General features: G+C 52.0%; 3 protein-coding genes and 1 pseudogene across 3 annotated transcripts; 2 read left to right on the forward strand and 2 right to left on the reverse strand.

Moving 5' to 3' along the window:
• Positions 1-558: 558 nt before the first annotated feature.
• On the forward strand, positions 559-1,260 carry LOC112632483 (annotated as a pseudogene).
• A 969-nt stretch (positions 1,261-2,229) lies between these two features.
• On the reverse strand, positions 2,230-14,490 carry BPIFB6 (BPI fold containing family B member 6). The gene is made up of 15 exons (XM_025400333.1): positions 14,394-14,490; positions 13,038-13,137; positions 11,828-11,932; positions 11,206-11,355; positions 10,974-11,037; positions 10,446-10,506; positions 9,595-9,686; positions 8,581-8,757; positions 7,480-7,533; positions 6,920-7,093; positions 6,121-6,188; positions 4,269-4,314; positions 3,397-3,460; positions 2,910-2,986; positions 2,230-2,262 (listed from the first exon to the last, which is right to left on the reverse strand). The coding sequence occupies exons 1-15, from the start codon at positions 14,488-14,490 to the stop codon at positions 2,230-2,232; spliced, it is 1,362 nt and encodes a 453-aa protein (XP_025256118.1).
• Positions 14,491-22,182: 7,692 nt separating this feature from the next.
• On the reverse strand, positions 22,183-38,204 carry BPIFB2 (BPI fold containing family B member 2). Its single transcript, XM_025399720.1, has 16 exons — positions 38,022-38,204; positions 37,102-37,244; positions 34,676-34,769; positions 32,870-32,974; positions 31,854-32,000; positions 30,303-30,363; positions 28,707-28,767; positions 27,489-27,580; positions 27,016-27,201; positions 26,722-26,775; positions 26,112-26,282; positions 25,469-25,536; positions 25,277-25,322; positions 24,517-24,580; positions 24,096-24,172; positions 22,183-22,550 (listed from the first exon to the last, which is right to left on the reverse strand). Exons 2-16 carry the CDS (start codon positions 37,208-37,210, stop codon positions 22,509-22,511), a joined length of 1,377 nt encoding a protein of 458 aa, XP_025255505.1. The 5' UTR covers positions 37,211-37,244; positions 38,022-38,204; the 3' UTR covers positions 22,183-22,508.
• Positions 38,205-41,344: 3,140 nt separating this feature from the next.
• SUN5 (Sad1 and UNC84 domain containing 5) lies at positions 41,345-59,550 on the forward strand. Its single transcript, XM_025399930.1, has 13 exons — positions 41,345-41,515; positions 42,853-42,911; positions 43,112-43,186; positions 44,392-44,458; positions 45,533-45,594; positions 47,962-48,011; positions 49,285-49,319; positions 49,914-50,022; positions 53,771-53,849; positions 55,569-55,684; positions 57,437-57,604; positions 58,147-58,233; positions 59,373-59,550. Exons 1-13 carry the CDS (start codon positions 41,439-41,441, stop codon positions 59,517-59,519), a joined length of 1,131 nt encoding a protein of 376 aa, XP_025255715.1. The 5' UTR covers positions 41,345-41,438; the 3' UTR covers positions 59,520-59,550.
• Positions 59,551-69,622: the final 10,072 nt, after the last annotated feature.

Here is a 69,622-nt window from a genome sequence, read left to right on the forward strand (position 1 = left end):
AACACACACACACACCCCAACAGACATATGGACACACATAGCCACCATCCCCATAATTTCCAGGGCCAGGGCACCAGTTGATCATAGGAGGCCCATGATACATTTTTTCCCCGAAGTTATACCTGTTCTTTTGAGACAGAGTCTTGCTCTGTCACCCAGGCTGGAGTGCAGTGGCGTGATCTTGGCTCACTGCAGCCTCCGCCTCCCGGGTTCAAGTGATTCTCCTGTCTCAGCCTCCCGAGTAGCTGGGATTACATGCGCATACTACCTAAGCTCCGCTAATTTTTGGATTTTTAGTAGAAACGGGGTTTCACCATGTTGGCCAGGATGGTCTCGATCTCCTGACCTCCTGATCTGCCCGCCTCAGCCTCCCAAAATGCTGGGATTACAGGCTTAAGCCACCGCGCCCAGCCTAGATTTTTTTAAAGACATTCTAGCAAGGGACACTGATTTGCGGGCTTAGAAGTCCTTTGCAGGAACTCGCAGTGCGCATGCGCGGGGCAGGTGGGTGCGTGCACACCTCCTGGTTGCCTCGACGCGACCCAAGGCAGAGGTGTCATGGCTGTACCCCTGTGGCCTGCTGCCCACCTCCTCTTCGACGTGGACGGCCTGCTTCTGGATACTGAATAACTCGGTTCAGTGGTGTTTCAAGACATATGTGATTGCTATGAAAAGGAATACATCTGGGATGAAGTCCCTGGTTATGGGTAAGAAGGCATTGGAGGTGGCACAGGTGGTCGTGGACGTCCTGCGGCTCCTGGTGTCCAAGGAGGAGCTGCTGGAAGAAAGGCAAGCCAGGCCGAGGGACGTGTTCCCCACCGTGGTGCTCATGCCAGGGGCTGAGAAACTCATCCTCCACCTGCGGAAACACAACATTCCCTTTGCCTTGGCCACCAACTCAGAGTCCGCATCCTTCGAGGTGAAGACAAGCAGGCACAAGCAACTCTTCAGCCTGTTCCATCACATCGTGCTGGGAGACAATTCGAAGTGAAGAGCTGCAAGCCCGACCCTGCCATATTCCTGGCTTGTGCCAGGAGGTTCTCTCCACCTCCTCCTGTGGAGGAGTGCCTTGTCTTTGAAGATGCACGCAAACCTCCACTCTTGGCCCTGCCTCTGCACAGACCCTCCCGCCAGGTCACCTCATCCACAGGCCATTCATACACTGATACGTGCACTGGTTCAGGGCCACATGGTTACCTGCCCACACGCCAACACAGAAACACTTGTGCACAGCTCTCTGACTCAAAAATCCACCCGTGACTAACATCTGTTGAGCACTTACTGTGTGCCAAGCACTGTGCTAAGCACCTTTTATGATTTCACTCATGTGATCCTCACAACTCTGCTGAGGTTGGTCTGAGATTGGTACTGTCATCGTTCTCATTTTACAGGTGAGGAAACGAAGGCTCAGATTGGTGATGTGACTTGCCCAGGACACGCAGCAAAGAGGAGGCAGAGGCAGGATTTGAACCCAGGCAAGCTGGCTTCACAGCCTGAATTCCAATCCCAGCTCTGCCTCCTGACTTGCCAGGTGGCCTAAGCCAGTCATTCCACCTCTCTGAGCCTCAATCTCATCAGTGCAATGGGGACAGTTCCCACCCCTGTCAACTGCTGTGAGGATTAAAGAAGGTGACACAGGGAAGGCTCCTGGGGTAACAGGTTCCAAGTGAATAGAGCCATCTTTAAGCTGCCAAGATTTTGCACATAGCTAAGGTAGGAAGAGCTTTGCCACTTGCTAAACTGTAAGACCTTGGACAAGGGAGTTGGCCTCTCTGTGCCTCAATTTCCTCACCTGTAAGGTGGGGATGACACTTGCCCTCCACCCATAGAGTTATTGTGTAGATTAAATGAGATGGTGTAAGTAAAGCCCTGGGCATGGCATTGAACAGGTACTCAGTATGTGCTCAAGAACTCCCCCAAGCTGTGACCAGCTGCCCTCCAGATCCCAAGCTGGTCTTAGACCCCAAAGCCCACCAAAGGGAAAGAATAGCCACACACAGATTTGTCACTTAAAAAAATAAAGAGATCGAAGCATCAGATATTTGTAAGAGCCTTTCTCCTGTTTATTGGCAAGGCTCCAGCCCGGACCTGATCCATTCACTCCTTGTCAAAGGAAGCAGCCACAATTGGTAGGGGGCCAGGCCCACCTGGCTCCAATCAGGGGGGCTCCTCCATGGGGTGCAGGCAGTTGGTGGTAAGCAGGCAGCTGGCAGGTAAGTCCTGCCATGGTCAGCCAAGCTTCAAGTCCAGCATCAGGGCATTCTGACAAAAGGCAAAGGGGTAGGCAGCAATGACCAGGGACCACCTAGGCCCAGGGATGGAATGGAACTGGGCCTCTTGCCAGGACATGGAAACCAGTGTGGCGTTTAAGCAAAGGTTGAAGTAGACTTCCCTTGTGACCCTGGGGAGGTCTCTTCACCTCTCTTACTCTCAATTTTCTCAACTGTTAAGTGAGGACAAGCACCCCCACCTCCCAGAGCAGAGAGATCAAATAAGAAAAATGTACATTTACCACTCCAAGCTCAAAGGCTGGCATGCAATGCAAAGCTAATATTTATTGAGTACTTACTATGTGCCTTTAGGTAAATTATCTCAATGAAGCATAATAACAGCTCTATGAGGACAATATCTGTATTATCATCTCCATTTTAAGCACCGGAAAATGGAGACACAGAGAGAGGTGAAGTAATTGGCCCAAGATGGCAGAACAACAAAGTAGCAGAGTCCAAGTATCCTTCTATGGAATCCCTGGTCAAGGAGGGTTCTAGGTTTTAAAGGGCAGGATTATACTGATGGCCACCTGCCCTCCCAGGCTCTACCCCTTCCAGTTTGAGAGAGGTAGCCTCTTGCTCATCACTCATTGGCTGACAGTGTTGATTGACATGACCTTCCCCAGCCCCTCCTCTCACCTCCACTACATCCAGCTCAGCCAGGTTGTAATTCATGGCCAGAAAGTCCGGGAGCGGGAGCCCCACTTGGAGCACATCTGAGAAACAGAGTAAGAGTCATATCAGTCTGACTGCTGTGCAGTTGATTAAAGAGTGGCAGCCTGGGATAGGGATAGTGGAAAATAGTGCAGTGATTGATTCATGATGCCTGCCAGCTGTACAGGCAAAGAGCTAATAAGCCTAATTTGCCATGTATTTACATCCCAGGTCAAGAGGTAGGGTTATGATATGGGGCCGCGTCAGAGCCCAAATTGTGGGAGAGACATTTGTCTTCAGACAGGTGACATTAAGGCTATATTCACTTCAAAGATTCAGCAATTATCTTCTACCCCCTTTTAGCTTCCCCCATCTGGATCCAGTGATAGGGCTTTGAGACCACCCAGGTGGCATCCCTTCTTGCTTAAAGTGCTTCTTGGCACCATGGTCCAAAGCCTTTTGGAGCCCTCACCATTGACAACTGGGATGTAGGCTTCTTCGAGATAGTCGGTGATGAAGCCAGTTAATTCCTTCTCCTGGAGAGAGGAAGAAAGAGAAAATATCCACATTCCATTCAGTCCAATAGCATTCAACAGATCTTTTCGGTCCTCTCTGGCTAGGCCTGGGGACCACAGAAGTGAATATTAGACACCAAATGGTTTGTCCAGCTGGCATCAAAACTGGGCCTGGCCTTGGCTCTGTTTGGACTGTAGACCCATGCCCATCACCTCTGCTTAGTACCTATGACATGTGGGGCTTTGGCCCATGGTGCAGGAACAGGAAACCTCAGGATACAAGAGGTGGCTTTGTGGACCCCACTCCTGATCCTATAGAAACTCAGTAGCTTTGATGAGTCACTCACTTACCACCTCTCTATAGCTGAGTTTCCCCATCTTTGAAAGTGAACTGTAATCACACCTGCTCCCAGGTGAGGGTTTCCATGAGGATTAAAAGAGGTTGGATAAAGCATACAATTGCAGAGTAAGTGATGGCGGTGTTGGCACCTACTGGCGTCAGGTTCTGTGTTGGGCCCTGAGGCTACAGAGACTAATAAAAATAACAGCTTGGCCAACCAAGGCCAACCCAGGCTGCCACTGTTCATGACAATGTTTTTAAAACCAATCCAGGGAGATGTCCAGATTCTATCCAGAAAAGGAAACAGGGATTCAGAGAGGCTAAGGGACTTTCCTGAGCTCACATGGCAAGTCAGGTGCGCCAGGCCTCACAGTGGCCTTGCTCTGTTCATCTGCCTCCATTTCAGGGCCTCAGCCCTGCAGTTCCAAGGGAGAATAGGCCCAGTCTTGTCCTCACGCTGGACCAGGCAAGAGCACTTGGGACACTTACATTGAAGTTGCCAATCGATGAGGACTTCCGGGACAAGCTCAGTAATCTGTGGGGGAGTGGGGAAGCAAGCCAGGTGGGGAGGGGAAAGAACCGTCAGAGCCAGTGGCCCTGGCCCTGGAGAAGGGGGTCCCAAGCACCCCAATGCCTCCCTGATGCAGGAGTTCCCTCTACAGTCTTCAGACCAGGTGCTCCTGAGTCTGCTTGCTTGCTGCCTGTGATGGGACACTCACCACCTTTCATTACAGCACATGATTTCTCAAAGCTCAAACCGGTAGACTGGTCCTGACTCTTCCCTCTGGGACCCCCATTTGTGTCTATTGCTCCTGCCCAAGGCCAGCTATGCAGAGGTTTACAGCCCAACTGGGCAGTCTCAGGTCCTTGCAGGACACAGAGCAGGAGCCCTTCCCCTGACCCCCTCCCCTGCACAATCTCCAGGAGGCACTAACATATGTTGACACCAGAACAGGCCATGTGATGACCATCTGGTGGCTCTGTCCTTCTGTTCTGTATTCCAGTAACACATCCTCCATTTTCCACTCTGATTCCAAGTCATTCAGATGGACTGAACCCAAAGTCCCTCGGGTGAGTCTATGACCCAGGCCTGGCCAATCAGAGCATATTCCATCTCTCAGTCAAGTGACTGGCTTAGAGTTGGTCATGTGACCCAAACTACATCCAAGCCTTGGTAATTTTGTCAGAACCACTGGACAAGAGGCTTCGCTTGCCAGGGTCACTCTGCCACCCTGAGGGGAGAAGTGCTTGAGAATTTAGCCAACAGAGTGGGTAGCAAAGTCAAGAGGAAGAGGGAGATAGATTATCGAGGAGTTTGTTTGTGTGCCTGGATCCAACCACACCTGAAGGCAGACCTACCCCTAAGGTTAGGCCAGGCACGGTGGCTCATGCCTGTAATGCCAGTGCTTTGGGAGGCTGAGGTGGGCGGATCATGAGGTCAGGAGATCGAGACCATCCTGGCTAACATGGTGAAACCCTGTCTCTACTAAAAATACAAAAAATTAGCCGGGTGTGGCGACGGACGCTTGTAGTCCCAGCTACTCTGGAGGCTGAGGCAGGAGAATGGCGTGAACCGGGAGGTGGAGCTTGCAGTGAGCCGAGACTGCACCACTGCACTCCAGCCTGGACGACACAGCGAGACTCCGTCTCAAAAGAAAAAAAGAAAAAAGAAAGAACTACCCCTAAAGTTTTCAATTATATGAGCCAGGGATTCCCTTTGGGGCTTAAGCCAGTTAAAGTTGGAATTCTCTCTCTTGCAACTGAAAGAATCCCGACAGAATGAATCCTGAGGTGCTTCATTATTAAGGCAAGTACAAGAATTAATAGGGACTGAATGTTAAGCTAAGATGTTTGTAGTACCCTCCTCCCAAAGCATAAGAATAAAATAGGATAATGAATATAATGTATGCAGCCAGTGCCTCACATGTAGAGAGAGCTCCGTAAATAAATGTTAGCTGCTATTAGTATAAGGAAAGGCTTTGTGGAGGAGGTGGCATTTGAGCTGGACCCTGACTCTCAGGTGACATTGGAATGGTATGGGTAAAGGCTTATTGATGGAAAAGGGGGCGTGATGACCAGATTCACTGTAAAAGAGCCTAGGGGAAGAGTGAGGGTAGAGGTGAAAGAACTGAGAAGGGCCTTGAGTACCAGGCTAAGATTTGAGAAAAGATTATGCAGACAATGGGGAGCCATTGAGGGTTCTAGAGCAGGAAGAGTAACTAGAGCAGCCTCATAGTTGGGGGTGTGCTGGGTGGATCAGCCCGGTAGTGTGGGGTGTGCTGGAGCAGAAGGCCAAATGTGAAGGTAACAGGGATGCCAGCATGGGGCAGCAGGGTCCTACCTGTCCAAAGAGGTGGCCATCTGCAGCCGGTTCTCACGCACTGAGTACTGGACTTTCAGATTGAAGTGCTGACATGGTGGGGAGGAAGCAGGGAAAAGGCAGTGTGTTCCCCACCATCAGGGCTGGCAAAGCCAGAGATGATCACCCTCCCAGCACCACCACAACTGCCAAGACAAAGCAGGGGATCTTCTCTCTGTCCGTCCTCAGGAACTGAACCCAGCCATCTCCCCATAGCCCCAGCCCAGGCTTCTCATCCCTCCTTGTCCTGAGCCAGGGCAGCACCCCCCAAAATACCTGGCACCGTCAGTAGGTCCCTGCACACATCATACTATTGATCCGGGTCTTTGCACATGCTGGAAACTCTGCCTGGGGTGTCCTCTGTCCCCAGTTTCCCTGGTAAGACTCTTTGTCCCCAACCCTTCTCTGGCAAGCTCCTACTCAACCTTCAAAACATAGCTCAGCTATCACCTCCTCTTGGAAGCCCTTTGTGATTTCCCCAAATTGGATTTGGGATCTCCCTAGGCACCCATAGTCCCTTCAGTGCACCCTTCACTGCCTTTGTAGTTGCTGAAGAATGTTGCAGGGAGGAAAGAGAAAGGAAGGACTAAGCCACTGACCCTCCATTTGCTGGGCTTTCCAGCCATTCAAAGGTTCAATGGCAGAGTCAAGGATCAGACATAATCAAAACTAACCGAGAACCCTCTGATCCATGACTTGGCTATCAACTAAAAATCCCATCCTCCAGCCTTGAATATCCAAGCGGTTGGGAATAACCGGGGAAGGGAATGATTTCCCTCACCACTTCTAGGAGAAAGAGGGACATTGGAGCCTTGCCCCTCTGCCAAGCTGCGAACATCTCCAGGGTGCCGTGGAAGTGTAGCAGGCTCTTGCCTGTCTTCATTGTGACCTTGGGAGGCTTCTTTATCTTGATCTGGGTTGTCAAGGGCGTTGACTTGGGATAAGCTACAGACACCTACAGAAACCAGAACACTTCACTCAGGGCCAGTCCTTAGACTGGTGGCTTCAGTTGAAATAAGGGCTCCCTCAAGACATAGGTAATTTCTACCTTGGACACAGGAAGTACAACATGCAAAGGCCAGGATGTGTCTATCAGGAAATAAAAGAAACAAAATACACAATCTGGCTATTCTCTAATGGACATAGAAAGTACAATGCACAAAAGTAGAGCTGTTTTCTACGTTGGACTCAAAAAGTACTTTATGAAGAAGAAAAGATGTTTCAACGTTGGACAAGGAACATGTGGCATGAGAAGCTGTCTCCCAAGTCCCACTGGAGGACAGACTGGAGGACAATAGGGCAGGACAGGGTGCAGTGGTGATGGGGAGGTGGGGCACTCACTTCAGGAATGAAGCCAGCCAGTGTCTCGGTGGTTTGTGGGGGCAGCTCACCAATCTACAAAATAAAAGTCAAGGTTAGGGTTGCTGGAGTCCTCCCTGGCCCATCCTAACAAACATCTCCACTGACGTAATAAGGTGTACCCTTTGAGGCTCCCTTCATCACAATACTTACCACTCTGGGTTTAACTAAATATTGTGCTTTCTGGGTAGCCCAGATGATGACTTACACATTTCAGTGCTCATAACTCTTAGCACAAGGTTAAATGCTGAGAAAATGTTGTTGAATGAAAATGCAGGAAGATAGATGGGAGAGTGGTAGATGTGATGGGTAAAGGGGATGGGTAGATCTATTTGGAGATGAATAGACAGATGAATGGGGAAATGGATAAACAGATAAGTGGGTAAATGGGTGGGAGGATGATGAATGGATGGATGGGTAGGTGGAAATCTAGGGGAGAATACATGGATGGATGATGTGTGGATGGAAAGATGGGTGGTGGATGAATGAAAGGAATGGTGGATAGGAGGATAGGTGGATGGGAAGTTGGTGGAGTAGAATGATAAATGGATGAGAAAATAGATGAATGGACTGATGGGTGGGAGGATGGATGAGAAGGTACATAGATGAATGGTAAACAGATGGTTGGGAAGATGAATGGATAGATCAGTGGGGAAAGAATGGACAGGTGGGTGGATGGTTGGATAGATGGATGGCTGAATGAGTGGATGAGTAGGAGGATGGATAACGTAAAGTTGGGTGGATGTAGTGGTGTCTGGGTGGTAAAAGGCAGGTACATACATTCATTCATTCAACAGTATCAGACTTTGATACTGGTGGATGGATGGCCAAGATATTAGAGATGCAGGTTGATAAATGGTTGGTTGTACGGACAGATGGATATACAGATGAGTAGATGGTAGTTATATGGACAGAGGGATGGTGGGTAGTGAGATGAACTGCTGAGAGAAACTCAAATCAGTCCTGCATCTTCCAGTCCTAGTGTTGCCCACAAGGCCAGGATAATTTTCATAATAGAAAAACTAGGCAGGGACTGCATTGTAATGGACAGAGGCAGATGGGATGGGGAACTGGACAGCTCACCATTGTATCCTGGACGTTCACATGAAAGGACTTCTGCAGAAGGGCAAGCTCTGCGGAAAGGAGGGTGTCTGGGAGCAGCAGCTGCGACGAACCTTCAGCATGACCCTTGGGGAACACGAGGGCCTCCCCGGCATCAGCAAGCTTGATGGGTTTGCCGTTTTGCTGCTGCACCACAGGCTGTGGGGCAGCGGGAGAGCGACACTCAGCCTTGGCCAAGAGGGATGGTGGCCAGGAGTGTCTCAGTCTTCTGAGAAAATGGGGCTCCAGCCAAACCCAAAGTCAGCAAATCAATAAATGTTTTTAATAGAACCACAACAGGCTACAGTGGGCCAACCCTCCCAGTGTACAGGTGGGTAGACTGAGGCCTGGGAGGATAAGGGAGTCCGTCACTAAACCACTGGCACTTTCTCCTAGCACTGCTTTGGTAGCCTCAGTTGCTCTGAGTGGTTGGGGCCTTCATTTATTCAGAACATGATTTCTGCCTTGTTCTCAAAAGAAAGAGGCAGGCGGAAATGGACACGGAGCATGTAAGAACCCTGCTGGAGGAAGACTTCACAGGGAGGTGATGTCTTAGCATTTTACTTCGCATTCCTGGAAGATGCATCTCACCCCTTCACCTGGAGCTCTGGAGATCTGGGTGAGGGCCCAATTCTGACACCAACTCGCTGCAGAACCCTAGCCCAGTCCTACCCTCCCGCTAGGCCTCAGTGTTCCCATCTGTACAATGGCAGGGTACAACTGGGTGAGCCACTCACTAGGAAAAGCAAACAGCCTAGCGGGCAACATGAGTGTGAAGTCAGCAGGCTCAGAAGCCAGCTGGGGCACTGAAGGTTCACATGTAGAGCAGAAAGAGGGAGAGGCCCAGGGCCCACAAACACACTCATGGCATTGACCTCCAGGGCTTGAGGGGCCTCCCTCCCTCCACAGCCCTAGTCCAGCCACCTGTCCTGGCAGAAGCAGCACCCACTACCCAGACCAGTGAGCCTGAGACCCCAGGTGGCCCCTGTCACTTACACTGAAGTCCAGTTGGATGTAGCTGGCTGTGGTGGCCGGTGTGGATGTCAGGACATATCTGATGGTGCCCATCTGGCCCACGGGCATGGGGTCTGTGTGAAAAGGAGGTTCCACTAAAAGAGGCACCAACCCCAGGAAGAGCCCAGAGAAACTGGCACCAGCCAGCGGCTACCTACGCCTGTCCCTCCATGTGACTCAAGGCAAATTGCTTAGCACCTCTGGGCCTCTGTAACTTCATCTGTAGAATGGAGGCCATGGTGCCTGGCCTGGAAAATCACATCACTCAGCCAGCACAGAGCTTGAGAGTTCACCAAGGGCCGTCACTGCTTGGACCTTGCAACAGACTGGCATGGTCAGGATTATCAGCTCTATTTCACAGCTGAGCAAACTGAGGCTGAGAAGAGTGAAGTGACTTTTCCCAGTCCACACTGCTGGGGACATGAATGAGTTTTCTTCAGTCCCAGTCACGGAGGTTTCCTCTCTCCCACATTGGGACCCCAAAATGATGGAGGCAGTATATCCCCTCAGCAAAGGTGATTCAGGCATTACCACCAGCGGCATTACTATATAGGCATGAGGCTTGTGGATGAGCAGAGAAGGGCTGCTGTCTCTGGAGTCTTGTGGAGCTTGGGATGCAATATTGGATAGGGAGATGAGAGAAAAGGAACCCAGATTCCCTGAGGACTTCAGGCTTCCCACTGGGACAGTGGGGGGTTGAACATCATGACCTCAAGCCTCCTCTAGTCCCAAGACTGGGCTGGAAGCAGGCACTCGGATGGGGAATGGGACATCAAAGCCATCTATCCTGATGTCCTCAGGTAGGGGCAAGGTGTGAGCAGGGCTACACTCACCACTGAGGTTGGTCCACTTCCTGTTCACATACACCAGGACTGCATCGATGGCAGGACACATCTGGAAGCAGAGAAGGCACTAGGCTGAGAGGGTCCCTGCATGGAGAGCCTCCACACAGCTGAATGGTACTCCATGGGGCATCCCAAGAGCCCTGGTGGGATAGGGACTGGTGAGAAAACTGAGGTCCCAAGTCCCACAGAAAGTCAATGGCAGAGCCCGGACTAGAGTGCAGATCTGTTGACCAAATCAAAGTCTGCAAAAATTAGCAGGGACTCTTTCCCAGGGACTGGACATCAAAGCAGGGTTGGCAAGCTGTGCATGCAGGCTGTCATTTTCTCCTCCCCTGTTCATGGCAGACATCACTAGATGATTGTGGCACTTTCTTCCACTGAGCCAGCCACAGTCTCAGAACACTTCCCAGCCACTATCAGCCAATCAGGGTCAGCACCAAACATGAAATGCATTTGCCAGACCTTGCCTAGGCAGTCCCAGCAACGAGGGGTGGTGGCTTTCTCTGGGCCACTCACCAGCCCAGGGAGGACCTTGTGCAGTGTGCTGTCCAGGAACTTGTTGACCACCTTGGGCAGCATGCTAGATGGACACAGGCAACAAGGATAGGTGAGCAGGTGCATCAGGGCAGGAGTTTAGGCACAGGATATGAAGGGGCATGGTTAAGGAGGCTCCATGGCTCAGGAAGTGATATACTGGGGGGTATAGCAATATGGACCAGCCTTCCTCCCCAGCCACAGAGCCCCTCACTTGCTAGGCAGGTTGGTCTTCACGTTGACCAGGATGACCTCACAGCCCTCACTCTTGAACACAGGGAGGCCAGTCTCCTCATCCCGCAGAAGCTGGTTGGTGGCTGTGATGTTCAGGGCCACAATAATCTCCATGTTCCCTCCCATGAAGCTGGAGGACAGAGCAGGCAGGCACCATGGGCATCTCTGCCATGGTGTCCACTCTCCCTGCCTTCTCTTTGCTCACAATCTCAGCAGCTGAGAGGGGGAAAGGGTAGGAGACCACTCCTACAAGACAGAAAAGGGGCTGGGACCTGCCCCAGGTCACACAACCAGCTTTTCTCCCTCCCTGCTTGTTTCGGTGAACCCCTACACATCCTTTAAATTCTGCTTTGCTGTCATTGCCTCCCCAAAACGTTTTCTGACCATCCCCCACCACTGCTCAATGCTTCTTCTGCCCTAGACCAGTCACTCAGTCTGTGATTGTGCTTAGGTTTGGTTCCTGACAAAGGTAGGGACCAAGTCTACATCATCCCAGATTACAAAACTCAGATGGTACGCAGTAGGCACTCAATAAATGTGCATGTAAGGATGAGACAGGAAGGCTGTTCTCCTCCCCGCTGCCCCTCCCCTGCCACACTCACCTCTTGCCAGTGATGGTCATGCCTGTGGACACACATTGGAAGATGCCCACTCCAGGTACAAAGTTCAGTGTGATGACGGGCAGCTGGACATCCTTCACCTTCAAACTGGGAGGGACGGGCAGCCACACCAGTAAGATCTGAGCAGGCAAGACCCAGGACCTCCACCCACTTCTCCACCACTTTACTGGGAGGTCTTTCCATAACCCCAGCCCCCCATCCCATGTCACGGGGGTAAGCCTGCCTCATGGGGCCATTATGAAATGCAAACAAAAGGCTGGACAAGAGTCAATTTGTATATAGAAAGCACTCATTATATGGGAGGTGGGACACATGGCTGACTCTGTGTGACCTTGGGCTGTGTCATTTCCTTATGTGGGCCTCAATTTCCCCATCAACAAAATGGGAGGTTTGCTTAGATCAGGGTTTCTCAAAAGTGGCACTATCCACATTTTGGGCAGGATAATTCTTTGTCATGAGGCTGATTTGTTCATTATTGGATGTCTAATAGCATCTCTGACCTCAGCACACTAAATGCCAGTAGCATTCCCCCAGTCCCCACAACTTGTGACAACCAAAAATGTCTCTGGACATTGTCAAATGTCCTGTTGGAGGCAAAATCACCCCTGGTTGAGAACCACCAGTTGAGATCCAGGGTAACAAAATATGTAGCACACATACCCCAACTTGCCCATTCTGAGCTCTTGGCAGACATTGCTGGTTGATCACAGTCCTAGTTCCTGCTGAGTGCAGATAGTGCCTCAGAGCCCTCCCAAGTGCATCGTTTCAGGCAGCCTCTACTGATTAATCCCTCATGGCACTGGCAGAGGAACAATTTCCTTTTGTCATTAGATGATTGTTGACACCTTTCCAGCTCTACCATTTGAGGACGTTTTCATTTAATTTCATGTACATTCAGTGAGCTCATGTTGCATGCAGAGTTGAAATTTGACTTTCCAACCTCATTTCCTCCTCAAAATTACCCTGCTCACTACAGGGCAGAAATTTTCCCCAGTGAATGGCTGAGGAGGTCCAGGCACAGGCAGGAGCAGCAACCTACCCAAGGCCACACAGCAAGACAGCACAAGGCAGGGAAGAGACCCCACATCCCTCACCAGCTCCATCACCTGGCCTCCTGAGATCTTGGGCACAGCATTCCCCACCACCCTCTGCCCTAACCACCACCCTCCAGCTCCCCTCACCCCCAACTTACTTGGTGATGCCCTTGATAGGCTTCATCCCTGGCTGTTTCTTGCCTGCCTCAGCTGCCATCTTCTCCAGGATATGACTCTCATCCATGGCGCTCTGGACCTCTGGAGTGGAGACACTTAGTTGGAGAGATTATCCCTGAGCCAGTCTCTCAGGCATCCCAGGCCACTCACAGTCACTGTGCCCCACCCTGGGCTGGACAATGGCAGAGACCCAGAGATGAGTCCCACTGCGCCCCAGCCTCATGGGGGAAGATGGAGTCACCAGCAATGACAGTGACAAGCTGTAGGAGCCACACGAGCGTTTAGGCAGGAAGAGAAGAGCTGGGGAAGGCTTCCAGGAGGAAGCGACAGATCAGTTGGTCCTTGAAGGGGGAATAGTAATCTTCTGCAGGAAGCAAAGGGATAAAAGGTATCAGTCTGGGCAGAGGGCACAGCAAAGTGCAAAGGTGGTTGGGAAAGAAGATGGCACAGTGGGAGGAAGAGGACAGATTCAGCATGGCTGGAGGGTGAGGACAGACATGGCAGAGAAACTGGAGCAGTTTACAGGGGGCATGAAGTGAAGCTCTTGAACCCTAGGGTATTGATTTTGTCCTGTGGACCAGCCACTCCCAGGCCAAGGTGATTAGGGCACTCCTCCAGGGACTTGAATTTAGATTTTGGGCCTGAAGCAGAGAAATTCTGATTCCCCAAACCTAGAGGCCCCAACCCCAAGTAACACCCCACCAGAAACCCCTCCATTATGGCCACAAGCTAATTCCAGAGAGGGGGCAAACACTGAGTTGGTAGAACAGTCATTAGCCTTTTGTACCTGGATGGGACTCCCCTTCCGTTGTGCTAGTGGAGTGGCAGGTGGAGGTGGAAAATACATTTTACTAAAGTCTCCTCCAAGAGATTTTAATCTCACATTTTATTCTGTCCTGCTAGGGACAGACTGGTCACCCTATTTTACATTTCTTTACATTTCACCTTTACAGGTGAACAAACAGCAACACAGAGAGGCCAAGCAACTTGCCTGAGGTCACACAGCAAGTTGTTGCTGGGATTTGACCCTTGTCTGTCACTCCCACAGCCCACTTGTGGCTAAACACCCCTGCCATCAGGGCCAAGGAGAGACTCCAAGGGAGCAGGATTTCCAGCTCTGCCTCTAACTTGCAGAGGGAGCATGGGAAAATCATCGCATTTTCTCTGGTCCTTGGTTTCTCCCCTCTGTAAAGTGGGAGAATAATAATAACTCTTGCTTATAAGTTTACTTTGAGCTCACAGGATGCCCCAGGATGTGCAACCATGAGCAGCGACTACCTACCATCTACCCCAAGCACCGCCTCCCAGCCGCACGCCCGGGCCCACAATCTCACCGCGGTTCATGATGTCCATGCCCAACCGCAGCAGTGCCCCAGGGTCAGCTCGCGCGTGGGTCAGCAGGCTGCAGAGTGCCAGGCACAGGATCCGCAGCATGGCGCCACCTGTGCCGAGGGGCCTGAATTGGGTGCAGCCCACCAGACCAGACCCTGGCTCCCTAGGGGACCTCCTGTCTCTGAGCAGATTGAGCCCCCTGGATGTTTCTGGGGTCCAAGAGGCTTTGGACTCCAGCCAGTTCAGCAAACATAAGCACTGCCCTCTCCCAAGGGATTGAGGAACCCCCAGATTAAACACAGGGCCTCTGGAGCCACGCCCAGGTAGCTCATTTCCCTCTGTAAGCCTCAGTTTCCCCATGGGCATGATGTGTTCTGACCAGCCTGCAAGATGGGGTTAGAGGAAGGTTCAACTGCAGTTTTTCATGGGTTCAAGGGCAGCTCAATGCTGGAGCCACAGAGAGAATTCCAGACCTTCCCTGAGCCCCACACTATGTTGTAGGAGTGGGGAGTCCTGTGTTCCCACCTTGATCCTACAGCCAGTGCCCCACCCCGACCTCTTCGAGCTCAGCTCACTTCCATGTGGAACTCAGAAAGCTCAACTCTGAGCTCTGAAAGGCCCCTTGAGACATCGCCTCCCCGATAGAGAAACCGAGGCACAGACATTAGGTATCATGGCCAGTGAACAGTGAACTGAGTAAGGACCTCCCACCCCAGACCTTTTCAGGTTCCCAGGAAAGTCCTATCCCAACCTTGGGCCCATAGAAATCTCTCCCTCTTACTTATCAAGACCTGAAACTCTCCCAACCAGGGACCAAGCGTATATTTCAGTTTTGAGCTTTGGCTGAAAAGAATGAAGGCAGGGCCCCTGGGAGCAGGGCCTGTTTCCACCCAGAGAGGGGAGGTTCCGGCCAGACTCTCTTGCTCTCAGCGGGCTAAGTCACTGAGGGCTCCCCTAATGCACAAACTAAGATGGGCCCTTACTGTGGGCCTGCCTTCCCAGTCTGAGCCGATGCCTGCATTCATTCACTCATTCACTCATTCATTCATTCACTCATTCACTCATTCATTCATTCGGCTCACATCTATTGAGTGTCTTCTATGTGCCAAGCAGACCGGGCTTGTCTTTTTTGTCTCTGTGGCAGAGACAGCCCTGCTCCTCCTAAATCCTAAAGTCCGGCGGGGAATGAGAAGCAATAGCGTGGGATGTGGGATAAAGGGGTCAGGAACAGACTCTCTACGGAGGAGACATTTAGGCTGAGACCTGAGGGATGAAAAGGAACTTAAGTATCAAGAAGCGTTCAAGTCAATAGTCAATATTCACTACATGGAAGATATATCTGGGTTTAAAATGATCCACAGTAGCGCTTCTCGACCCCCGTGAATGCACAGGTGTGTGCCATGACATATGCTGATGTCCCTGCACACCCCATGTCAAATCTTTTTGAAAATCATCCCCAAAGGGGCTGTGAAATTCTGAGCCAGGCAACAGAGCTGGGAGGGGCTTGGTGAAGGTCTCCTCCAGCCCCAGTCCCATCTCACAGATGGGGTGACTGAGCCTCACCAGTCTCCCATCCCCAGGCCAGAACTGATGCCAGGCGTTATGTTCACTCGGCGCAGGGTTGTTTTTTTTTTTTTTTTTGCCCTCTCAGAATAATAAGTGGCTTCAGGTAACGTGGTCATGCAGGTGTCTCTGGGACAAATGGCTAATGCTAGGGTTTTGTTTCTGAATGCGCATGTCCTAAGCTGTCCCTCCCTTTTAGAATGCCTTCCCTCCATCCATCACCAGCTCAACCCTCAAGTCCTAATTTCAGCCCTTGCCTTATCTACCACAAAGCCTCCCTCAACCCCTTACTGCCCCTGTCCTCAAAAATCACAAATTAAACCTGACCGTGCAAATAATCCACCCTACCTGTGATGAGTGTTTCCTGCTACCCCCAACCACCCTCATCCTTTGCTCATGGTTTCTCCCACCAGAAGACCCTTCCTCCCTTTCTCTGCCTGGCACATACTCCTAGATGCCCTCCCACTCCTGGATGCCCAGCTCAGCTCTGAGCTCCTACAAAGCAGAGCCTGGGGTTCCCCTCCCTAGTCTCCCTTCAGCCTCAGATGGAGCCCAAGGGAGACCCATTTGATCTGCTGTCTCCTTGATCTTTCCGAACTCCTACAGCATCAGAAAATTGCAATGCCCAGTGGTCACCTGTAAGGTGGGGAGCACTGGTTGGAGGTGAGGACATAGATCCAAGCCCTGACCCTGCCATCCATTTGCTGTGTGACCTCAGGCAAGTCTCTTCCCCTCTCTGGGCCTCAGTTTTCTCATCTGTAAAATGACAAAGTTGGATAAGACACTCTCTGGGGAGAGTTCCACAGGTAGGGGACTGTCCTTACCTTGCTGAGCTCAGGGAAGTTCTGCAGATGACTGACCCCTTCCTCCTGACCCTGAGCTGAGGAAGCCCTTATATTCGGGAGCCTGACTGGCGGCTTGGAATAATTAAGGGCTTAATAAGGCCCAGATAATTATCTAGAGGCTTGAAGAACAGGAGCCCCATTGCTCACGTGACGTTTCAGTCTGTTCCAATGTAAATAGCATGGAAGACAAGAGTGGCTGGGAATCCCAGTGGCCGCATGAGAGCGGGTACCAGGGGCAGGATGTGGCTGCGCAAATGGCCATCAGTGCTCACACTGTTCCCTCTCCTAGACCCAGCACCTCCCACAAGTCTGGGCACACAGAGGGCATGCATTTGTTTCTTCAAGAAACATTTATTGAGCACCTACTGCGTGCCACGCCTGTGCAGGGCACTGGGTTTATCTCAGTGAGCAGGCAATTGGGCTTCCTGCCCTGAGAGAGTTTCTGGTGGCCAAAGGGGGAGACAGGCACTGTGCAAGTCAACAACCGCAAAGCCTATTGTTCCCAAGGGAGGCAAGGGTGATGAAAGCCACTAAACCAGAGAGATGGGACAGAGATGGAAGAACAAGGTGATCATCAGAACCCGGAGACCCGTGAGCAAGGGTTGTTGGAGCTGATGCCGGGGGGTGAGCAAAGACAGCTCTGCAAGACGGGAGCAAAGGTGTTTCAGACAGGGGCCAGCAAGTGCACAAGGCTTAGGAGATGCTGGCTGAGCCCACTGGGGTTTGTGTCCCCCAAGGTTCATTCACAGCGGGCACAAGGAGCTAATGGCCAAGTGAGGTGTCTTCAAAGGGACCCCCTGAAGATGCTATCATGCAGTACCAGGTCAGGGGGTGCTTTCTCTCAAGGTCCAAACCTGGGAGAAATGAATGCGGGGGTGACTTCAGAGGCACAGGGGAGCCAGCCACAGAGCTGGGACCAGGCGGCCTGGGGTTTTCAGCCTCTGTTCTGCCCATCATGAGCTTCTTGGGGAGGCTTGGCTCGGAGGCCCCTTGAGGGCTTTTGTGCTTGAGGAACAGTCCCCAGGAGGCTGCTGGGGGCCTGGGGTTTTCCTTTCCCACCCCACACGGACTCCACAGGTCCAGGAAGATGGAGGAAGCCACTGTGCTCGTGTGCACGTGGGGCCACTGAGGCGAGGGGAGTGAGGGCCTGCCTAAGGTCACAAGCCGCGGCTGAAGCCAGGCCGGGAAGGGTGAGAGCAGGACCCAGGGTGGCCAGACGGTCTCTACCCTGATCCAAGCCCTGAGCTGCAGGAGCCAGGTCCACAGATAGCATCGTCTTATCCCTGCTGACCCGCCTCCGACAGACAGACAGACAGGACTTACATCCTCTTACTACCCACAAATCCACCCCGGTGTGTCTTGACTGCAGTTTCCTGGCTCTCCCTGCCTCCCACCAGGGCCATCTGGGTATTAAGGAGCGTATTTGGGGTGGAGAGCAGAAAGGACATGGGGCGGGAGAAACAGGAGAAACCCCTTGAATGGGTTCAGGGACCTGACCCAGTCCCAGCCACTGCCCTTGCAAGCTGTGTGGCCTTGGGCAGCTCCCTCAACCTCTCTGGGCCACTTTTATTTAATCCTCTTTATGATGGATGAGGGAGTAGAACTCTCTGCTGCTGCCAATAACAGTAGGACCCATGTACTGTGCATCCCCCCTGTATCAGGCATCATGCTAAGTGTTTGTTTACACTCACCTACTTAATCCTCAGAACTACCCTATGAGGCGGGCGCTTCAGCAATTTTCTCCATTTTATAGTTAGAGAAACTAAGGCTCAGAGAGGTCAAGTCATTTGCTCAAGGTCATACAGCGAGTGAATGGCACAGCTGGGGGTTGAATGTGGATCCAAGGGCTCCAGAGCCCAGGCCAACACCTTCCAAGGCATACCCAACAGGGCTCCTCTCTTCTCCCGGGCCCCAGAATCGCCCTGCCTGGTTCCTTATAACACCCTCCCTGCCTCCAGCTCTAAATTCAGTCATGCTTCCAGCAGCAGCTGAGAATCCTTCCTCCAGGGAGCCTTCCCTAGCCTCCTTTCCTCCCTCTAACTCTCAGACATTGGAGACCGGGCCGGTCCTGAAGCTCAGTGTCATCTTTTCCCTTCCCCACTGACCCTCTCTGGGGACCCAACACAGGGGACTGACTCCAAGTCTAGCAGCCGTCACCTGCCTATGAGGATAGGGCTGTCCACATGGCCTGCCCAGGGCTTAGGGTTGAGGCAAGCCTGGGCCAGAGTTCCACCGTCTATGTGTGCAAACAGCTCACTCGCCACACATTTATTACGCACTTGTGTGCTGGGCTCTGGGAGGGGTCAGGGAGGTGTGGTGGAGAAGGAAGCCATGGACACCAATAACCATGGTGTGCAATCAAAGGGCATCAGAGTGATTGGGGAGGAGGGGTTTGGAGACTGAAACAAGGCAGGCAGGTCACCCCACACTGTGGCCAGGGGAGACTGCATCTGAGCTGCTGTGTGGGGGTAGCAGGCTCCAGTAAAGACATCCCATGTTGGGCAAAGAGCCTAGCAAGGAAATATGCAGGGTAGACATTCAGGGCGAAGAGTGGGCCATGCAAGTGGACAAGTGAGAGATTTGCAAAGGAACCTGAGCTGGGAAAACACAGACCTTTTCTCCTCTGCGCCATTGTGTCAGTTAGCAATTTATTACCGCCCCTCAGCTCTGAAAGCACCTTTCAGTGTATGTTCCATGATAAGCAATGGGACTCATTTAAGCATTTCTCCTTTACAGTGAGCATGATGTCAACCTTTCTTAGGAGAAGGCAGTGCACGAGGAAGAGGCTTCCTGCAATTTCCAGTGTGGGTTGTGGTTGGCTATGTGAGTGTGTGCAGGTGAAGCCTGTCCCAGCCATGGGTCCAGAACTCAATCCCTCTGCAAACTTGCAGCTTCAGCCTGGGGCCAGCCCTTCCAAACGGAAATCAGAGCTACTCCCCATACCCCCACCCATCTGGCCCAGCCCCTCTGAAGGCCTCCTGCCCATGCCAGTGCCCAGACTCCTCTGTAAGTAGCCCCATGTTACCTCTATCCAGTCACCTGTAGCCCAGAGAGCCACACCCTGAGCTGTTCCATGTGCAAGTCACACCCCAGTGCTCCCCTCTTTCATCCCCCCATGCTGCTTGCACACTGGTTCCCAAGGTCTTAGTTGCCTGTTGTTTGCCCAGAAACTCTAGGCCAGCTCAGGTCATCTCCAGCCTGGCCACACCAGCCAACATCTGTGCTATCCAGCAGGCTGAGCAATGTCTTCTCCAATGAGGCCTGAAGCCCTTCTGAGTTTGTCTTTCCTTGGGTACTCTCCCTCAGCCCTAGAGGACCATATAGAGTTTCCTTATGTCTTGCAGTGACTCTTTTATCATAGTTAATAACTCTACATGTTAAACTTCCCCCATTTGAGCTCCTGTGTGATTTCTATCCTCTAACTGGACTCAGACTGCTACACCCATTTGTCCCTCTCAGCAGCCAGAGCCCATCAGGCACCTAACTGAATGACCAAAAGGTGTCCCTTAGGATTAGGGCAACTCTCTTTGGACAGACCACCAGCTTCCTTCAGGGCAGGGAGCTTGACTCAGGCATTTTCATCCCCCCTTCTCCTAAAAGAATATGTATTATTGAAATAGGTATATCATGAGTACAAACAAAGCCTGGCTGGTTGGAAAAAATGACTGAATAAAAGGATGGATGGATGGATGGATGGATGGATGGATGGATGGATGGATGGACGGATAGATGGGTGATGAACAAATGGGTGAATGGTTATATGGTCTGATGGGTAGTGAGTGGATGGATGGATGGTTGGATGATGGACAAATGGATGGATGGTTACATAGATTGATGGGTGGGTGGATGGATGAACAAATGTATGGATGGTTATATGGATTGATGGATAGTGAGTAGGTGGATGCATAGATGGATGGATTGATGATAGACAAATGGAGGGATGGTTATATAGATTGATAGGTGGATGGATGGATGAATGGATGGATGAACAAATGGATGGATGGTTATATGGATTGATGAGTGGGTGGGTGGAAGGATAGATAGATAGATAGATAGATAGATAGATAGATAGATAGATCGATCACTGGACTGACATATTGAGCTCCTAATCTTTCCCTAGGTTATTAACTTTATAGACTATGGCTCTATCTTAAGATTTTTGTCTCTTTCATACTCCAGACCACTCTGAGTGCCTGGATCTCCCTTCCTCACTTCTAGAACTGAGCCTATTTTAACCCTCAATAAAAGTAGGATGAATGACTTAATTAACCAAATAACCAAATGAAATACAAGTCACATTGTCGTGAGCAAACTCATGGGGGTGGATTTTCCAACCTGCCCCTTGCCACTCTCTCAGTACCACCCCCAACCTGTTCTCCACCACCAAGCCTCCTGGCTTGGTCCAGTCCCTTCAATCTCTCACACTGGAAACTTTAGGAATGAACCTGAAACCTGAACCCTCACAGGAAGAGTGGCTAGGGTCACACTGTACCAAAGGCTTTGCCTACTGGTGGTAAAAATTGAGGCACCTTTTACTCCCCAAAGGAAACATAAACAGAACATAAATCCCATATATCTAGGCAGGAAGGAATCCTATCTCTGGCTAAGAGATTAACTTATCAGGGTTAAAAAATCACATGACTTTGACTTGCTGGCATTTACATCCCTTGGTGTTTCTTAGGTCATCTTGTCCTGTGTGATTCACTGGGTGTGAAGGGCATTCAGAGGGAAAAGGGGTTAGACATGTTCAGTGTGACCGGAAGGGCAGAGGCCTGGGAAGCAGATGTTGCCTCCTTAGGACAAAAATCTTGCTCGTAACTGGAGTAAACCAAAGACGGGGAAGCTGCCTAGAAGAGCAATGAACTCCCCATCACCTGAAGTTTGTGCTCAGGGACAAGGTGCAGCTCTGGGAGCCGGAGAATGGGAGAGGGACACAGACAGCTCATGTCTGGATTGAAGGAAGTTTGTGTCACCATCCAGCTCTCAGACACCATGCATTCCCCTCCTCAGTGGACCTTAGTCCCCACATCCATAAAATGGAACTCCAGTCTCTGCCTGCCTGATTCATGGGGCTCCTATGAGGTTCTAGTTACAAGATGGGGCAAGCCGCCAGGCAAGGGGCACTGTGCCCAAAGTGCCACCATGGTGCTCTAACTTCAGACTCATCCGTGTGGCTCTCCAGGGTCCTTTTTCAAAATAGGAGCTCCCCCAGACAAAGAGGTGATACAGTCAACAGAGATGTCATCAACAGAGATGTAATCGACAGAGATATGGTTATGTCTTCTTCTTCTCCCAGGCAGCGTTGGTGGCTCCAGGGACAGACAGAACCTGGAGACTGCATGTAGGGAACTGGCCTTAGGTACACAAAGAGTTTGCTGTGTTTGGCTGAAAGTTGCAGCTCAAGAGAAGTTGTTTAATGCAAGAGGGCAGGTCTATACAGCCTGTAGGAGCAGTCTGCTCCCCCTGGGGGTTGGACAGAGGAAGGAGTGGGGAGGTGAGGGAAGAGGGTGGAGGAAGGGAGGAGGAAGGGATAGGGCAGAAGTGAGGGAGGGAGACCCAGGCACTCAGGAAAGATAAAACAGCCCAGCTGGGCAGTCTAGCTTGTTGGTGATTACTAAGTATGGTTTTGTCTCAGTTTCCCCAGTGACTTGAGATAAGAAGTTCGCCTGAGCAGTGAGCTGGCCCACTTTCAGGCCTCCCAGTGGTCCTGCCTCAGCTCTGGTAGAAGAGTTCACTGGATATCACCACGTAGCCCTGAAGGGCAAAGGAAACGATGGACCAGGTCAGAGGGTCAGAGGAGGCACAGGCACAGGCAGGACCCCAGCCGCCCCCATAGCCTGGCTCTGAGTTCTGCTCTGCCATTCTTGTTTTGGTTTGTGAGGAGAGTCCTTTGCCTCTCTGGGCTTCAGTTTCCCAGTCTGTCACTTTGGGGGTAGTAACAGGCTCCACCTCACAAGGGCACTGTGAGGAGGCAGTGAGACCCCCCAGGAAGGCACTGGTTGCTGCTCCGATGGTGGATATCATTGATGCTTTATGAATGGGAGCGCAGAACCATGGAGCATCTTCTCCAAGTCCAAATCTCTCCAGCAGAGTCAGGCACGCCCCCCCCCCACTAGCTCCCCTATGCTCCACTCCACTGCAGGAGCATTCTGGAGGGCTGCCGATCATTCATTCATTCATTCATTCATTCAGTAAATCTTCATCAAGCCTCTACTACAAGCCAAGTTCTGTGGCAGGTGCTGGGAACCAGCAGAGAAAAAGCCAGACCCAGTTCCTGCCACAATGTAGCTCATAGTGTAGGGCTATGTGGTCCAATAAGGCAACCACAATTGGCGGCTATGGCTAATTAGTCCTATGGCTAATTAAACTGAAATTCATTAAAATGAAATAAAATAAAAAATTCAGGTCCACAGTTGCACTAGCCACACTTCAGTGCTCAGTAGCCACATGCACCTGTGACTGATCATGGCTGCTGCTTTGGACAGTACAAACTTCCATCCTTGCAGAAAGTTCCATCGGACAGTACTGGACTAGGGACTTGTCACCTCTGACCCAGTGGCTGGGTCAAGGGCCAAGGTGGGTCAGCCACTAACCGTGCCTGTTCTGGGAAGTCCTAGGGAAATTCCCACATAGCCCTGCTCCTCTGTGTGTCAATTGTTCCTTCTCGTGGGGGCGGATCACCCAAGTGCCTTGAGACAGTAGTTCTTAAGGAACAAGGGCATCCTCCCTGGAATTACATCAGCAGGTCACACTCATGGGGTATGAACAGCACCTGAGACATTGGGCTTGAGAGACCTGGGTTCAGCTTTCTGTCTTACGCGTGTCTTGTTGAGTGAATTTCCTTTTATATCCCAGGTAAGATCTCACCCTGGGCAGTGTTATGACTGAATCGCACCCTGGGCCCATGATTTCAGATCCAGGGAAAGCAATTTTAGAAAGTTCAGGAAGTTCCCTACTCCCACCCAGCCTGCACAGTTTGTCTACAAAGCAGATGGGGTCTCACTGTCGTCTGCCCCAGATACCAAAGGGGTCGTGCCCATCCCAGGGCACAGGATCGTGGGATAAGTGAAAGCCCGAGTTTCCCGAGTGTGGCCTGGTATGATATTTTATGAGGACTAAAGGAAGAATGAAACCTTCGACCCAGGGTCTCTTGGCATCCTGGACTTTTCATTTCATTGCAGTTAAGGATTCATGGGACGGTTTTTGCGGCAGCAGGTGGGGAGGGAGAGAGGTGACCCCCACCTCACTCAGTCCCTCTGAGTGAAGAAGATCCCTCTGGTCACACCCAAAGGCTCTCACCTCATAGACAAAGATCTCAGGGGCGACATATTGGAGGTTGACCACGCCGGGGAGGGCAATTCCCATGGCCAAGAGAGCTGCAGGCGAGAAAGAAGAAAGGAGCCAGCCTATGCTGAAGCCCTCATATGCATCACGGCACTGAGTCCTCACAGGCACCTGGGAGATAGATGCCATTATTTTTACACCCATTTTACAGAAGGGGAAGCTGGGGCTCAGAGAGAAAAAGGAACTTGGTGAAGATCACACAGCTGCTACACAGATATGTGCCAAGGGGCATGCACACATGGGCTGCTAGACTCCAGAGGCCCCCTCTCACCCTCTGAGCCTGGAAAGTGGGAAGGGGGCTGGGATTGCACACTGAGCAGATGTGGGGTACAGAGGGGGCCAGAGGGGCCCTGATGGGGTGGAGGGCAGAGCTTACCATTGAGATGGTCCAGCAGGGGCTTCTCAAACACGGTGCCCATCAGTGCGCGCACCTGATCTGCCTGTGGCCACGGAGCCAGGGAGATGAGCCCGTCCCAGCCGAGGGGCCAGGAGAGATGGACAGTAAGGCACATACATAAATACACACAGAGACAGACAGATAGACAATGGATGGGTGGCAAAGGCTGAGGCAGGGGGAGGAGGGCAGATCATCCATGTCCTGGGTTCAAGTGGGGCCCAGCAACACTTCCGGGGCTGGCTCTGCCTCCGCAGGATCACACCCAGCGGCAGCGCTCACCGGATGGGAGGCTGAGGGACAGCACTGACTGTGGACACTCATGCACTGTGTGACCCACAGATGGACTGGCCAGCAGACTGCCTGACACAGATGACCGACAGACAGACAGACTGACAGCTGGGCAGAAGGGGGGCATGTTGATGGCATGCCAGCTGACAAGTGGATGTATGGTGGCCGATGACCCAGTCACATCACCTGGCTGAAAGGACAGCTAACATTCATTGTCCAACTGGCCGATGGACTCTTGGGTTGAGGGCTGGGTGACAGAACATCGACTGCCAGGCAGAGTGTCAGGCAGACGGACTGACTGGCCACTGTCCCCAAGCAGCCCGGGGAAGCCTGACCATAGTGGCAGACACAAGCACACGGGTCCGCACACACACACAGACATGGCTTCCCCAGGCTCAAGGCATGCCCCACCCAGGAGGGGGGTCTCTAGAGGCCACAGCCCCACACTCACATCAATGAAGCCCACGTTGGAGGAGGCCACCGTGAGCTGGACATCCCTGAAAGAGAAGCAGGAGAATTCAGGACAGGGTCTGGCACCTCCCCACCCCCAGGCTCCCTGGCTGACACCGTGACCCGGGGTAGTGGTGGACCCATTGCACACAAGAACACACTGAGGCTGCTGGGTCCAGGTGGGCTCGCTTACCCCAGCACAGACGTGGTCCCCTGAAGCTTCACCTTGGACACAGAGAGCTGGAGGCTCAAGTTCACTACCTGGGCATATGGGGAGAGCAGGGTCAGAGGGCACAGAGGCATGAGGGGGGCACCTGCTACCCAGCCTTCCACCCATCCCCCGACTCATTCAGGCAGCAGGTGGCTGTGAAGCCCCACTATGCGCCAGGCCCCACGCTGAACGCTGGAAACAACACAGTGTGAACAAGACAGACCAGCTCCCTGCCCTGGGAACGAGCCGCCAGCTGTGGGAGACGGGGTCCGTAAACACAGTAACCAGAAGCCATCCTTTCAGAGAGTGGCAGGGGCCACAAACACAGAGAGGAGGTGCCGAGAAGGCTGAAGGGACCTTCTTACTCAGGGTGGGCCAGCAAGGCTGCAACATTTAAGCTGAGACCTGGAAGAGGAGGGGGAGCTGGCCATGCCAAGAGCCAGGGTGGGAGAGTCCTAGGTCAAGGGCTCAGCACATGCAAAGGTCCCGGGGCAGGAGTGTCCTGACATGTTCAAGGAACAGCGAAGACACTAGTGTGAGTAGAGCAAAGACGAGGGGACAGCACAGCAGGGAGGGAGGTCTCCGTGACAGTTGCCCGCCTTCCGGCCAGCCCCACCACACTCACCACATCCAGGGAGAAGAGGGACTGGAAAGCCGAGTTGGAGGCTGCGGCCAGGACCTCCACGAAGGGCTGCAGCCGCAGGGTGGCGTTGTTGGTGTGGAGCACGGCCACAGGTGTGGTACCCAGCCGCACCTTGAGCACCACGGGCATGGGCTCGGGGAACTGGCGGGCCACCTGGGGAGGCAGAGGCAGAGGAGGCCTTGCTGGGGCAGCGGCTGGCAGGCTCTCTGGTCAGTCACTCCTCCAATGCTGATTGGGCCACCATGGTGCCGCATGTGACTGGGCACAGAGGTGGGTCCCCCACAGGCTGCTGGACCAGACGAGGGGTTGGGTCTCCCCGAGGAGGTGACCCTGAGCTTGGTCTTGAAGAAGGATAAGGGAAAGCGGGGAGAAAGACCTTCCAAACAGCAGACACTGCTCAAGTGAAGGCCCGGAGAGACAGAGTGTGATGTCTGGGCAGAAGGTGGAGCCTCCCCAAGATGGAGGAGTAGGTTTAAGGACAGATGCTGAACTTCACTTGGGACAGATAAGACCCAGCAGAGATCCCATGACCCGGAGAACCCCAACCCCGTCCCCTGTCTCAACCCCTGGAATGATCAGAAATATCACCGACCTCCGGGATGAGCCAGCCCAGTGCAGAGGTGTTCAGCAGGTTGTCATCCGACCTCTGAAATCAGCCCCCCAGGCCACAACAGGTTTTAGGGCAGCTGCTCCCAAGATAGATCACCACTGTCCCCCCCCGAGCAATCGCTCCCCATAGCCCCTGTTTAATCCTTCCAGCAGCCACCCTGTGGCGCCAACTCTAGCAGTCCCACCCACCCACAATATGGCCTCTGGGGGGTCTCCCTAGGCTGGGCCACAGGGAGCTCTTGCCCCACAGGCCCTGGGCTGCAGGTCGGGCCCTCACCAGCTGCCCTGTGATGTCCAGGTTGAGGGCGCCGGACTTCTGCAGCAGCAGGAGAGCAGAGTCAAACAGGTGCTGGGAGAGGCCCACAGTGGCCATGGAGCCCTCAGTGCCCACATGCCTTGGCAACACAAAAGGGGTGGCATCCGTGGGCAGGATGATGGGCTTGCCCAGCAGGAAGAGAACAGCCTGTGGGGGTAGGAGGGGGAAATGGGAGAAAAGCAGCAGGGCCTCAGCAGGGAGGTGGCTCCATGGCAGCACCTGGGCTCCTAGATGCCACTCCCTGCCCCCCCACCCCCTGCAAGATGCCATATGTCTAGCTCACACTTTTGCCCGTGTGGCGTGCCCCCGGCTGGGACACTGTTCCAGCTCCTCCTCTCATTTCCCACTCCCCCGCTCCTTTAGGAATCTTCTGGAACACCAAGGACTCCAGGGGCAGCAAGCCCCCAGTTCTGGGCTGGCCAGGAGGCACTTACATTGACTTCCAGGGAAATGTAGTCACTGGTGACAGTGGGCACACTGACCATGGAATAGCGGATCTGGGACTCAGGACCCACGGGGTTGAGGCCTTCATGAAACCAGGGTGGAGAAGAAAAGATGACATATTTAGCACTGCTCACCAATGTATCATCTATCCAGAAAAGTTTATTTATTGTCTGATTATCCTGATTAGCCAGAGCCAGGCCACAAAATTAGCCGAGCAAGCCTCTGAATAAGCAAATTTAAGTGGCAAAGTGCACACGGCCAGGATTAAGCTACTCACAGCCTGCTGACTCTTAGTTTAGACACAATTCTAACAGGTATGGTTTCTGCTTTTCCCCTCGGTGGAAGACTAGTGACTCCAAGTTAGAAGGAAGGAGAAGGGCCCAGTTCAGGCACAAATATCCTCTGACAAAGGTGAGAAGCAACCACAGAAAAAGAAGAGAGCTCTCACTTATCAAGGTCCAGACATTGGACTTACAGTATCTCATTCAATCCTCGTTACAATCCTGTAGGGTTATTTTATACACATGCATGCACACACGCACACACAGTCTGGTGAGGTTCGGTCTTGCCCAGGAGTGTAATACCTGGTCAGTCTGACCCCAAAGCTATGCTCTCCCCACCTCATCACACTGTCTCCTATGGGAACTCCAAGGGCACACCCCACTGGAGCCAGTTATGCAAGATCACAGAAGTCCAGCTTCCCTAACAGACCCTCCGAGCAGCCTTCAGGGAGGCACAGCTCAGAGCCCAACTCCTCTGAGCCTCAGAATACTCTTGCAGGGAAGTTTCAAAGGGCAAGGCCGGGCACAGTGGCTCACGCCTGTGATCCCAGCACTTTGGGAGGCCGAGGCAAGAGTTGATCTTTGGAATGAGGATTCTAGATTCTAGAATGATTCTAGATTGTAAGTGTCAATGGTCCTTGGATTCTCCAATGTTAAGACTCATGATTTCAAAATTGTATTTTTTTTTCAGCTTTTTTGATCTAAGATATGCAGATTCTAGAATCAAAGACTTGGTTTTGGTTCCAGAATTTGGAGATTCCCAGATTTCATGAATAATTATACTGTTTTGGGAGCTCACAATTCAGTCACCCTACAACTGACCCTCCTAGAGGTCGATCGTGATCCAGAGTGGAACCTTTGGAGGGTCCTAGGGGCTCCAGGGGGTCCCAGAGGCCCCACCCCCCTCCCCTGGCTCCCAGATCTTACCAATTAAAGTGCCCAGGTGGACATTGACGCCCTGCACCAGGTTGGAGATGCTCAGGCACAGCTGTGGTAAGACAGAGAGAAGGAGGCTGGGGTTAGGGCAGCCCTCAGGCTGGAGGGCACAAGGCTGGGAGGGGTCTAGAGTCCCTGTCTAAAAGCCTCCCCAACCTGTACGCCATGCCTGGAACCCCTTCCTCCACCGGCCAGTGGGCATCTCCTAGGACCCCTTCCAGGCACCGAAGAAACAGAGGAGAAGCAGCCCAAAGGCTGATGGCAGTGTGAGCATAGGTCCCCAGGCACGAAGAAAGAACAGGGGCCGTGGAGCTCAGCAGTGGTGGTCACAGCTGGGCTTGAGCAACTGAGGCAGGGAGTCTGCTGCAACGGGGCTCAGAGCTCACTCTTGGAGCTCAGCTGGTGGGAGGGTGGTGCCCACGCAGGGGCAGGCAGTGATCAGCAAGCCAGACCAGCCAAGCTTCAGATGCCAGGCCAGGGAGCTACAGAGGTTTCCCCTGGGCACCATGGGCAGCCAGATAAGTATATTATGCTGGGATCCGTGTGATAGAAGATGGGGGCAGAGGAGGAACTGCAAGGCCAGGGGCACTCACAGCCTCAACCAGGCAAGAGCTGGCGGCGCAGGGCGAGGTCAAGAGGAAGAGGAGAGGGTGGGTCTTCTTTCCTGCAGTGCTGCCTGAAGCCCCTTGCCCAGAAGAGGCTGGCTATGAGGGCAGCAGGGGGACTACAAGGAGAGGAAGAGGCTGGACCAACAGGCAAAGTCAAGCTGTCCACTTGGGCATCCCATAGGACTCTCAAGAGGAGCTGCCCCACCTTCGCCCCTCGAGCCTCGGTTTTCTCATCTGTAAGGTGGGCATGCTGCAGTCGCCCTCTGGGGGGCGTGGGGTGGCACGCAGAAGGTTGACTTTGTCTCTACTACTGCCCCTTAAAGCAGTAAGTGGGGTTGGGATGGGATAGGGCAGGGAGAAAATGAGCTCCCCCTGGGCAGTGGGACCCTAGCCCCTGGGCTACCCTCTCTCACCAAGTCAGCTCCATGCAGACAATGACAAGAGCTAAGACAGCAATAATAATAGCAGCACCCACTCTGTCAACCACTGTCCCGAACTCTTCTGAAATGTTAATGCATTTTGTGCCTGCAATCGCCCCACGAAGGAGGGGTTTTGTCTCTTTCAGTACAGATGTGGAACCAGAAGCAGAGACAGTGCACATCTGGAAAGGACAGGGACCCATCCAGGCTACAGCTGGCCCCATGCCCACACCCTCCTTCACTCTCGTTCTGTCTTCTTTTCACACACCACAGGCCCATGAACCCCACTCCATCCACCCTCTGGCATGAAATTGGAGCTGTCCCAAGAGGATGAACCTCCCTCTCCTCCAACCCCATAAACTCTGCCCTCATTTGTATCTCCCCATCACTCCCCTGGACCCTGGCACCAGCCTCTTCCCTGCCTTCATGGGGACCATGAAGGGGCTTCTTTTTTTTTAATCCCAAGCAAAGTACCCGCTGCCTGAAATCCCACTCTTTCTTCACTGTGCCTTCTTGGTGAAGCCATGCCCTCCTTTCTGAGAAATCTGCAAGCCCTTTACCTTGTTACTCAAGACAGCTTTAATGTGCTTCTGCAGCAGGACCAGCAGTGCGTGGGAGGTGCTGAGGGGAAAACAGAGAAAGAGTTCCTGGGCCCCCAAACATATTAGGTCCCGTCGCTCAGCACAGTCGCGTGTCTGGGAAGAGAAGTCTCTGTCCTCAGCCAGGAGGTCCATCAATCCCATTCGACGCCCTGCCACCTGCCACACACAGTGCTGGCATAATTGGCCCCACAGATAAGGAAATTGAGTCTCAAAAGAGAGGGTCATTTATCTCAAGGTTTGGAAATGGCCAAGAATGTGGCAAGTGAGACCGGGAGGGCGTTGCAAAAGCCAGACGTGGCCATGACCTTGGCCAGCTGGCTTCGTGGCCACTCTAAGCCTAGTGAAGGTTGGGTTAGGGGCTAGAGCTGGGATCCTGGGTCTGCTTCATGCTTTGGGTCCAATTTTCTGTGACACACCTAACAAAATACCTTCCTGGCTCTGGGCCTCCGTTTCCCCTTTAAACAACTCAACAGTGCTCCATAGGCACCAATGGTTCCTTGATTTGCAAAAATGTCGATCCAAGCCACAGCCCAACCTCGCTGAACCAGCTCCCTGGGGAGGTAGGAGGGTGGCGTCTGTGTTTCCAAAGCCTCTTGGCTTTCATCTCCCCTTCAATAAGCTGTAAGCATCCCTTGCCTGGGAGGACAGCGAGGGGTCACGAGTCACACATGATGATCACGGGACACAAGTGTGAATGGGTTTATACAGCCACACCCCTCTCTGGGGAAAAAGCTCAGTCTTGATGCAAACATTGCATTCTTCTAAGCCTCCAAGATGCTCAACACCTCAGCAAGTCCTGCTCACATTGGGAAGGTACAGACATCATCTAGGGGGATTTGCAAGCCATGGGATTAGTCAGGCTGCCTGGGCTTGAATCTGGCTACACCATTTGTCAGCTGGTGGTCTTAGGCAAGTCACTTAACTGCTCTGGGCCTCCGTTTGCTCTCCTGTAAAATGCAGGAAATACTTAACACCTACCTGGTAGGATACTGTGAGGATCAAACGAAATGATCCACCAAAAGGGCCTGGAACAGTGCTCAGCACACACAGGTGCTCTGGAGGCGGGAGCTGCGGTCAGCCTTTATGCAGAAGGGAGCCGCCACCTGCGAGAGCTCGCTCTTGGCGGGTCCCGCCCCTGCCTGGCTTCCATCTCTGTAAGGAGGGGTGGGTCTCCGAGGTCCTAACAGCCAGTCTGATCCACCCAAAATCTCTCCCCAAAGAATGTGCTAATAGCTAGTGTGTGTTGTCAAGTGGTGGAAGGGAATGGAAAGTGTATTGTCAAGGAGATGGAAAGATCCCAGGTTCTGGCTGCTCACTTGCTGTGTGACCTCAGGCATGCCTCTCCCCCTCTCCGAGCCTCAGTGTACTCCATCATAAAACAAACACAATAATGGGGGCCTCTCAGGCCCTTGTGGCCATTGGTTAAAGTCCTGAGTGGGCAGCTCAGGAAACAGCAGCACAGCTTTGGCATCCAGGATTCCTGTGGCCCTGCCCTCACCAGGCACCCACCTGTTACTACCATCAAACTCGTTGGCGTGGCCTGAGAATGAAGAGCAGGTAGAGATGCTGACCACAGGGGTCCTGATGGAGCTCTGGGTCACACGGGTGTCAGCCAGCAGTTCCACAGGCAGAGTCAGCTCCAGGGGCTCTGCGGCGCTGCAGGGAGGACAGTCCTGAGTCCAAGCAGCACCGCCCAGCAGAGCCTACCGTGACTGACAAGAGATCTTACAAACTCCCCAGCCCCTGCCTGCCCTCCACTTGGCCCAGGCAGGCCCCCCGCTCCCAGACTGAGATGGCCCTACCTGGGGCAGGCCCACAGCCCCCGGCCCCAAGACTCCACTTGGGGTCATGGACGTTGCAGCAGTGGGTGTGAGCACTGGCTGTCCGGAGCCTCTCACTGTGAGACCTTGGGCCAGCCATTTACCATGCTGAGCCTCAGTTTCCTCTTCTGCAAAATGGACATAAGGTTGGTGGGACCTATGTCGCAGGGCTGTGCTGAGCTTCCTGTGAGATAATCACAGAGCCTGGCCCACAGGAAGCATGCATAAAATCATAGTGTCAGGGTAGAGGAGCAAGATAATAGACCCCTCTGACTGCACAGCTCACGGTGTGAAAATTAAATACAGTAACATATAAGATGCCAGGCACACAAAAATAACTCTGATCATTATGCTTATTGAGCGTCTCTCACATGCCTTGCCCTGGGAAAGGGAGGACAGTCATTATAACCACAGCAATGAACCCATTGGCACTCTGCAGAAGTTCATCCCGTTTTACAGATGAGGGAGCTGAGGGCTAAACAAGTGAAGTGACTCTGCCCAGTTGCAGAGCTGTTGAGCAGGGTTCTCAGAAATGCTCTCACTATCTTGCTCCCCTCCAAGGGTGAGGGGAGACAGAGCACTGGACAGGGAGTCAAGAGGCCTGGATGAGAGTCCTGGAGGAGCTGCTACCCCCCATCCCCTCACTGTGCCCCCTCAAAGCATCCCTGAAACCCTTCTCACCCCCTAACAAGGAGATCCGCTCACCGAAACACCTTGAAAGTAAAATTAGCTGCTGCCAGCAGGCGCACTCCGAAACCAGCAATGAATTTCAGGTGGAGGCGGGGCACATGGACATTCAGAATCCGGATCCTGCAGGATAGTAATCAAGATGACGGGATGGCCCCCATTAAACCATGGGATCAACTCTGAGCTGGGTGCTCTGAGTCATACCCACACGATGTTATAAAGAAGGGCTTTCTGACAATTGGAACCATGAGGTGAGGGGGAGGTGGTGAGTTCTCCATCACCACGGGGCATGCAAACCAAGGTTGGACACCAGCTGGTAGGGAGAACATGCAGAGGGGGCCCCCGCTTTGGGTAGAACTTGGGTGAGATGATTGCTCAGGTTTTTGACAGTTTCTGACACCTGCCTGGAAAATTGGAAAGGTTGGAAAAGAAAAACTTCGGGAACCACAGAAGGCAGAAATCCTCTCTCTGGGATCCTAGTCAATGTCTGCAGCTCGTAGCCTACAGCAACAGAAACGCCCCCACTTCAAAGCTCCAAGCACTCTCCAGCTAACCTGTGATGTCTTTTATTTCCTAAATGAAAGTCATTTCTGCACAGTACAGTTCAGGTCCCCTGTACAGAAGCTGCTTCTGTACACGCAACAATCCTGGGTTCGATCCTGTGTCTACAAATGAGAACCATGGGTGCTGTTTTCAAACAGCCATGTGGTGTCCATTGTGTGGCCAGACCACAAGTGATTTAGGCATCTTTGGTCGTTGGGTCTTTATGTCCAGTTCTCTACCTTTATTAACCGTGCCATGAACTGCATTTCAGCTCTACCTAAGGGATCTCAAACTAGTGGCCCCCAAGCCAGATGTGTTTTTGTTTTGTTTTGTTTTTTTAACCACCCACCCACTATTCCAGGGTCTTAAAGTCTTAAATGTTTTTTGTTTGTTTGTTTGCTTGTGTTTGTTTGTTTTGAGATGGAGTTTCTCTCTTGTCGCCCAGGCTGGAGTGCAATGGCACGATCTCGGCTCACTATAACCTCTGCCTCCCAGGTTCAAGAGATTCTCCCACCTCAGCTTCCCAAGTAGCTGGAATTACAGGCACCCGCCACCACGCCCAGCTAATTTTTGTATTTTTAGTTGAGATGGGGTTTCACCATGTTAGCCAGGCTGGTCTTGAACTCCTGACTTCAGGTGATCCACCCGCCTCAGCCTCCCAAAGTGCTGGGATTACAGGTGTGGGCCACCAAGCCTGGCCTTTAAATGTTTTTTAATTAGTTGCTATCTTTCCAAATTTGATGGATTCTAGATGTATATTTTCCCTTGGAAACCCAAAGATCCGACAGTAGTGAGCCCGAGTTCCTATGTGGAAGGCAGCTGTTGACCAGCCCTGGGGGTGTCTAAGTTTGCGATGCTCCACCTCCCTGTGTCTTCAGTCTCTGCATTAAGCAGGGTGGCGTGGAGGTAAGGGAGGCTCAGATTCGTGTCTAAATTCAGTGTCCAGTTTCTAGAAACAGAGGGTCCTGCCAGCCCTGGGGACCCAGGAGCCAGTCTTAGCCTCTGAGGGCAGAAATTCACTAATTCAGAGGCACCAGGCCCCGGCATCTCCACCTTGAGTCCGTCTCTTAAATCATCTTGTAACCACTCACCTGGTGGGAGGGAGCACTCCCCTTCAGTGAAGAGTGCTCATCTGGTGGACTGGAACACTTTGCCCCGTGGATAGGAGCACCTGCCCAGCAGGCAGGAACACATACCCAGTGGACTGAAGCACCCACCTGGCAAGCAGGAACACTCCACTTGGTGGCAGGAGCACCTTCTCTGGACAAGGGGAGCACTCACCTGGTCGGCTGAAGCACCTCTCCACTCCAGTCCAGGAAATGCGGGACAGTGACCTGCAGGGCCCGCTGTAGAGGGGCTTTCCCAATTTCAGACACTGTGGGGCCAGGGTAGACTGAGGTCAGGGTGCCCTCGAGAACCACCAAGTAGCAAGAACACACTGCCTGCCATCTACCCTGCACCTTGGGCAGAGGGTACTCAGACTGGAAGGGGTAGACTTGCTCCAAGCATGTGCGGAGGGCAGCTGACTCCCCATGAGCCCACCTTGGGTGTGCCACTCGCACCAGGCCTTCTCCACCTGGGCATGGCCTCCTTCCCCCACTCTGCCTCTCAAAATCCTGCTGATTCACCCCATCCTTCAAAAGCAACAAAATCCTTTGCCTCTTGCAAGGTTTCAATCAGATCCCACCTCCTCTAGGAGCCTTCCCTAAGTTCCCAAGCAGAAGGAGCATCTCCCAGTCATCCCTGGCCTGCTGCGGAGGCACCCATGGGAGCAGGGGGGACATCCCTTAGGAGGGGAGGGGACAGCCTCACCTGGAGGCTGAGGACTCAAGAGTCTCTTAGATCCTAGGTTCAAACCCCAGTGCTCACTGCTACTCACTGCCTCTGTGGCTACTCTGTGCCTCAGTTTCCCCATCTATACATTTGCAATGATTCTAATGTTATCTGTCACGTAGGATCATTGTAAACACTCAGTGCACAGCAAATGCTAGCTACTACCATTGCTATTTATTTTTGTAATAATAGCAGCGATCACTTATGTCATGATCCTGTAGTGTCAGGTCCTGTTCTGAGTGCTCTACTTTTCCTACTATCATGCCCAGTTTACAGAGAGGTGAGGGCACCTGGCCGGGGGAAGCTGGCTTTGGACAAGGGACCTGGTTCCCGAGCCTCTGGGCATCCTCACTCACCTGTGCTGCTGGGCCCCAGAGAGGTGCTAATTAAACGGAAGTTGAATTAAAATAAGAGGTAATGCTGGAAGTGAGCTTCAGATGAGGAGTCAAGAGGACTGCCCACTGCTCAGACTCACTGTGGGAACTCGGGAAGTCCCTGCACCTCTCTGGGTCTTAGTCTCCCCCAACAAGAAGCATAAAGGCGCCGGTTTCCACGTTTCCCAGCACCCCTCTCCCACCTAACCATCTGCAGCTGAGCTGGGACTCACACCCAGACCTCAGACTCCATCTACAGTGCTCCTTTGACACAGGGTTTGAACTCTGGGGCTTGCAGGATGGGGTGGGGAGGACACTGGAAGTAGCCACTAAGCCCAGCCTGGGGAGCAATGCATCCAGCTTGGGCCTCCAGCCGGATTTCTGCCAAGAACAAACACAGGCAGGCAAGCGGGGGAGGGCTCCTGGGAACACAGGAGGCTTGCACAGGATAGGCAGAGGGCAGGAAGGCAGCAGAGGGAGCGGACCTCATGGCCCTACCTGCGGGCATCCATGAATGGCTCCATGTCACGCTCTGGCACGGATCACTGACCCTTTTCATTGCCTGCCCATCAGCCCGGATACAAGGTCCCGGAAGGCTGCGTGTACCCAGGGGTGGGGGAACCCTGCTACTTCCCTGAGCCCCTGCTTCGTGTCCTGGGCCACTGAAAGTCCCATCTACTGTCTGACCTGACTTTCTCACACGATCATCTGTGTTTGGCCTTGGGGGAAACAGCTTCTGATCTCCGGCTTTGGTGGGAAACCAAATTCTCACCGAGAGGCAGCTGAAGGTGAATAAACATGTTTGTGCTGGCGTCCTGGACCTTGGCAATGTCTGTGCCTCCCTGGGCCTAAGTTTCCTCATTGTGCCCTCCGTAGGGGATTGGGGCAAGACTTGGAAGGATCTAGCAGCAAAGCCATAAGACAGAGCCCTCACACAAGTGGGACCCAGAGAGCAGATGGTTCTCTCAAACGGAGCTCAGAAGGGCTATACTTTAGAACACTCCCTGCATCACGGTGCTGGACAGATCTCTCCCAAGCACACGTGTGTGTGCACACGCCACATACGCAAACCTGAACACCCAGGGTGCACATCCATACCTGTGCACACACATCCAGGCAGCGTCATGGGCTTGCACCCTCCCTGACACTTAAGTACACACGTGGGCACAGCTCTATGAAATTTCAAACTCATAAGTAGACACACACAGGTAAAAACAGCCCCTCAAACTGACCTATGCCCACATCACTAAAGCACGTGAGCAGATCATGTGTGCACACTTGCACACTGGCCACGTGACGTACTCCCCCTCACGCATTTATGTAATAAGCATTTGTTGAGCAGCGCCGTGTGTCCGGCACTGTCTGGGTGCCAGGTACACAATTTCCGATTAAAATCTGGGTCCTCATGGGGCTTTTGAGTTCACGGATGAGCACACACACTTAGGACTGCGCACGCATGTACCGGCTCGCAGGCACTCGCTGGGTGGCACACCCCCTTACCGTAGCTCAATGCTGCCTTGTTGAGTCGGACCACGGTGCCTGGCGTGGAGGCACTGACCACAGGCAGCAGCAGTGCCAGCAGCAGGCCCAGCCTACACGCCCAAGCCATGGCTGCCCTGGCCGCTGGCCACAGGATCTGTGGGCTGGGGTAGAAACGAGCATCAGGGAGCTCAGCCAGAACAGCCCACCCCTGAGCCGCCCGAAGCCCGCTCCAGCCTGGAGGGAACAAGCCCTGACTGGTGATCCCAGCCCTACCCCAGGCCCACAGACATCGTTTTTGCATCTCTGCGTTGGTAACCATCACCCTGCCTTGCTTGCTTCTTCAGGAATCATGGGAGAGTCCTTTCTGGAAATGACCTCCAATGCCCAGAGAAGAAATGGTCTTGCCTAGGGCCACACAGTGGACTGGGACCAGGTGCAGGACCCAAGCCATGGCAGAGAAGGATGGTGAGCCTCCCAAATGGGGAGACTGAGGGTAGTTTCCTGTCCTAAGAAGAGACCCAGGACTGTGTCACCTGATGCTGGAGCCCAGCCCAGTGTGACAGCCCAGCCTGGTGTCCAGCTGTCCAAACTCAGCCAGGGGAAGATCCAGGGTGGCTCCTGTCCTCATCCCCTCCTGGCCAGGTGAGAAATGGCCTAAGAGTAGGCCTCTCACATGGCCCCCATCCACTCCTGACGCAGTCTGGCCAAGTAGGCAGATCTGTGTCTGACTCAGGGAGAGGGAGCCAGGCAGGAATGAGGGACTGCTGCTCAGGTGGGTCAGCTGAGACCCAGGATGGTGGCACTTGCCCAGGTCCCACAGCAAGGCCAGGGATGGAAGGACCCTTCTGCAGAGGGTGGCTGGAAGTAGCATCCCCATTGAACAGATAAAGAAGCTGAGACTCCTCGGAGGTGGAGTACCAGCCCAACCCCGTGCCTACCTCAGGTGGTTCCTGAGACAGGTGAACTCTCAGCCCCAGGGTAGCCCTCCTCTGCCCCAGGAAGGCAGATGCAGAGGCTACTTTATAAGGCTCCCAATGTGCAGGGTCCACTGGGAAGGGACCCAGGGAGCGGCAAGTTTGCTTGTGGTTGCAAGTGTTTTCCCTGCAAACATGGCCTTTGCCAAAGTGTCTCATCCCACATGTGTGCTGGGGCTGCCACGTAGCCAGTAGCCGGGCCCAGCTCCCAACCACTACAAGCCCCTGGGGCTAGGCAGCTATGGCCTTAGGGGCCAGGAGATCTCTGGAAGGAAAGCCGCTTCTAGGAGGGTACCCTTATGCCCAGCCAAGGCCTGGGAGGATGGGGCCCATGAGGACCCCACCCCCCCCCCATAGGCAGGGGGATGGCTACAATGACCCCTCAAGCCTGGTACCTCCAAGCTCTCTCAGAAACATGACCCTTTTAGGAGGGGCAGAAGGCTACCTGAGCACCATTGTCATTCATTGCCAGCCCTGACCCTGTCACATATTCACACACTGAGTGCTGACCCCAGTTACCGAGCTCTGACCCTGATCACATGCTGAGCCCTGATCCCAGTGACAAACTGAGCCCTAACTCAGTAGGGAACAGAAGAGAAAGTGTGCATGACCCATCCCCGCAGCTTAACACCCCAGCCCCTCTCCAAATGCACATTCCAGTCACAATGGATTCGTCCACCGTCTCTTTCTACATTACAAACGCCAGCCTCTGCCTTGACTATATGGGATCTAAGGAACTGTGTGTGCCCATGAAGGAATTTGTACATGCACGTGTGTGGATGAGGATTGTGTGTGTTGATACATGTGTGTGGTTGTGTGTGCATAGTCACATGTACACATGTGCAGGGAAAATGTGTGCTCTTAAGTGTGGGTGTGGACATGAAATGGGCGCGTTGGTGTCTTTGTTTATGGTGTTACGTGTCTATTCACACAATCCGACAGGACCACAGAAGTGGGGAGTTCTGTGTACATGTATGCATGTGTGGGCTTGGCCTACTGAGTGTTTGTGGGTCTGTGAGTGTGTGGTGTTAGGTGCATGTGTGTATGTGAGTGGACTGTTTCCTGGGATGGGGAGGTACATATATGTCTGTGCATACACGTGGGCACAGCAGGTGATGGCCTTGCCATTTTTCTTCATTGGCACAGGATGCCTTGGGGCCTTTCCCCAACTCCAGGGCACTCCTTGACTCCCACTGACCCCACACCAGCTCAAATATCAGGCCCAGCTCCTAGGCCCACCCTGTGCTAGGCCCCCACCAGTGCCTACAAAGCTGACCACAGACACCATCAAGCCCTCCCCTGAGCAGCTGGAGCTCACTTGAACCAGCCCTGCCTCCCAATCAGTGCTCCCCTGCCCCTATTCTAGAGGCAAAGAGGAACGAGAAGAGCCTGCTGTGAGCTCCCTGACACCCTGCTCCTGGCCTTGGTCTGTCCACCAGTGCATAAGACAGGGCCCTCCTGCACCCTCACCATAGCCGATGATGCAAACAGCAGACTCAATGGACAGAGGTGCAAATATTGACCAAAGCCGCTCTTGGTGTTTGCTCTTGGCCTGGACACTTCCTTTTCCTAAATATTTCCAGCACAGGAGCCATCTGGCTGACAGCCAGTAGACATAAAAGAGGGAGACTCTCACCAGCCCATCTCAGATCTCAACCAGCTCCCTACAGCAATGGTAAGTACCATTTGGTGAGCACCTGCCATATGCAGAATGTTCTGCCAGCCACTTTGCCTGCATCTACAGGGATGGGAGCTGGTTCTGCTCAGCCCTGTTTCCAGCACCTGGACCATACTAGCATGCATAAATATTTGTTGAATGAATAAATGAATGAGTATACATTTGAAAGACCCTTGTAACAATTGTAGTGGTGGCATTTCAGAGTTTCCCCTTCACTGAATATTCTCAGGGGGTTTGCATTGGTGTCCTCTTGCTGCAGTAATGTATTATCACAAACTTAGTGACTTAAGATACAATTTATCATGTTACCATTCTGGAGGTCTGAAGTCTCAGATGGGTCTCCCTGGGCTAAAATCAAGGAAGTATTGGCAGGGCTGCCTTCCTTGCTGGAGGCTGTAGGAAAGGAACTGTCCACCTGCCTTTTCCAGCTTCTAGAAGCCGCCCTTATTCCTTGGCTCCTGGTCCCTTCCTCCATCTTCAAAGCCAGCATGTTGAGCTGAGTGCTTCTTGTGCAGCCATCTCCCTGCCTCCCTCTTCTACTTATAAGGACCCTTTTCATTACATTGCACCCACATGGGTAATCTAGGGTATTCTCCCCATCTCAAGATCGACTGATTAGCAACTTAAATTCCTCTTCTAGTTTTAGCTCCCCTTTGCCTTGTGACTTAACATATTTACATGTTCAAGTTTTAGTATGTGGACCACTTCCATCCCATTGGTCATTAGCCTGCAATTTTAAGCAATTGCCACCAGGGGGCAAAAGTGAATTCATTTTAGTTTTGCTGTCCAAATAGTCAAGCTCCCTACAGGCAGGACTAACAGAAAAAACTTAGCCTGACATTTCCACTTGGTTATGCTTTTATTTTTTCCCAGTAAAAAAGTAGAACTTTTTTTTTTTTTTTTTTTTTTTCCCCGGAGACAGTCTCACTCTGTGGCCCAGGCCAGAGTGCAGTGGCGCAATTTTGGCTCAAGGCAACCTCTGCCACCTCCCGAGTTCAAGCAATTCTCATGCCTCCCTCCTGAGTAGCTGGGATTACAGGCACACACCACCACGCCCAGCCAATTTTTTGTATTTTTAGTAGAGAAGAGGTTTTGCCATGTTGCCTAGGCAGGTCTCAAATTCCTGAGCTCAGGCAATCCACCCGCCTCAGCCTCCCAAAATACTAGGATTATAGGCATCAACCACCGCGCCCAGCCAAAAAGTAGAACTTTATTAAAACAACAACACATGCCATGTATTTTGTGTTATGCACAATGTCCACCAGTGAGAAGCTCAGCATTACAAAATGCATTCACAGGCAACCTAAGAGGGTGAAAAACCTGGGAAGCTTGGGGCAGGAAGGGATCTAGGGAACACGGAAAAGCATGGTTGGGTTACTGGAGCTTCAGCTCTCACCCCTGTCTAGCTCCTGAGACCCTGGCATGGCCCTTCCTGTCTTGATGCCTCAATTTCCCCATCTTAAAAAAGGAAAGTGGGTCACAATGGCTTCCTCTGGGGGAGGTTCTAGAGCCAAGCTGGAGACTAGCCCCCACCCCCTGTCCCTTCACTCACCTGCTCTGTGAGGTCACAGTGCCAACTGCTCCACTGATCCTGGCAGATTCCACTGGCACTTTTCAGAGGACATTCAGAGGCATCAGCCACTTCCTTCTCACCAGCTCCCAGAGATCCCCGCCTCCATCCCCAGTCCTAGAGAAGGATATCGATGCCACGGTCCTCAAGGAGCCCTGGGGACCCAGGTGCCCCACTCGAAGATGTGGCCCACAATCCCAGACCCCGGAGGTGAGGAGGGCACCCCCTCCCTTTGCCCAGCCCTTTGCAGTTTACAAAATGCTGCCCCTCCACCCTGTCCTTGGAGGTGAGCAGCATTGTCAACTGTACTGTACAGAGGCAGCCAGCAAGACCAGAGAGGTTTGGCAGTGGTATTCCCAAAGTCTCCCAGCCAGGAAGTGGCGAGGCAGCCATCCTTTCAGCACGTATATTGAGCATCTACTGTGTGCCAGGCAATGCACAGAGGACAGGGAACACGGTGTGGCATCAGCCTGATGTGCTCCCTTCCCTCATGGAGCGCACAGTCTAGTGCAGGAGACTGATATGAAACAAGGAAACAAGTATTTCGCCATCTTTATCTGTCAGAAGGCCTCTGGCTGCAGGTGACAGAAATTCCAACTCAAAATGATGCCTATCTCTGGGCACCCAAATCTGGGTGTATATCCCAAGAGAGTATACCAAACAATCCGCAAAGGTGAGAAAAGAAACGGCCATGGTAGAACGTATGTCTTTCATCCTCTTTTAATTTGTATTTTTCAGGAATGTTATCACTAAATCTGCACATTTGGGAAGGGTAAATAATGTATTAGTATAATTGGGTGTATACATAATTTATTAATAAACCAATATAAATACACTGAGGGTATGATAAAAATGTTTAGGGAGCTTTGACTTAATAAGGGAAAATTTTAAATCTCACATATCAAGACGTCCCAAGGTGCAGGGGGCTCCGGAGTGCATTAATTCCTTGGTTCTGCCACCCAAGACCCAGGTTCCTATCATCATTTTGCTCTTTTAGTCCCCTCTCATGGTCACAAGATGGCCACCACAGTTTCAGATATCATGCAGAAATGTGGCCGTCTAGGGGAAGGAGAATAAGTATCGTTTTCTGTGGTTCTCATTTAGCTAATCCTAAACCTAACTTTTCCCCCAAGTCCCTTACCGCATAACCACCGCCCTACCCCACCCCACCTCACCCCTGCAGACTTCCTCACGCTTGAACCAATCACAGCACAGGGAATGGGAGCACAACGGCAGGCTTTGACCAATCAAAATGGCCTAAAATCACATGGGGTAGGAGCAGACAAAGGAACAAAACCAGGCTTCTGCCAACCTCTGGGACATGGCGACAACCACCTGTGACTGCCACTGCAACCTGGGTCTTTTCCTTGATGGATACCTGGATTTGGGGTCAGCCAGACCTGGGTCTGTCCCTGAATCCCAGGCTGGTGGTGTTGGGAAAGCTTCTCTGCCCCTCAGCTCCCCAATCTGGAATGCGGTATGCACATTCCAAGGACACTACGTTCCTCATAATTGTAAAATGCAACCGTCAATCTTATCATCCCCAGGATTGTCCAGCGAGGCCGGAACACCAGCAGAATGGTAGAGGACACCTCCTCAAACATGAGTGAGCAAGGACAGGTGCCCTGGTATTTTCATGGGCAGCTGAGGGGCTGAGGCTCAGGGATGTCAAACAGGCAACCTGGGGCTACCCAGCAAGGGGCAGGGGGCAGGGATGTTTGCACCAAGCTCTGGATGCTCCCCAGGTCTCTGCAAGCACCAAATCCAGAGGCTGGCAGTGACATGACAGTTCTGTGCTCTCTGCAGATGACAACTTCCTGTTGCCTGTGCGCATCAATGCCCAAGCCCTAGGCCTGACTCAGTGCATGCTGGGATGTGTGTGTACGTATATACTGAATAATCGCCTTGGTCATCAACATGGGCCTGGGGAGAGGGTCCACCTGGGGGTGGCAAGGCCTGCTCTGGGCTGCAGGGGTGGTGGGGAGCTGCAGGTTGAACTCTGGAGTTCCACCCATCGGAGGTGTCATTCCTGCCAATGTCTTTGGTGGTTGGAGAGGGGAACCGGGAGGGAGGCTTACAGTCTGGAGGACGAGTTAACTGCCAACCCTCCTCTACCACCAGTCTGGCTGCTGGTTTCACCCATCTATCCACCTGTTGAGTTCATCAATTCACCCAGACCTTATTTCATAGGCACATCCACCCAATCATCCCTCTTTCTGTTTATCCACCCATCCTCTCAGCCTCCCATTCTCTCGCTTATCTCCCGATTCATCCATCTTCCAAGCCAGACAGCCATTCCCTTCTTCCTTCTTCAATCCACCCTGTGTCCTCTCACCTTCCCGTCCATTCTGAGTCCGTACTTTTTGCCTAGCTCCATAGTGGGCATTCTAGGATAAACCAGACAAGGCCCCCACTCTTGCCAAGCTCCCAGTGTCTAGAAATGGGCATTATTACCTTCCAGGCCTTTTGTGCTCCTGAGTCACTATTGTCTATTGGCCAGGCACGGTGGCTCAAGCCTGTAATCCCAGCACTTTGGGAAGCCAAGGCGGGCAGATCACGAGGTCAGGAGTTTGAGACCAACCTGGCCAATACGGTGAAACCCCATCTCTACTAAAAAATACAAAAATTAGCCGGGCATGGTGGCTCACACCTGCAGTCCCAGCTACTCAGGAGGCTGAGGCAAGAGAATTGCTTGAACTCGGGAGGTGGAGGTTGCAGTGGGCCAAGGTCACGCCAGTGCACTCCAGCCTAGGCGACAAAGTGAGACTCCATCAAAAAAGAAAAGAAAAGAAAAGAAAAGAAAGAAGGAAGGAAGGAAGGAAGGAAGGAAGGAAGGAAGGAAGGAAGGAGAAAGAAAACGTCTGTTAACTGCCAGTGGCAAGCAGTGTCCACCTGTAGTGACCGGTACTCATTCCAGGCTAGTGCGTACCCATAAGCAGAGCCCGGTGCTGTCCTGGGCTCAGCCAACAAGTTGAGAGAGTGGCCCAGCTCCAGGGCCTCCCCCAGCCCCAGAAAGGTCAGCAGGTCCTTGTAGTGGAACGAAGATGAGGGCACAGTGACTCACTGCTTTTCTGTCTCCTGTACAGCCTGGTTCACCTGTTTTGCTTGCTCCCTGAGAACTCAGGCCCAGCAGGTTCTGTTCAACACGTGCAGGTGAGCAGGGAAGGCAGCGGGAGGGTGATGGGGAGGGGGAAATGGCAGCTGGGGACCATAACAGCCCCTCCATCAGTTTGGATCACCCCTTGGTAGCCAGACCAGAAAAGCTATCCCAAACCTGGCTATTATCAAACACCCCCACCCCAGAACCACTGTGGCCCCCCATTGCTCCAGCCCCTCAGCCTGCAGGGCGCTGGAATCCTGTCCCACCCTTCCTTTCCAAGCTGCTCTCAATTGGCTTCCTGCCAGGGACCCACTGGGCAGCAAGGCCAGGGTTCTCACTCCCTGGACACACCGTTCCTATTCCTATTCCCGCCTCCACACATTTGCACATGCTGTTAAGTTTTTTGTTTGTTTGTTTTTTGTTTTTAGACAGGGTTTCACTCTACACCAGGGCTGGAGTGCAGTGATGCCATCACGGCTCACTGCAGCCTCTACTTTTCAAGTGCAAGCAATCGTCCCACCTCAGCCTCCCAAGTAGCTGGGACTACAGGCACACACCACCACATCTGGCTAACTTTTGTATTTTTTGTAGAGACAGAGTTTCACCATGTTGCCCAGGCTGGTCTCAAACCCCAGCGATCCTCCCACCTCAGCCTCCCGAAGTGCTGGGATTACAGGCATGAGCCACCGCACCCAGCCCACCACATGCTGTTCTTCCTGCCCTGACGGCCTGCCCCATTCTTTCCCTTTTCCTTTCTTGTCCTTGGAAATTCTTCCCAGCTCCAGCAGAGATATCCACCTCATTCATTCATTCATTTGAAGTTTAAATTTTAAATGTTTTCTTAACATCTATTCTGAGCCTAGCTCAGCCCTGCCACTCATGAGCTCCCACTCAGGCGGGAAAGGCAGGCACCAAAACATGCAAGCTTGGAGGGCTGGGAGTGCTGCCTGTGGAGCTCTTTGGAGGAGGGGACATTTGAGCTGAATCCTGAAGGACACGTTTACCAGGGAGAGAAGAAGGGATAGGGCAAACAGCATGCCTACGGAGAAGGAGAGTGACAAAGAGGAGGGTGAACACTTGGCAGGGCCTCGCCCACCTGACCTTGACCACCACTCCCTGCCTTCCAGATGCAAGCTGCTGTGCCAGAAGCTCATGGAGAAGACAGGCATTCTGCTCCTCTGTGCTTTCGGTGCGTCCCAGGGCCCTGCCCAGTCCCAGGTCGAGGTATTCTTGGGCCCTGGCACTGATTATAGGACACTGGGCAAGACACTGCCCCTCCACATGACTCAGTTTCCCCATCCGCCTGATGGGTGTTGCTGTGAAAATTATGAAATTAAGTGATGACCATGAAAATATTTTGGAAGCCAAGAAATGCTTCGGAAATTATAAAGCTCTCCCCAAACCGTGTTATAAACATTGTTACTCCCGCTTTCTGGGTTTCCATGGCTTCTTTCCAGCCACCCGCCCGCAACCTCCTACCACACAACTTAGCTTTCCCAAGCAAAGGAATCTCCTCCCTCCACTGAAATATACTGGCTTTGGAGTGGAGGCTGGGGTTGGGGGAAGCAGGGAGAATCAGCTTCCCGTGGGAAAATGAACACTGAATCCTAGAGAACTGTCCTGCTTTAAAATCCAACAACTAGGACTTCGATAAATAACACCTTTTTTTTTTTTGAGATAGAGTCTCACTCTGTTGCCAGGCTGGAGTACAGTGGCACAATCTCGGCTCACTGCAACCTCCACCTCCCGGGTTCAAGCCATTCTCTGCCTCAGTCTCCTGAGTAGCTGGGATTACAGGTGCACACCACCACTCCCCGCTAATATTTGTGTTTTTGGTAGAGATGGGGTTTCATCATCTTGGCCAGGCTGGTCTTGAATTCCTGACCTCATGATCCACCCGCCTTGGCCTCACAAAGTGCTGGGATTACAGGTGTGAGCCACCGCGCCCGGCCTAAATAACACCTTTATTGTGATGCTATTAGAAATGGGTTTCTTAATTTTGTTTTCAGGTTATCTGTTGCTAGTGTATACCGCTGACTTTTTGTACCTTGATCTTATATCCTGCAACCTTGCTGAACCCAATTTTTAGTTACAACACAAGGCAAGACACCTAATCTCGGATCCCTTAGAATTCTAATGCAAGATCATGTCGTTTGCAAATAGTGGTAGTTTAACTCTTTTCTGCATGATAATCTGGACGAGCTTTACTTCTTTTTTGTTTTTTAAGACAGGGTCTCCCTCTGTCACCTAGGCTGGAGTGCACTGGTGCATTGATAGCTCACTGAAGCCTCGAACTCCTGGGTTCAAGTGATCCTCCCACCTCAGCCTCCTGAGTAACTAGGACTATGAGCGTGCACCACCACCCCCAGCTAATTTTTTTATTTTTGTTTATTTATTTATTTTTTTTTTTTGTAGAGATGGAGTCTTGTATTGCCCAGTTCGGTCTAGAATTCCTAGCCTCAAACCATCGTACCTCAGCCTCCCAAAGTGCTAGGATTACAGGTGCGAGACACCACGCCTGGCCTACTTCTTTTTCTTGACTAATTGGCCAGGCTAGAATCTCCAGTACCGTGTTAAATAGAATTAGCAAGAACAAGCATCCCTGTCTCATCCCTGATCTTAGGGGGAAAGCGCCCAGTCTTTCACCATTAAAGAGGATATGAGCTGTGAGTTCTTCATAGATGGTCTTTATCACGGTGAGGAGGTTCCCTTCTATTCCTAGTTTGTTGAGGGTTTTATCAAGAACAACAAATAAATTTTAAAGGCTGTTTTTGTTTTTTGGTTTTTGGGGTTTTTTGAGACAGAGTCTCTGTCGCCCAGGCTGGAGTGCAGCAGCATGATCTCTGCTCACTGCAACCTCTCCCTCCCAGGTTCAAGCGATTCTCTTGCCTCAGTAAAAGCTGGGTTTTTTTAGGCGGGGTCTCACTCTATTGCCCAGGCTGGAGTGCAGTGGATCACAGCTCACCGCAGCCTCGACTTCCTGGCACAAGTGATCCTCCCACTTCAGCCTCCAGGTAGCTGGGACTATAGACGTGCACCACCACACCTGACTAATTTTTGGATTTTTTTGTAGAGACCAGGTTTCGCCACATTGGCCAGGCTGGTCTTGAACTCCTGGGCTCAAGTGATTTGCCTGCCTCAGCCTTCCAACGTGCTAGGATTATGGGCGTGAGCCACCGCACCCTCAAGACTTTTAAATAATGGCTTGAATGGTGGCTTTTCAGCCAGCATGGAGATCATAAAATGCAGAGTGCCTTCTTCTCTTTGCCAGTTGTCCCCAGTAGAGTTGGAACAGGGAAGGGAGAGCCACAGATGACTTGGTTGATGTGCCACATATTACACATTTGATATCATTTGATCACAAAGTGGATATTATTGTTATTCATATTTTTACAGAGGAGGGAACTGAGGCATAGAGCATTAAGTAACTCCCCCAGTGTTGCACAATGCTGGCAAGTGGCATAGCTGGGATTTGAGCCCAGACGCCTTAACTCCAGTGCCTAAGCTCTTCATCTTGCATGTTAAATGGCTCATTCTTATTCTCATGGCCTCACAGGATTCTGGATGTTTTCTATTCACTTACCATCGAAAATGAAAGTCTGGCAGGTGAGTGTGCACCCCCCTCAGGCCCCACGGCTGACTGGTCTCACCCTAACCAGTCAATATCACCTCCATAGCTCCACTCATTCTCACCAAATCAGGCCCCTAATCAGTTCCTGACTTAACCCAGATCCAGATCCAAATCTCTGTCTTCATCGTGCCACCCACCTAGAACCCATCTCTTCTGCCAGAGGTGACTTTCAAAGATTGGATGCGATAGTCCCTCCTCCAAGATGGCTCTCCTGTCTTTTACTCTCAAAGATGACCCATCTCTCCTTTCTCAAGGCCCCACTTAAAGTGGGGTGGTGATAACAGGGAACACATTTCTGTACTTAAGGCAGCTTGTCATTCTGCTTAACAGCAATGATACTCATTTGCTTTCGGGTTTCTGAGGAGGAAGGAGGAGGAAATAAGTGGCGAAACTCCTACTTGAGGTCCGCAAAAAGTCTCGGAGGACCTCAGAAAGGGGATCCAAAAGGCCTGTACCTCCCTCTCCTCTTTTCCTCCTTCTAAACCCCTTCATATCCGTCAAGGTCCAGCTAAAATGTCACCTCCTCTAGAAACACCCAGGCAGAAGTGGTCACATTCCTCTTTCCTCCTATAATTTTCTGTGGTCATGACTGTCTCTCCAACTGTACTGGCAGCTTCTTGAAAGAAGGAGCCAGGTCCTATTCACCGCAGCAATGTTTAGTTTGGTGCCAGCAAGAGGGTTGCCACTGTCAGTGTTGGATGACTGGATGGCCAGATGGGAGTGTGCATGGAGAGAGAATGGATGGGAGGATGGACAGATGGAAGGTTGGATTTGATGGATGTAGGACTGGGGGAAAGAGATAGGAGGCTAGATGAATACATGAATAGGTGAATAGATGGATGAAATGATGGGTGGATGGAAGAGCAGATGGGATAGATGAGTGGATGGGTAGGTTGGTGGATAGATGGATGGATGAAAGAGTGGGTAGATGGATAGAGGTATATGGGTTGGAGTGTAAACAGGTCGGGGAGGTTGGGGAGTTGGAAGAAGAGATTGATGAGGGTGGGTGGGTAAAAGGGTGGATGGATGAAGGTGTGGTTGGATGGATAAAAGTGTGGATAGATGAATAAAAAGGACAGTAAATTAGAGTTTGGATAAATGATAGGTGGGTAGATGGATGGAAGAGTCAACAGGAAAGTAGATGAATGTATGGGTTTATAATTGTGGGAGAATAGATGGATGAAGTTCTCCTGGGGCCAGATTAAGCCACCTGAAGGAGACCCCTTACTTTTCTCAATACTCCACCAGGATGACAGCATAAATGGTCCACTGCAGAGCTTGAGGTAAGAGGAATCTTCTGAGTAACCATATTATTACCTAAAAAGCAGAGCTATAGCCAGAATCTGAGGTGTATTGGCTACAAATGTAGGCTCTGCAGTCAGACCAACCTGGGTTTAAATCCTAACTCCCATACCTTCTACATGGCTGACCTTAGGCAAGTCACCTCTTCTCTCTGGGCCTTTGACTCCTCATTTATGAGATGAAGCATAACACCCATCTTGCTCTTGGCAACTATGGGCATTAAAGAAGATGTGAAGTGTCTTGAATAGTTCCTGACCCATAGTCAGTACTCGGCAAATGGTAGCTGAGAAGAAATTTTAACCAAGACACCACATGATGGCAGCATCCTTAATTGCAGACAAAATAGGAATATTTGGAAGGAATGAGCTGGGCATAAGGATATTCCAAGCAGAAAAAAAGAGAATAAGTAATGTTTTAGAGATAATAACCTGGTGAATGGGTTGAGGGATGGGACCAAGAGAGTAGGAAACTCTGAAACTCATTCTTTGAGAGCCAACTAGCAAAGGGAAAATCTGAGGGTAACAACAACAGCATCACAAATCAACCCATTCTTGTTATCACTCCTTCCTGATAAGGTTGTACCAGGAGAAGGTGAGACATCACAGTGGGGAAATCCAGGACCTCCGAGGTAGCATGAACCTGCTCATTGCCAAGCTCCAGGAGATGGAAGCCATGTCTGATGAGGTGAGACACTGGCCATTCTGCCCCAAACATCTAATTTCTCTCTGTTTGATGTCCTGTTTCCTATACCTCAAGTCTTCTTTCTTGGTTTTATCTCTCATTTTGATGGAGCACACCCCCCAGTGACTTCCAGGAAAAGAGTGAAAGAAGTATATTTTTTAGTGCTTATATTTTTAAAAGCATCTTTTTCTATCCTTGCACTTGGTTGATAGTTTGGCTGGGTATAGAATTCTAAATATGAAATAATTTCTCCTGAGAATTTTGAAGGAAGCCCACCACTGTATTATAGTTTATACTGTTGCTATTGAGAAGTCTAATGTCAGTCTTATTATTGATCCTTTGAGTCTGATCTATTTTTTATCCCTGGGAGCTTGTAGAACACTCTTTTTTGTCTCTAATGTTCCTCATATAAACTGGTTTGGGGTTTACTGAGCTTACTGAATCTGTGGGTTGATATTTTTCAATAGTTTTGGGAAACTTTTACCTTTTATCTCTTAAAATATTTCTTCTTTCCATTATCTGTCTCCTTTCCTTGGATTCTAATTACACCTATGCTAGGCCTATGCTTTGAAGGCCTTTAGAATGCTTCATGTGATTCCTATGCTATTACCTGGTTTGTTTTTGATTATTTTTCTGTATGTGCTTATGTTTTGATATTTTCCTATTAACCTTTCTTCAGGTTTACTAATAATCTTGCATCATTCTGTCTCTCCAATTTACTATTAAATCTATGCATTTAGTTGTTTTTTGTTTTTTTTTTTTCCTTAATGGAGTCTCCCTGTGTCACCCAGGCTGGAGTGCAGTGGCGCAATCTTGGCTCACTGCAAACTCTGCCTCCTGGGTTCAAGTGAATCCTATGCCTCGGCCTCCTGAGTAGCTGGGATTACAGGCGCGTGTTACCACGCTCAGCTAATTTTTGTATTTTTAGTGGAGACAGGGTTTCACCTGTCGACTTGGCTGGTCTTGAACTCCTGACCTCAAGTGATCCACCTGCCTCAGCCTCCTAAAGTGCTGAGATTACAGCTTGAGCCACCGCTTCCAGCCTTAGTTATTAATTTCAGATACTGCATTGTTTAGTTCTAGGATATACACTTGATTTTTTTCCACAGACTTTAATTCTGTGGTGAAATTCTCCAACATTTAACCTATGTTGTCCATCTTTTCCTTTATTTTAATTAACACATTAACAACAGTTATTTTAAAAATCCTTGTCTGCTAACTCTAATATCTGGATCATCTGTGGCCTCCCTCTGTTTTCTGCTTTTTATCTTGGGTGTCAATCATATGGTCTTGCCTCTTCAAGTCTAGTAACTTTTAGTGGTTTCTGAACATTGTATATGAAAGAACTGCAGCTGTTCCAAATAATTATAATTCCACTAGAGAAAGTTCCCTTTTTCTTTATAAGGAAGATGAAATAGACTGGTCACTTCTATCTAGACATGTGTTAAGCTAGTTCAGACAGACCTGGATCACAATTTTTAAAAGATTTATCCAGAGGTTTTAAGCTTCATTCTTTAGACTCCTTCCCATGCAGCTTCAAAAATTTGGCAACTGTCTTAGTGGCAAAGACTTACCATATGTTTGAGGCCTCACAAGTCTCCAAATTTGTCTCTCACCCCTGCATGAATGCAAAAATCTCTGGACCTGGTGGCAGCCTTCTCTGCCAGCGGCAAACGTGGTCTCGGCTGCTAATTGTGCCCAGAATTGGTTTAGTGCCCCCAGGTGAAATGCAGCTGAAGCACAGTATTGACTCACTACCACCCCTTCTAGGGCAATGGAGCGCCAAGTACGGCCCACGTGCCTGCATCACGAGTATCACCTGGGAAAATGTTAGCAATTCTAATTAATAGGCCTCACTCAGACCTTCTGAATCAGAGGCTCTGAAGACGAGAACCCAAAATATCTCCAGACATTGCTAACTGTTCCCCAGGGGGCAAAATAATCCCCAATTGAGAACCACTGATTTAGCAAAAATGAGAAATCTGAATCTGAAACTGGCCATCCTCAAAAAGCTCAGGATTGGTGGTCTTGGGTGCCTCTGTAATTGGGGTGGAGGATTGGGTGTTAAGCCATTTAAGAGGAATCTCCAGATTCCCTGGGGACTCCCTCTTACTCTGAGAAGCCGAGTGACTTCTCTGCTCCCCAGCAGAAGACTAGAAGTTATTCTGGAGAGGGTAAAACAGAGGGCTTCTGTTGGGACAGGTGAAGGTTTCTTAAATAGGACACCCAAAGCACTGCACATAAAAGGTAGATGCACTTGACTTAATTAAAATTAGACATTTTTGTCACCATTGAGAGTGAAAAGCTACACTATAGCCTCGGAGAAGATATTTGCAATATATACATCCAATAAAATATGTTTACCCAGAACACATAAGAACTCCTACATATCAATAAGAAACGGCACTCTCCCCCAAAAGGCAACAGACAAAATCCAAATGGCCACTGGATACATGAAAAGACACTCCACATTATTAACAACCAGAAATGCAAATTAAAGCCATAGTGAGATACCACTTCTCACCCTGCAGAATAAAGTAAAAAAGACTTGGCCGGGCGTGGTGGCTCACGCCTGTAATCCCAGCACTTTGGGAGGTTGAGGCAGGTGGATCATGAGGTCAGGAGATCGGGACCACGGTCTCTACTAAAGACCGAAACCCCGTCTCTACTAAAAATATAAAAAAAATTAGCCGGGGCCGGGCACGGTGGCTCAAGCCTGTAATCCCAGCACTTTGGGAGGCCGAGACGGGCGGATCATGAGGTCAGAAGATCGAGACCATCCTGGCTAACACGGTGAAACCCCGTCTCTACTAAAAAAGTAGTGACCTGGGCTTCCTCTCAACATGGCGGCTGGCCTCCAAGAGTGAGTGTGCCCAGAGAACCAAGCAGTGCTGTATCGTTTTTTAGCACTTAGCCCCAGAAGTCACACAGCATCACTTCTGCCATAGTCATAAGCCCAGACTGGTGGGCTGAGACCCCAACTCTCAGTGGGAGGTCACCCTGAAAGAAGAGCCTGGAATGGGAGACCCTGTTGCAGTCGTTTTTGGAAAACAGAATCTTCCACCACTGGGAAGAGTCTAATAAAAAGAACAGCTGGTATTTATTGTGCACCTACTGTGCTAAGTGCTTTGCCATCTGCATCTGGCAGCAGAGTGGAATGGTTAAGGGCCTGAACTCTGGAACCACAGTGATCGCTCTGCCTTATACCAGCTGGGTGATCTTGAACAAGCCACACCTTTGTGCCTCAGTATTCTCATCTTTAATACAAGGATGATAATAGTGATACTTCTTAGGGGTGCTGGGAGGGGAAAGGGTGAGCATATGTGAAGCCGAGAACAGCCCTGGCACATAGTAGGGGCTTTATGGACCTACAGTGGGAGGGAGCCACGATTATTGTCCCCATCTTACAGGCGAGAAAATCGAGTCTCAGAGGGGCAGTAACTTGCCCAAGGCCCCACAACAGTAAAGGTTGGCCTGACGTCGGAGCCCCTGTCTGAACCGCACTGAGACTCCGGGACCCCCGTATGACATCCGGTCACATGGACTTGAAAGCACCCAGTGAACCCACGGGTGGGGTCAGGATGGCTTTGTGTCTCCTGGGCTTTCACAGAGCCACAGGCTTCCACAGGCAGGGGCAGGCTGTTAGGGAGAGGACAGCATCCTGCAGCCCCCTGTTACCTCCCGTGGACACGTGGAGATCACAGTCCGTGACAACACACCAGGGGACAACTTGTGTTTTCTGCCTTCTCAGCAAAAAGTGGCCCAGAAAATAATGAAGATGATACATGGTGATTACATCGAAAAGCCAGACTTTGCCCTGAAGTCTACAGGTAGGTGACCCTCTTCCCCACCATCTGACTGCCTCAAGCATCCTCCAAAGCTCTACAAAGGGTGGGTTTCAGTTCTGGTGTGGTACTCCATCTGCCACTGGGAAGTTCATCCTCAGAGCTGACCTCAGCTCCAAGCTGGTTTTCTTGCTACAATTTTGTTTTTTCTCAAGGGGGTCTGGGACGGGGTGGGGTATGGGGGATAAGGTGGGGTATGGGGGATAGGGGTGGGGTATGGGGGATAGGGTGGGGTATGGGGGATAGGGGTGGGGTATGGGGGATGCAGTGGAGTCTGGGGGACAGGGTGGGGTCTGGGGGATAGGGGTGGGGTCTGGGGGACGGGGTGGGGTATGGGGATAGGGGTGGGGTGGGGGGACAGGGTGGGGTATGGGGGACGGGGTGGGGTATGGGGACGGGGTGGGGTATGGGAGACGGGGTGGGGTGGGAGAGAGCACAGGAATCCATAGACCCTCCACGTTACAGAAGATCTATAAAGCCCCTACTATGTGCTCGGGCTGTTCTCAGCTTTACCTCTCCACCGCCCCCACCCACCACTCTTCTCCAAACCCGGTGCTGGGCACACAGGTCAGCAGGACAGAGCCATCCCCACCCCGCAGTCAAGAATCAGTGCTTTGGCTGGGTGCGGTGGCTCACACCTGTAATCCCAGCACTTTGGGAGGCCGAGGCAGGTGGATCACCTGAGGTCAGGAGTTCAAAACCACCCTGGCCAACATGGTAAAACCCCATCTCTACGAAAAATAAAAAAGTTAGCCAGGCGTGGCTATGGGCACATGTTATTCCAGCTACTCGGGAGGCTGAGGCAGGAAAATTGCTTGAACCCGGGGGGCGGAGGTTGCCGTGAGCTGAGATTGCACCACTGCACTCCAGCCTGGGCAACAGAGCCAGACTGTCTCAATAAAAAAAAAAAAAAAGAATCAGTGCTTCCGGAAGAATAAGGCAGGTGGCGAGGAGGGAGGGGACCTGGGCCGAGAGGCCTCCCACTCAGGAGAACATTTGGGCTGAGACTTGCTGAGGAGAGAAAGTATTTCAGACCAAGGGAGGCTGTGAGAAGGCGGGTGAGAGCCATTCAGGGACAGCCGGGAGGAGGCGAAGTATGGGCTGCAGGCTTGGGGCGCAGACCCCTACCAGGCAGCACCGCCAACTCGGGCACCCCAGGATCAGTGAGACGTGGGGTCAGATAGTGTCAGCCCAGCCCCTGAGTGATGCGGGGCCTCACTTAGCCTCCCAGAGCTGAAATTTCCTCCTCTGCACAATGGGTATCGTTCGTCATCACAAGACTGTTACATGGGGAGCGCTCACCCTGTGCCAGGCACTTTGGGAAATGTGCTCTGATGGCTCATCTCAGCGCCACAGCAGCCCTATGACGTGAGGGCCATTGCCACCACCATGGCTCTGCTAATAATAGCCACCATGAGAATTGCTTGAACCTGGGAGGCAGAGGTTGCAGTGAGCCGAGATCGCGCCACTGCACCCCAGCCTGGGGACAGAGCAAGACTCTGCCCCCAAAAAATAAATAAATAAATAAATAAATAGCCACCATGATTACCATTATTAACATGGCTGTAATCCCATTTCCTAGAGGAGAACAGGACCAGTGACTCATCCAAAGTGCTCACCTGGTACATAGTGAGGGCCCGTCAGTGGGCCCCTCTACCAGGCAGAAGCCCGGCTGCTTGACTGAGACCCTCTTCTCCTATACAGGGGCCAGCATTGACTTTGAGCACACATCAGCCACCTATAACCATGAGAAGGCCCACTCCTACTGGAACTGGATCCAGCTGTGGAACTACGCACAGCCCCCAGACGTGATCCTCGAGGCAGGGGGGATGGCGGGAGATGGGACAGCGGCAGGGGAGTGGTCTGGGCAGGGTTTGGGGACAGGAGCTGGCAGAAGAGGTAGGGGGTGGGAGCAAAGGGAGTGGGGGCAGGGGCGGGGTTAGAGGTAGGAGCAGGAGACATGCGGGGCAAAGGCAGGGAACAGAAGGAGGGGGCTATTGACAAGGCAGGGGCTGGGAAGAAGGCAGGGGGCAGGAGGTGAGAACAGACAGCAGGGGCTGCTGGGGCTAGGGTAGGAGTGAAGCAGAGGGACAGCTTGCTTTGGCATTGGAAGAGACCCCACCACTCAGCCCTTAAGACTTGAGGATCAGAGAAACCTCAGGACTACACTGGGCATGGACCCATCATAGACCCATTTTGCAGAAGAGGAAACTGAGGCTCAAAGAGCCAGGTCACTTGACTGCAGCCACACAGCTGGTCACTAGTATGTAGCAGAGCCAGAGTTCAAACCTGAACTCCTCACCCTTCCAGGATCCTGCCTCACAGATGAGGAAAATGAGGCCCAGAGAAGGAAAGGGCTTGTCCTGGTCACAAAGCAGGTGCCTTCATTCAGTGAACACCAGCTGAGAGTCTCATCCCAGTGGCCGACCCTGGGTGATGCCGGAAGGTCACAAGCCACTCATCCGTGGGTTCTACCTTAAGGAGCTCCAAGATCTTGGCACTTGAGGTCAAGCTGGGGTATTGACCTTGCTCAGCTTGGACGGGGCGAAGGGCTTCCTGGTGGAGGCAGCCAAGGACTAGCAGATCTGCAGGCAGAGAGAACCCAGGGGCACAGGCCAAGCACAGGGCCCGGGAGTGCAGGGTGGTGCCCACATCCAGGCTGGGGCAGGGGTATGGGAGGCAGTGACTGGGTTGCAAAGCACTGGCTACCGTCAGGTTTGGAGCAGTAGTGAAAGGCAGCCCAGGCAAGACTCTGCCACTCCTGGGCCCTCTCCCAGCTCCGGCCTGACTGAGCTCTCCAGGTCCCCACATCATCGAGCCTGGTTCGCCCCTGGTCCTTTCCTGTGCTGTTCCCTCAGCTCCCTTTCCCAGCTGGCTCCTCAACTCCCTTGGCCCCAGCTCCTCAGGAGGCCTTCCCTGACGCCCACAGCCCCCTGCACCCCTGGGCTAGCATCTACTGTTCAGATAAGGACTGTCCATGCCACGGCTCCAAAGGCTCAGAACCCACCGAGTAATCGCCTTTCCTGGGTGATTTCCGTCAAACCTCTTTCTCTCCCTGGGCCTGTTTCCCCTCCTGTGGGGCAGGAGATTGTGGTAGTTAATGGCAAGTTCCAAGGTCAGATTCCCTGGGCTGCACTTCCAGCTCTGCATGGCCCTGGACCAGTCATTGTCCTGCTCCCCCAACTCAGTTTCCTCACCTTCAAAATGGGGATAGTGATGGTGCCTAAGTCATGGGGTGATTGTGAGACCATGTAAAGAATAATGGGAGGGATGAATGAATGAATAAATGAATGAGTGAGTGAGTAAATTAATGAATGAATGGGTGCCAATGGGGAGCGGGTGGAGGCTGGGAGGCCCCAAGCAGGCCCCTCCCTTACTGCATTGAACTGAGGTAAGGCTTACCCCTGCATGGGCAGTCAGGAGAGCTTCCTGGAGGAGGTGGCACTTGAGCCAAGCTTTGGAGACAAGAAAGGACTGGCTTACCCAGGAGGGCCCAGGAAGTGCAGGGGATCAAAGGTGGGATGACCCCCCTACCCACCCAGCATATCCCTTATTGTACTTGCCTCTTCTAGCCCAGCGTGACACCTGGCAATTGCTGGGCGTTTGAGGGTAACCGCGGCCAGGTGACCATCCAATTGGCTCAGAAGGTCTACCTGTCCAACCTCACACTGCAGCACATCCCCAAGACCATCTCGCCATCAGGCAGCCTGGACACTGCCCCCAAGGACTTCGTCATCTACGTGAGCACTCCCCTGTAGGGAGCTATGCTTAGCTAAGGGGACAACCTTCCAACAGTGGTATTCCAGGCCTGGGGTAAGCAGCGTCTGCACAACGCATGCAGGCTGGAGGGGCTGGATGCAGCTTGGTTAAGGCTGGAAGTGGCCAGGGCTGGGGTCTGATTTTAGCCTTCAAGGGTAGGGGATAAACAGCTACTCTATTTCAAACCCAGCTTTTCAGAGCTAAGATAATCTTCAGAGACCATGGAGCCCCCATTTTGCTAAGAAGGTCCGAAGCATTATCTGAACTATCTTAGTAAAATAAGGTCCAGAGAAGGATCAGGGAAATCCTACAAGTCAATGGCAGAGCTAGAAATAGACCCTTAGCCTCTGACTCCCAGGCCAGTGCTCTTTCCTGTTCATTACACTGTGCTGCAGTGAAACGGTGCCCAAAGAGGTAGTGAGCTCCCATCCTGGGGAGTGTGCAAGTCTCCACTGGAGAGGGGAGACACCCTCTGAAGGCCCTGCTTGTATCTGACACCATCACCTTGGTTCTGGTTCCACAGGGCATGGAGGGCTCCCCCAAGGAGGAGGTGTTCCTGGGGGCATTTCAGTTTCAGCCAGAAAGCATCATCCAGATGTTCCCACTCCAGGTACCCGCGAAGAGCCGCCTGTGCTGAGCACCTGCTGAATGCACAGTGTGTAGTCTGTACCCAGGGCCCCCTCTTCATCCCCCAGTATCACCAGGAGGTGCCCAGTCATGACTAACCTGTTTGACAGACAGGGAAACTGAGACTCAGAGAGTGGGAGCCGCTACCCAGGACCAAGTGGGACTCAAGGGAGATCCCACCGCCTGTGGCCGTGTCCCCTTTTCCCTGATGCGCCCGGGAGCCGTCTTGCTGCGTTTCTTCCCAGAGACAGCAGACGTTGAGCAAGAGGTTCCCATTGGGCAGGGGCTGCTGGTTCTAAAGGCAGAGTCTCCCTAGTGGGTGACCCCATAATCAGCACCTGATCCAACCACAGGTGGGGAAACTGAGGCCTGAAGGAGAGGGGTTTGGAGACAGAAGCAGGTCCGGAGGAGTGACCACTGGAATGGCCCTGGGGCTTGACAGGGCGAATGTTCAGGCTTAGGAATCAAACTCATACTGGCCCGAATCTCGGCCCAACCACAAATTATGTGTGAGCTTGGACCAAGCCCTGCTTCTCTGGAGCCTCAGTTTCCCCTTCTGTCATTCCCTGGGAGGTTGAAACCATCCAGTGAAGGCCAAGCCTGCCCCACTTTTTGCACTAGATAGGGAGAGTAATAAACACAGGCTCCACCCCCTCTTGCTTGGCAAAAACGGGGAGGGGCCTCACTTACAGAGCACTTACTATGTGCCAGGAGTCTATGGGTGAGCCGCCTCTGTGACTGATTCGCTTCCAGAGGCCGCCTGGCCCCCAAATCTCATTTCATGCCCACGGCAATCCTGGGAAGCAGATATTACCACTCCCATCTTATGGGGTAGGGGGCAGGGCAGGAGTGGAGGACTGAGGCCCAGAAAGGGTGGAGGTTTGCCCAAGATCCCACAGCACCAAGGCTGGGACATTTCCTCACCCATAGTGTGTCCGTCCTTCTGACCTCAGCATCTTCAGTAAGAACTCCTGAATATCGACTTGTTGTGAGGCCTTGGGACGGTCCATCCTCCTCTCTGGGCCTTAGTTTTCCCACCTATGAAATGGGAAAGTTCCCACCTTTGGACAGGCAGGGTGGGAGTCTATGGGTGAGCTGCCTCTGTGACTGATTCTCTTCCAGAATCAGCCGGCCCGGGCTTTCGGTGCGGTCAAGGTGAAGATCTCAAGCAACTGGGGGAACCCAGCCTTCACTTGCCTGTACCGCGTGCGAGTGCATGGCTCTGTGGCCCCGCCCGGAGAGCAAGCCTCACCAGAACCCCTACCCTGAGAGAGATTAAAATTTATTCTTCACCCCCAGACCAAGGCTGAGTGTCTTTTGGCCCCAAAGAGAGAGAGTGGGCTAGCCTTTGTCCTCTGAGCATTTGACGGTTAGCAATGGTTGATCCCATGCCGGGTGCCCAGGCACCTTCTCAACAGCCCCAGGAGACCCCATTCACAGATGGGGACAGTGAAGGCTCCAAGCAGCAAACTGACTTGCTGCAGGTGGCAGCCAACAAATGGCAGCTCCAGGATTCAAACCCAAGCAGTCTGACTCCCGTATGTGAGAAGTCTTTCTTGCTTCAAGTTAAGCTCTGTCCCCAAACTATGTGTGACATCGGTCAGCACCCTACCCTCTAGGAGCCTCGGTCTCCCTAGCCATAAAATACGGACAGGATTTTGGTTATTGTGTCACACAAGGTGATAGATCAGAGGTCCCAACCCTACCCACTGTGGAGTGTTTCAACATCATACTGACAATTTACTGTGTGACATTGCGCAAGTCAGACACCCTCTCTGGACTTCAGTTTTTCCAGGTATGTAAGTATTGTTTCGCAAACTTCAGTCACTCATATTTTGTCCGTGTAATCTTTGCCATAGCTGAGGTCCCTCCTGCTCTAGCATTGTCTTGAGAGCTTATAGAGGTGCTAAAAACAGTGCCTATTCCTGGTACCTACAGCAGCTGTGTGCACAAGGCTCTCAGCACAGAGCATAACACACGATGGGTGCTGGGTAAATGATCCTCGAGGTTATTGTCAACCTCTGGCCCCAGACAAGTGATAGGAGGCCTAGTCCTCTGGGAGGGGCTGAGCTCCAGAATAGGGCAGACTGGCCCAGCCGGAATGGCAGCAGGAACTGGAGCCTTCAAAGGAGGGAATTCCTGGCAGGCAGGGGCAGGGAAGTGGAGATGCTGGCACAGGGCCAGCTGGGCATTAGAAGGGTGGACAGATCACAAATATGCTTGTCTCCAGGGAGGGCACCCTGCACCAGCCTGCCCTGCTGCAGAATCTGCCACCCTGGCCATCTGCCAGGCCTCCACGCCAGCACCCAGGGTTCCTCCAGCACCTGGCCCAAGCCCATCTCTGATGGACCTCACAGTGGAATGGGCTTCAAGGGGTCACCTCACATCCCTGCTGCTCCCTGCTCCTCCCAGCAATCAGGGGACCTGGAAGCCACACACGTCCAGCCTGGCATCATTAGGGCAGTCTTTCTGTAAACCATTCTTGTTTTTAAAAAGCCAAATCAAACTGAGGTTGCTAAAAAGCGAATCCATTGAAAAACCCCACTTCCCCCACCCCCTCATGCCCTTCCCAGGCTCACTCCTCTAACTGGCGTGTGTTTTTTCCCAATCACTTGTCTTTTAAGTGTCTTTTGTTCAACAGATTTTCTCGAAAATATTATCAACTCAATGTTTTTCTTTATGGCATCTAAGTTGTGTGCATTGTTGGGAAGGACATCCCCAGTTCCAAGTTTATAGACATATACTCCTGTATTTTCTTCTACTAATCTTTTTTTTTTTTTTTTTTTTTTTTTTTTGGGAACAGGATCTCACTCTATTGTCCAAGCTGGAGTGCAGTGGTGTGATCTCAGCTCCCTGCAACCTCCACCTTCCAGGTTCAAGCAATTCTCCTGCCTCAGCCTCCTAAGTAGCTGGGACTACAGGCGCCCACCACCACACCCAGCTAATTTTTGTACTTTTTGGTAGAGACGGGGTTTCACAATGTTGGCCAGGCTTGTCTTCTATTAATTTGATTATACACATATTTTATACATACATATATATGAATATATATACACTTGTTAGTGCATAAACCCACACAAGATATAAATGTATAAAACCTCCTTAACGCATTTGGAATTTATTTTTGCATGGTGTGAGGTAGGGAATCTAATTTAATTTTTGTGTGTTACTACCCAAAGACCACAATATGGGATCATCATTGAATGGTTTGTCTTTTCCCAGAGCTTGGAAACACTCTCCATGCAGTGCCTGGCCTCTTTTTTGTTTCATTGAGCCCCACCTGGTCCTGCATCAGCACCATGCTCTATGACTCCAGCTTTGGAATACATTTGGTATGTGCCAGCACCCCATCTTTCTTCCTGTTTCAAAACTTTCTTGGCCATTCTCATCCACTTTCTTTTCCAGGCAAACTGAGGGTCAGCTTGTCAACTTACATTTTTAAAATGCTGCTGAATTGACACTGGTTTTATGCATGAAGAACAAATCTCTTGGCCATGTTAGCTCTTCTCAAAACATGGACTCTTCTCCCATTTCTTATGATTTTCCTTCAACATCCTTCAGTCAGGTGTCCTCACTTTTTTCATATGAATTCTGTACTTTTCTTGCCAGATTTAATCCTGGATACTTTACCAGTTTTAGAGTTGTGATGAATGGGATCCTTACCCTTGGTGACATTCTCTATGGTCAGGGCTGTGGTGGAGGAAGCTCCTGCTGCCTGACACTCATGTGGCACTCGACCCAACCCCATGTCACCCTCCTGAGAGTTCACGTAATTCTCCCAGAAGGACACCCGGTCCACAAACACTACGTAATCCACAGTGTGTCACACCTGTCACCACATCTCCCCCCTCTCCCCGCCCCACCACGGGGACTGAACATTCCCCTAAACAAGGAAACCAAGACACAGAAAGATGTGGCAGCTTCCCAAGGTCATACAGTGAGTCACAGTGATGCTCTGACCCTCAGTCCAGACCTGCCAGGCCCCAGAATGCTCGGTCCCCGCCCAACCCTTCCTACAGCCATTCAGGTCCCAGTGGGTTTGGCTGAGCCAACTCTGTGGAGCCGTGAGTAGAAGGTTGAACCGTGATTCTTACAGTGATGTCCCAGGGAGCAGATGGTGCCCCCACCAACCCAGATGGCTGAGACCGTCACACAAACAATGTACAGGTGCTCGATGAATGGGAGTTCTGTCATACGTCCGAGGAGCCCCACTGCGTGCAGCTCAGCCCCCTGCCCAAATGATTAGGTCCCCTTTATCCACCCACCCCTTCCCCACATCCCTCCCATCCTCCAAGGTCAGCAGTCCCTGGATGGAGCATTACAGTTCACAGTGCAGTCGAATAGCCCCTCTGTGTGGACAAAGAGGCTGAGGCCCTGCGAGGGACCCGGTCTCACCCAAGTCCCACAACAGGACCTTGATTCAGCCCAGCAGGGACAGGGACTCGTTTCTGGGGCAGCAGCAGAACAAAGGTCTCTCTCCCACCTACCCCCAGTCCAGGTCCACAATGCACAAGGCTGGCCGCCTGCCCGCCACTCAGCCCACCCACTGGACTACAGCAGAGGAGCCGGCCGCCAGCCAGGGTGGGATCCAAGGCAACCAAGACAAGAACCGGAGGTGCAGAGTGCCAACCACCCACAGGGCCCCAGAGTGGCGCCTCCGTTAAGCCCAGTTCAAGCCCTGAGGTTTTAGCTAATCCGCTAATCCCTGGAGACTAGACCAGGCATGGCTGGGGCAGGCTGCTTCTCTGAGACTCAGAGACCCCTGGACAGACGGTGGTGAGGTCCTCAGCGATGAGACCCCATACAGATGGTGGCAAGGGCCCAGTGATGAGACTCAGAGACCCCGGACAGTGGCAAGGGCCCAGTGATGAGACTCAGAGACCCCTGCATGAGACCCCTGGACAGACGATGGCAAGGGCCCCAGTGATGAGACAGAGCCTAGGCCCTTCCCCTGGCCTGTGCCCCTTCACCGAGTACCCAAGGGAGTCGGTCTTTAAGCCTCACTTTCCTCATCTGCACCAGGAGATGCCTGTCCTCACCTTCTCCCTCCCTGCCAGAGGTGGCCTGAGGCCCCCAGGATGCCGGTGTGAAAGGCTCTTGCTGGCTGTATGATAAGTGGGGTCCCCACAGCCTAGCACAGAGCCTGTCACGCAAGAGCTGCTCCATAAATAGAAGCGGATGAGTGAACAGGAGGGCTTTCGACGCCGGGAGCTGCCAGCGGGGGAGATGGCACAGCTTCAGACTCTGGGAACCGGAGCAAACAGCGACGTTTATTTGCAGCATAAGGCCCGCTGTGGATGGGCAGGGGGCTGGCATGGCCTGCCCTCGCCCAAGTCCCCAGGGGACACTCCTTGAGAGTCCTCACTGAGGCTAGGTTCAGGGTCACAAGCACACCAGCAGCATTCCCTGGACAAGACAATCTCAAGGTGACAATCTCATGGTGGTTCATCCACAAATGAGTGGGAAGGAAAGCAAGGGCTGAGAAGTGGGAGGCCTGGGGTCCAGCCAAAGCCCTCTCTGGGCCTCAGTTTCCCCATCTACACAATGGGCACACCACTTCCTACTCTATCGGCCTCACAATGGTGCCCACCAGCTGACACCCAGGATGCTGGGCAGAGAGAGGGGAAAAAAAGAAAGGAAAAGAAGATAGAAAAGAAAGAGGAAGAAAGAGAAAGAGAGAAAGAGAGAAAAGAGAGAAAAGAAAGAAAAGAAAGAAGGAAGGAAGGAAGAAAGGAAGGAAAGGAAGGAAAGGAAGGAAAGGAAGGAAGAACAAGACCAGACCAACCCTATTAATCCTGACCAGAGTTAGAAAGTGTAAAGTCGGCCGGCACAGTGGTTCATACCTGTAATCCCAGCAGTTTGGGAGACAGAGGCAGGCAGATCACTTGAGGCCAGGAGTTTGAGACCAGCCTGGCCAAGATGGCAAAACCCTGTCTCTGTTAAAAACACAAAAAATTAGCTGGGCATGGTGGTGCACACCTGTAATCCTAGCTACTCAAAAGGCTAAGGCAGGAGAATCGCTTGAACCTGAGAAGCAGAGGTTGCAGTGAACTGACATTGCGCCATGGCACTCCTGCCCAAGTGTCAGAGCGAGACTCCATTTCGGGAAAAAAAAAAAAAAAAAAAAAAGTAAAGTCATCAAGACTTAGAACCTACCCCCACAAACCATGACACCCACTGGCCCCCAAAACATCTAGGAATGCCCTGGCCAAGCCAGCAAGTTGGGAAGACACGGGGTGTCAATCCCATGCAGAGAAAGGTAAAGAAATTTACCTGTAAGTACCTAAGCAGTGTTTTCTTTTTTTTTTTTTTTTTAGATGGAGGCTCACTCTGTCGCCCAGGCTGGAGTGCAGTGGTGCGATCTCTTCTCACTGCAACCTCTGCCTCCTGGGTTCCAGCAATCCTCCTGCCTCAGCCTCCCAAGTAGTTGGGATTACAAGTATGCACCAACACGCCTGGCTAATTTTTATTTTTTAGTGGAAACGGGATTTCACCATGTTGGACAGGCTGGTCTGGAATTCCTGACCTCAAGCGATCTGCCTGCCCCCAGCCTCTCAAAGTGCTGTGATTGCAGGCATGAGCCACCACGTCCAGCTGTTAAGCAGTGTTTTCATATTAAATTATGTTATGGGATAGAAAGCCAAAATCAGGCTAATCTATGTAAAATAATCAGAGCCTTCTGCTGCACTCTTTTGGGCTATGTCTCCAGTGGGTTCCCGGCCAGCTGCCTTCAGAGAGACTGAGATCAGACCCACACTGGCCAACCTTCTCATCACCCTCCAAATACCTCTCCCTCGCCCTCATGAGCTGGGGGGCCTCAGCCAGTATCTGAGGCACTGAGTCCAGGTTCTGCCTTCGGTGTCCACACCAGGCAAGGCTAGCTCATTCCCCCTTTCCCGAGTCCAAAGGTCTCTGCAGGATCTGGTGATCACAAGAGCCCTGCCACGTGCAGGCTGCTGGACTGCAGGACATGAGCACTCCGGCACTGCCGGGGGAAGCTGGGTAAGTAACACCTCAGCTTGGCCACCTCCCGGCTATATGACCACTCACCAGTCCCTACCCCTCGCAGGGCCTTTGTTCATTCAGGAAGGACTAGACCAATGCCTCCCCTTCCGTTCAGGTGTGGATGACTGAGTGGCCTGCTGGGCACTGTGTGGGGTCCTGAAGCCAGTGGAGCTAGCTCAGGGGTCGGCCATGGGGCTCAGGCAGGCAGGGCAGTGCTATCGACCACAACCCCACCAGGAAGGCCAGGGTTGGAGCTGACCATCAGTGTTGGGCACCAGGAGGTCACACTGGAACTTGACAATTCATAGGCTGAGGTCTGACACCTGGGCTGGTGAAGGAGGAGGCATCAGAGGGGATCTCCCTCCACCACCAACCTTTCATCCTTCAGAGGGAATGTGCCTGAATCCCCAAGGGCCTCACTTACAAGAACATTCCTCCTGAAAAGTGAGGACCTGGTGAGGGAGGCACAGCAGAGAAAGGGCGTCTCTGAGGCTCTCCCCAAGAGGGACTGCCCTGGAACAGCCTGGGACAGGAATCCAGCACTCATCCCTGCTCACTCGCTGTGTGGCTGAGGGCAAGTCTCAACCTCTCTGAGCCTCTGTTTCTGCCAATGTGACCAGACTCCCTGGGAGCAAGGAGGGAGTGAGCTCTGGCCCTGCAAAGTTTGGAGCCAGTCCCTGGATCCACAGGGAAAGAGGGACAGAAAGAGAGGTAGCCTCCTGGGAGCAACTGCAATGAGAGGACTCCCTGAGCAGCTGTGACTGCGGAGCCTGCCCGCTGCCTAACCTCTGCTCCCCAGGAAGTCTGGGCCATGCCTGCAGCCATCCTGCTCATCTCTTCACGTCCACAGAGACTGTGAGTTTGCGTCCATCAACCACAAGCATGGCTGTGAGGACCAGATCCTGCAAAGGGGATCGGGACTGAGGCAAAGAGGAGCTCCCAAGTGTTGGGAGCTAAAAAGGCCAAAGGAATCGAGACCAACCTAGCATTACACTGAAGGCTATACGATCGAACAGCAAACTGTTTATCATGAATGCAGGATGTGGGCAAACTCACGACTGCGCCTACTGCCAGAAGGTTTGCTGAGGGCCCTGGCGCCATGCTCCTTGAGGTTATCTACTGGGACATCTAGAGCCTATTATTCGAAGAATGCAGTCTTGAAAGCCTGCTGTAAATCAAGTCACTGACCGACAACCACCCCGCCTTCTCCCTATCTCCTTTACCCAATAAAATGCGAAGGGCTCTAAAGCTCAGGGCCCTTGTTCACTAGAAGCAAGGAGGCCCCTGACCCCTTCTTCCAAATATACTCTTTTGTCTTTATCTTTATTACCATGTTTGTCATCCTTTGTTCAGTCCCCCAGGGTTCATGCAGGTGACACCCATGAGTCACCCCACCCCTCAGGACCCTCCCTGGCCCCCAGCCCCACCCGGCACCGGTGATCTGTGCATGGAAGTGCAGCTTCCTGTGGGCCTGCTGCTGAGATCATTCCATTCCTATCACGAGCCTTTGGCCTGAAGCTCTGTCCCTGTCTGTGCTGCTCTCGGTCACTCACCCCTCAGTGGGGAGGAGTCCGGCAGGGCCTATGGCACAGGGACAGTGAGGGGAGGAACTGGAGGGTGAGGGTGCCTCATGCAGCACTCACTTCTTTGAGTCCAAGCAGCAGGAACGGCAGCGAGTCAAGCCATTGGGTCCACACAGCAGGAGCTCCACGTGGGCGCACATCTCTACCACCCACCGGCCCTCCTCCAACAGCACCATGGGGGCGCCCAAGTCACCTTTAGCCCGAAGGTCACTGCTGGCAAGTGTAAGAAGCACTGTGGGGTACCTGTGACTGTCCTCAGCCCTATGAGAGCCCAAGAGCCCTGCCGCCAGCCCATGTCTTCTCCTCACCAGGGAATTCAGCTGCCAATCATGCATCCCCATTTTATGAATGTGGAAACTGAGGCTCTAAGAGGTGTAGACACTTCCTCAGGGTCACACCAGGAGTGAGTAGAGAAGCTGAGATTTGAACCCAAGCCAGTCAGTTCAAGTCCAGAGCCCACGTTCTGCAGAGCATCAGCTCAACCCTGAGACACTACCTGTTCTAGGGTCCTCCCCATCCTGACATCTCATGCTGAGAAAATGAGTCCTCATGTTGAGAAACACTGATCTAATTCAAGCCCCACGTGGCAAACAGAGGCCCAGAGAGGAGCAAGGTCTTGCCTAAGGGTACACAGTGTGTCTATGGTAAAAATGGGCGTAAGTGCAAGCCTCCATGGGCCTTTTCTTCCTGTAATTCTACCACTGGGATAAAGATTCAGCAGCTCTGAAAACTAAACTTGCCAGGCCCTGATAGTTAAACCCTGTCTCGGCCTCAATACTTGCAGTTTACACGGGAAGCCGTGTTTGACTTCTCTCTACACCCCAGGACTGTGAAACCAGGACCGCAGTGCCCACTTTTGGGTGTGTGAGCATTCCAGCCTGAGGCTGGACTCAGCACAGGAGCCAGTGTGCCACTGAGCAAGTCACAGCTCCCCTCTGAGCCTCAGTTTGCTAATCTATAAAACAGAGCAGTCATTTTGCCTGACAGGGACCATTCTGAGAATCAAATGGGACTGCGGCCATGAGGCTATGGAAAGAGGAACAAAGTTCTCAGCAAACATCAGAGGGGCGCTGGCAGTCACCACTTCATGGCTACGTCCCCTGTGTCAATTTCTTGTCCTCACGGGCCCACTCTGATGGTGTCACATCTCTGTTTGTTCTCCCTGTCTTGATGGAAGTCTTTCCAGAAAGGACGTAGCTCCTTCAGCCATGAAGAAGAGCTGTTAACCCCTTCACCTGCTGAACCGTGGGGCCATGTCCAGCCTATGCACCCGAATTCTGCTCTTAGTTTTCCACGCTCTGCTGTCAGCATGCCCCTCCCCTCAAAGCCTCCTGCACCTTCCTCCAGCTTCTTGTCTATCATAATGATAATAATAATCACAGCTCATAATTACTGGGCATTAGGCACCCTCAGAGGATCAAGATAAAGACACGGGCTGTTTTAAAAGAAAAAACAGTGTGGTTAAAAGCATCACCTAACAAAAGGAAAAAGAAGAACAATCTCTGCAGCTAGACTTCTTCCTGGGTTCAAATCCCAGCTTCACCACTAACCAGCTAGGTGACCCTTTGGCAAGAGACTTTACCTACCCGTGCCTCAGTTTCCTAATCTAACTGATTGGAATAATATTAGTAGCTACCTCTTAGAATTGTGAGGATTAAAAGTAAAATCTTTAGAACATATCAAGCCTTTTGAATAGTGCTTGGTGCATAACAAGTGCTCTGTAAATGTTAGTCATTACTACTGCAGAGGCAGGACAGCCTGCTGGTTAGGGATGTAGCTTCCTCCTAACTGTGTGACCTTGGACCAATTACCTGACCTCTCTGAATCCCATGGGTGCAGGGGTTAAATGTAGTCATGCCTTGCATAAAACAACTACTCAATAAAAAATTGTTATTTTTCCATGCCAGGCACTATGATGATTTCATTGAATACTCACAACATCTCCTGGGGTAGGTAATACCATTGAACCCATTTTATAGATGAGAAAACAGAGGCTTAGAAAAAAAAGGTCTAATACAGGGCAGAATTCGAATTCAGTTTCAGGCCATCTGGGTCCATGCCCTTAACAGCTATACTACATCACCAGCCTAACATGCTCTGAGCTTTGAAAAACCTGTATCCAAGGTGGTTAGAACTCGGTGAACACATTGAACAAATTGGCACCGAGAGAGGACTTAAAACACGTCTCACCTACATCATGCATGAGGACCTGTGGAGTTCCGAGGCTGTGATCCGTGGCCCGAGCCAAAGTCTAGAAGCCTGAGGTTGCAGTAATTGTGAGCTCCTGATGAGTGAGGAGTTTCTGGTTGGGCTGTGATTGCTGCACGGAGAATCTAGGGGCCGAAGCACAGGGCCATCCCCTCACCACCAACTTCTGCGTGCAGGGAGGGGTCTGCAGGGGGAACGTTGATCAGGACAGAGAACAAAGCCAACAGGAAGGCCTGGGAATGCCCAGGGAGGGCGCATACCCTTGGAGCCATGGCTGGGCCACTGTCAGAGGACCAAGCTGTGGGGCAATGGCTGTGTTCCTTGACATCAAGTGCAGAGCCACCTGGGGACAGGGGATACACCGAAGGCACATCAGACACAGCAGGGGCTTCGGACCCCCCATCCCCCACTCGCCTCTAGCCTGAGCCCTGCACCATGGCCCATGAAAATGGGCCATCCAGCCACGATGCCCTGGACAGTGTCCAGGATGCTCAGGTGCCCAGGGGCACCAGCACTAAGGGCAAGAGTGGGTGGGAAGGGCAGGGAGGGACGAGTCACAAGCCCATCCCACAGCTG

Source organism: Theropithecus gelada, chromosome 10, assembly GCF_003255815.1.
Source record: "Theropithecus gelada isolate Dixy chromosome 10, Tgel_1.0, whole genome shotgun sequence".
NCBI lineage: Eukaryota > Metazoa > Chordata > Mammalia > Primates > Cercopithecidae > Theropithecus > Theropithecus gelada.

What these genes read in the sequence shown, in the direction of transcription:
- BPIFB6 (XM_025400333.1), bottom strand. Translation starts at nt 14,490, where the DNA reads ATGCTGCGGATCCTGTGCCTGGCACTCTGCAGCCTGCTGACCCACGCG. An exon ending in ACAAGGTCCTCCCTGGGCTG is followed by an intron (nt 10,507 to 10,973) that starts GTGAGTGGCCCA and finishes CTCTGCTTCCAG; the next exon opens with ATGTGTCCTGCCATCGATGC. An exon ending in CTACATCCCAGTTGTCAATG is followed by an intron (nt 2,987 to 3,396) that starts GTGAGGGCTCCA and finishes TCTGTTTCTCAG; the next exon opens with ATGTGCTCCAAGTGGGGCTC.
- SUN5 (XM_025399930.1), top strand. Translation starts at nt 41,439, where the DNA reads ATGCCACGGTCCTCAAGGAGCCCTGGGGACCCAGGTGCCCCACTCGAA. An exon ending in CCAAGGACTTCGTCATCTAC is followed by an intron (nt 57,605 to 58,146) that starts GTGAGCACTCCC and finishes CTGGTTCCACAG; the next exon opens with GGCATGGAGGGCTCCCCCAA. An exon ending in TCCAGATGTTCCCACTCCAG is followed by an intron (nt 58,234 to 59,372) that starts GTACCCGCGAAG and finishes ATTCTCTTCCAG; the next exon opens with AATCAGCCGGCCCGGGCTTT.
- BPIFB2 (XM_025399720.1), bottom strand. Translation starts at nt 37,210, where the DNA reads ATGGCTTGGGCGTGTAGGCTGGGCCTGCTGCTGGCACTGCTGCTGCCT. An exon ending in TGGGCTGGCTCATCCCGGAG is followed by an intron (nt 26,283 to 26,721) that starts GTCGGTGATATT and finishes CTGCCTCCCCAG; the next exon opens with GTGGCCCGCCAGTTCCCCGA. An exon ending in CCCTCTTCTCCCTGGATGTG is followed by an intron (nt 25,537 to 26,111) that starts GTGAGTGTGGTG and finishes CCATATGCCCAG; the next exon opens with GTAGTGAACTTGAGCCTCCA.